General features: G+C 43.0%; 1 protein-coding gene across 2 annotated transcripts; it reads left to right on the top strand.

Moving 5' to 3' along the window:
• Positions 1-26,593: 26,593 nt before the first annotated feature.
• On the top strand, positions 26,594-63,849 carry MBD3 (methyl-CpG binding domain protein 3). Of its 2 annotated transcripts, XM_089687415.1 has the most exons (7): positions 26,594-26,766; positions 36,574-36,783; positions 47,589-47,748; positions 49,537-49,674; positions 51,241-51,331; positions 59,341-59,518; positions 61,172-63,849. In XM_089687415.1, the coding sequence occupies exons 1-7, from the start codon at positions 26,657-26,659 to the stop codon at positions 61,344-61,346; spliced, it is 1,062 nt and encodes a 353-aa protein (XP_089543541.1). In that variant the 5' UTR covers positions 26,594-26,656; the 3' UTR covers positions 61,347-63,849. The 2 variants fall into 2 exon arrangements, with proteins under 2 accessions (XP_089543541.1, XP_089543542.1); XM_089687416.1 differs by lacking the exon at positions 36,574-36,783 and having other exon boundaries at positions 26,596-26,766.
• The last annotated feature ends 8,240 nt before the right edge of the window (positions 63,850-72,089 follow it).

Raw genomic sequence — 72,089 nt, 5'->3', positions numbered from 1 at the left:
GAGAACCCGGTTCCTTCTGAGAAGGATGCTGTTCTCCCTAGCGACACTGTTGTGCCAACAAAGTGCGTTGTGAGGGGTGAGCACCAGTCTGCAGTGACTACTCAGATCTCGTGGCAACTGCCGTGGGGCCCACCTGATCACAAAACATTTCTGTTTGGGGGGTCAGATGCTAACATACTATGATGTAGCTTCTTGTCGAGGTAGAGAATGAGATTTCTCTCTCCAGTCTCATTCCTCAGGCCCAGGACTACCTCTGACCCGAAGGTAGAGATGCCTGTGGGCACCGGAACCAGACAGGTGAATTTGGGAATTCACCTCCCAGGTGTGCCTACAGGTACCTTCGTCCAGGTTGAACAGTCCTCTTTACATGATAGCATCAAGGACACCATTTCCATCAGTTTCCTGTCTGTCAGGTCAGTCACAGGTTCAGCTGAGCCATGATAGTTGCACCCAGGCGTCTTACCGTAGCCAGCTGTACCCAAGACTGACGTAACCTGCTTTTTGGCCTGGGGAGAAGGCCAGGCCGTAATTGCCTCAGTCTCCCTATGGGGGTCTCTTCCTACTGGTGGTTCCCAGTGCTGAACCACTGACATGCCCCTCTGACAGTTACCATTCTTGACTGTCAGACTAGGCACGGGCAGTTTGTTCCTGACTAGTGACAGGGGTCCAAGTTGCTCTTCCCAGACAGGGCCGAACACTGCAAGGCCCCTAAAGCGGGCAACTGCACACAGTTCCACTCCACATTGTAGGTCATTCCTGACCCCTGGGGAGGTGGTTGGTGCATTCTCAACCCCAACTAGCTTCTCTGTGAATTCAGGCAAGCCACATGGGGTGGTGAAGGCTGACTTGTCCTGAGCCTCCTGGGTTAGAGACGTTGGCCTATATCCTCTGTTCAGGTCCACGACGGTTAGATAGCGGGCACATGCCGGCTGCTCCATTACCGCATGGTTCCTGGGCATGGGGTAGGCCACAACCACAGGGTTGGCACTCAGTTTTCCAAGGTCCTCACAAAGCCTGGTCATCTGATCCTGTTTGAGGACCGAGACTACTGGTGATGCCCAGACCCTGCGGGATTTCTGGACTCCTGACTGCGATATTCCCTCTGTCTCTTTGGCCCATTCTGTCTGCACCTCCTGTGAGATGAGGTGGGCCGAAGGCAAGAGGGAAGGATACATGAACAGCTCGGTGGGCTTTCCCAGGGTTTCCCTGAACCCAGACATCATTTACCATAGGCCTTGCCAGCAGCTGCTGTACCTGAATGGAAAGGAAGGGTGATTGGAGTCGAGGGTCGAAGCTCCCTCTCTGAGGACCGGCTATCAACTCCAATAGGGCCCCTGGCACCTCCAATCCAAGCGTGCTGCCACGACCTATGACATACAGTGTCATGGTTAGTTGGAGGTGACTTCCTCCGTGGCTTCAGATTTTCCCCATACACCTTGACAGGCTATATCAAGTGACACTCTCACTAAATGTCTCCTAGGCCCACTGGATACAATGGGCATCTGGTTAACTCTTTCAGTTCCCAAGCCCCCTGCTGGTAGACTGTGCATTCCCAGCATTTCACTGTCCCAGTCAAGCTGTTGTTTATCTTTCTCAGCAGGGAAGCTCACAGCTTGCATGCTGATGGATTCTACATTTTGGTCACTCTCCAGTGCTGCCTTGGCCGTGGGACTATAAGTACCACCCAGCTGTCCAGTACCATACAAAGACAACTGCTGGGAGGTTATCAAGGTAGAATCCTCTGGGCTGGAGCAAGGAAAAGGCCTATCCAGACCATCCCTTTGCTCCGCAACCAGAGACTGTACCTCTGCCCACTTCACAGCACTGTGGGTGACCCCCAACAATGAAAATGCATCATTATTATCATTCTCATCATCATTATCATCAACATTATCAGTATCATCATCATTATCATCTTCATTCTCAGTATCATTATCATCGTCATCCTTATCATCATCATCATTTATGTTTATACCTTCAGTGACACAGGAATTCATTACCTCCCCATGCAAGTGGATTTCCTCTCCTTCTCCAGGTAATGGAGAATCCTGTAACCCCACTCTATCCCCAGCCTCCTCCCTCTGTCCATCCACAGGTTGCCCAGATATTAACCCAACATCTGCACACAGTACCTTGGCATGTCCAGAGAGCTCCAGGGGGGCCTCCAGGGTGTTCTTGGCAGGGGCATAATAGGAAACAAGAGTACCCAAATCGGCACCCAACAGAACAGGTGTGGGAATTTTATCCGAGACTCCCACCTCCCTCATCCCCCTTCCTGCACCCCAATCAATGAATACCTTAGCACGGGGTATGCGTGAACGGGTCCCCCCAACTCCAGTGAGGGTAAGGAACTTTCCTGGGATGATGTTCTCTCGTTCAATCACCTCCGGTTGGATCAAGGTGACCTCTGCCCCGGTGTCACAGAAACCAGTTACAGTCCGGTTGCCCACGGTGACTGGCTGCAAGTTGGCGGGGGTTACCTGAGTCTTTCTGTGGACAAACAGCACTGAAGAAGAGTTGCTGGCTGGCTGGCTGGCCAGGTGATGTCATCTTCTTCTGCTCAGGACACTGCGTCCTGAGATGTCCGGGTTTCCCACAGGTATAACATCTGCGGTTGTCAGGCAGGAATGGCTTGGCCCCAAGTACTGCAGGTGTTGGGTGATGGGAAGCTTGACTCACCGGCGTAGCAGGGGTTGCTATGGGCGATTTCCCTCATTTCCAGTCGTTCGGAGGAGCCTTGCGATGGTCAGACACCCGCGTGTGGACATAGGTGTCAGCCAGGTCTGCTGCAGCTTTGGCAGATGCGGGTTCTCTCTCCAATACAAACTGTCTTGCCGGACAGAGATGCAGTAGTTGATCTCGTATCATGAGATCCTCCAGGGACTCGTAGGAGTCAGCTTTCAGTCCTCTTGTCCACTGTCAGAATGTGGTGCGTAAGCGACTTACCACATCTGTGCAAGAGTCCTCAGGTCCCTTTTGCAAGGACCTAAACCGCTTGCGGTATGCTTCCGGGGTCAGCTGGTACTCCCAGACAATGGCTTCTTTTAGAGCTTCATAATTGTCGTCCTGCTCCGTTGGCAACTCGAGAACCACATCCAGGGCCTTGCCTCGTAGCCCTTTTGTCAGGTACCGAGCCCATTGTGCTTGGGGCAGATGGTACTGACGGCAAGTTTTTTCAAATGACAGTAAATACATGTCAATGTCACTATCTTTTTCCATTGCTGGAAATTTGGCTGCTGGGCCCACGGCCAGAGAGGCGTCCCTGTGCTCTAGGGACCCGAGGTTCTGAACCTGTCGCTGCTGCTGGAGCCTAGCCATCTCCAGGTCGTGCCGACGATCATCTTCCTTCTGCACCACCTCTCTCTCAGCCGCTGCCTGGCGTTCCGCTCTGTCAGCCTGGTGTTCCGCAGCCTCTCTGTCAGCTGCTGCCTGGCATTCCGCAGCTTCTCTCTCAGCCTGGCGCTCCGCAGCCTCTCTGTCAGCCGCTGCCTGGCGTTCCGCAGCTTCTCTCTCAGCCGCTGCCTGGCATTGCGCAGCCTCTCTGTCAGCTGCTGCCTGGCATTCCACAGCTTCTCTCTCAGCCTGGCGCTCCGCAGCCTCTCTCTCAGCCGCTGCCTGGCATTCCGCAGCTTCTCTCTCAGCCTGGCGCTCCGCAGCCTCCCTGTCAGCCGCTGCCTGGCATTCCGCAGCTTCTCTCTCATCACTTAAATCACTTTTGTTCATTCTCTTGTATTCTGTTAAACCAGGCACAATTGCAAGCAAAGGTAGAATAGAAAGTAGAAAAAGGAAGGAGCTGTTGCTGTATGTCTCTTTTTATAGATATATATAAATATATATATATATATATATAAATATAAATATGCACCGCTTGTCTCTAAGGACTGTTTCCACAAAGGTTACAATCCTTCAGTGCAGAGCTAATTCCTAACAATGCACTGAATGCTCTACTGGAAACTATCCCACATACGCTGCCAGCCAATATGTAGAATACTTGCAGAAGTCCTAGTTTAACTGGTTGCCGACCAGCCACAGTGTTTTTACTGCGGCAGTGTGGCACCTCTGCGCAGAACTCCGTTTTTAAACGTCGCTCTGCAAAATAGGTAGGTAGTGGGGTAGGTAGGTTTTTTTCTCAAAATTGTCAGCCTTTTTTTTTATAGCGCAAAAAAATAAAAAACGCACAGGCGGTCAAATACCACCGAAACAAAGCTCAATTTGTGGGAAAAAAGGATGTAAATTTAATTTGGGTGCAGTGTTGTTTGACCGCGCAATTGTCAGTTAAAGTAACACAGCAACGTAACACAAACCGCCTTTGCAACCGCTTCCTGACTGCCCTATAGAAGAAATACTGCTACAGGGCGGCACGGGTGCGCAAAATCACAAATATTTATATATACGTGATTCGTGCTCCCGTGGTTTTCACGCCCCTCCCAGATAGCGTCAGATTGCCCATCAGTACACCAGTCATCACATTTAACCCCTTGATTGCCAGGAGCACGCTCATGCACAATAAACCTCCATTGCTAGTATAGTGTCTGAACGGATCAATATCTTTGATCAGATCAGCACTATACTAGCATTCACATTAGTAAAGCATCCCCAAAAACGCAGCGTTAGCGGGATCAGCCCCGGCACCCGCCAGCACCTGCGTTTAGCCCCTACGCTTACCCCCCCCCCGTCCCCCAGCAAGTGCAGTGTCAGTAGGTCACTGTCACTTGATACATTGCACACAAAACCACAGTGTTCGCAGAATCAGGCCTGATCTCTGTTAGCACTTGCCGGTAAATTTTGATGACTCTCATATGCAGCAGAGTGCCAGTACTAGTGCCACTCTACCTTTTGGTGAACTGGCGAGTACCAGCAGTCTAGTACATCTTGGTCTTTCACATACAGTTGTGTTCAAAATAATAGCAGTCAGACACCACTAACCTGATCAATCACTGTTTTTGGTAGAAATTATATTTCTACATGGCAATTAATTTACTAGCAGGTGTAGTAGAGTAATAGAAATCCAACAGACCCAACAGTCATGACATGCATGCTGCCAATTCTGTGTAATTGAATCACTAATTAAGAGGGGCATGTTCAAAATAATAGCAGTGTGGAGTTCTATTAGTGAGGGCATTCATTCTTTGAAAAACAGGTGGCAATTATTGCCCTTATTTAAAGAAGGAAAGCAGCAAATGTTGTACATGCTGGTTACAGTGCATTTCTCTCTGCAATTCTGAGGAAAATGGGTCGTTCCAGACATTGTTCAGAAGAACAGCATACCTTGATTAAAAAGTGGATTGGAGAGGGGAAAACATATAAAGAAGGGCAGAAAATGATAGGCTGCTCAGCTAAAATGATCGCAAATGCTTTAAAATGGCAACCAAATCCTGAAAGACGTGGAAGAAAGCGAAAAACTACCATTCGAATGGATAGAAGAATAGCCAAAATGGCAAGGACTCAGCCAACAATCAGCTCCAGGAAGATCAAAGAAGGTCTAAAGTTACCTGTGAGTACTGTTACAATTAGAAGATGCCTATGTGAAGCCAAGCTATCTGCAAGAAGCCCCCGCAAAGTCCCACTGTTGAAAAAAAGACGTGCTGAAGAGGTTACAATTTGCCAAAGAGCACATTGACTGGCCTAAAGAGAAATGGCGCAACATTTTGTGGACTGATGAAAGTAAGATTGTTCTTTTTGGGTCTAGTGGCCGGAGACAGTTTGTCAGATGACCCCCAAACACTGAATTCAAGCCACAGTACACTGTGAAGACAGTGAAGCATGGTTGCGCAAGCATCATGATATGGGGATGTTTCTCATACTACGGTGTTGGGCCTATTTATCGCATACCAGGGATCATGGATCAGTTTGAATACATCAGAATACTTGAAGAGGTCATGCTGCCTTATGCTGAAGAGGAAATGCCCTTGAAATGGGTGTTCCAACAAGACAACGACCCCAAACACACCAGTAAACGTGCCACATCTTGGTTCCAGACCAACAAGATTGACGTTATGGAGTGGCCAGCCCAATCCCCGGATCTTAATCCAATAGAAAACTTGTGGGGTGACATCAAAAATGCAGTTTCTGAGGCAAAACCAAGAAATAGAGAAGAACTGTGGAATGTAGTCCAATCATCCTGGGCTGGAATACCTGTTCACAGGTGCCAGAAGTTGGTTGACTCCATGCAACACAGATGTACAACAGTTCTCAGAAACAGTGCTTATACAACTAAATATTAATTCAGTGATTCAAAGGAAAGCAAAATCTTCAAACATTTTTCAGTTTATACAGTGAATGTTTGAGTTTGTAAAGAAGAATACAAACACTGCTATTTTTTTGAACAGACTAATATTCACTTTTCTTCAATTTTTTTTAGAGGAACAACACAAATTTGATATATTTTTCTTCATGTTTTGATTTCAAATAGAATGTGTAGTGTTCCCAATACATTTGTGTGTATGGAAATAAAAGCTATTAGAGGGATTTTGAGCTTTATTCACTTTTTTCACCACACTGCTATTATTTTGAACACAACTGTACCTCCTTGATTTTTGGAGCTGTTTTTCATGGAATATCTGTATGCTTTGATTGTGGATCAAAGCAATTTATATGCACAACAATTTATCGCCGCCAACCCAAATTCAAACCTTGCCAGACCAGTCGCATGGAAACTCATTACGGTTTTCGAATTTACATTTTTTTTGGGCCTAACCCTCAACATGGGCATTACTAAAAGAAATGAATTGCGGTTGTATTGGTCCACAGACCCGATTCATCATATCCCGTGTTCTCTGCTGCCATGGCCAGGCATAGATTTGAGAGTATAATGTGTTTTATGCATTTCAATGACAATACACTTTGTCATCCTCGAGGTAACCCTGAATTTGACCGTCTCCACAAAATTCAGCCCCTCACAAATCACCTTAACCAAAAATTTGCAGATGTCTATACTCCCCAGCAAAACATCTGCGTTGATGAGTCCCTCATTCATTTTTCTGGCCGCCTTGCATTCAAACAATTTCTCCCCTGCAAGCGTGCCAGATATGGGGTCAAAATGTAGAAGACCTGTGAGAGGGCAACAGGCTATACTTATAAGTTTCGGATTTACGAGGGAAAAGATAGTCACGTGGAGCCTGCCCGGATGCCCAGACTACATGGGGAGCAGTGGCAAGATAGTTTGGGACTTGGTGTCATCCCTTTTCCATATGGGGTACCACTTATACGTGGACAATTTTTATTCAAGCGTATCACTATTTAGACATTTGTTCAATCTTGGAACTGGCGCTTGTGGCAAGGTGTGACCTAATGTGTGCCCATCATTAGAAGTGGGTGGATGCAGGGCGGTATATTCTAATGGTGGGCATACCACACACTTTTTCTGGCAGAGATTTCTTCTCATTTTTTCATTCAGTCCACAGGCTGCATACAGAAAAAAAGAACACGGCATATACACCCAACAAGGATCAGCGATGTTTTGGTACATCACTGGACTTTGAATGGTTATACCAGGATGATGCCTACAGCTGCAGGCATCATCCTGGTATCCTTTTCTTCAGTCGGCGATCAGCTTTCATGTAAAAGCAATCCTAGTGGCTAATTAGCTGCAGGATTGCTTTTACAAGCAGCGGGAGATGATGCCCCCCCCCCCCCCCCGCTGCCTTCCACGGCCTTCTCGGGCAGTCTCGTGCCACCTGTGTGCACAAGCCTTGACCCTGTGCCGTTATGTAAACAGCGGTTGCACCATGCATGTAAGGTATTGCCGTGAACGTCAGATTAAGGGCAGTAATTCTAACACTAGACCTCCTCTGTAAATCTAAAATGGTAGCTTTTAAAGGCTTTTAAAGCGTTGCCTATGGATATTAAAAATGTTTGCAGTTTGTCGCCATTGCACGGGGCATGCGCAGTTTTAAAGCATGTCATGTTTGGTATCTATTTACTCGGCATACCATTATCTTTTATATTTTACCAAATGATTGGCCAATATATTGTGATTTTGTGCATTAAAAGTAAAAAAAGTGTATTTTTTAAAAACAATTTGCTTTTGAAAAATCGCTGCGCGAGTACTATGTGCCATAAAAAATTGTAGTACCCACCATTGTATTCACTAGGGTGTCTGCTTTAAAAAAATGAATAATGTTTGGGGGTTTAAATTAATTTCCTAGCAAAAAATACTGATTTTTTTCATGTGAACCAAAAGTGTCAGTAAAGGCTTGGTCTTCAGGTGGTTAGAAGAGTGAGTGATGTGTGGCATAAACTTCTAATGCTGGGCATAAAACTCCCCCACCCCCCAAAACAACCCTTTTTTGGAAAGTAGACACCCCAAACTATTTGCTGAGAGGCATGTTGAATCAATAGAAGAATTTTTTACCACAAGTTTTTGGAAAATGACAAAAAAAATTTTTTTTTGTTTTTTACACAAAATTGTCACTTAAATGATTTACTGCTCACACATGCCATGGGTATATGTGGAATTACTCCACAAAATAAATTCTGCTACTTCTCCCGACTATGGGGGTACCACATGTGAGAGACGTTTTGGCAGTCAGGCGAAGTACAGGACCCCAAAATCCAATAAGCACCTTCATGCTTTTAAAGGGCTTTATTTCCTTTTACACTTCCTATTACACCTATTAACTTCCTAACTTCCTATTACACTTCCAGAGTACCTATCATAGTTTCAGAGGCCCTGAAATGCCAGGATTGCACCTACCCCCCCCCCCCCCCAATGACCCCTTTTTGGAAAGTAGACACCCCAAGGAATTTGATAAGAAGCACGGTAAGTATTTTGCAGATCTCATTTGTTGCCACAAGTTTTTGTAAAATTAAGAAAAAAAACAAAAACATATTTATAGCTGAAAGTAAAAAATATCGTTTTTCTTCCAAATTTTTGGTCTTATTTTGTTTATAGCGTGTAAAATAAAAAACGCACAGGTGATCAAATACCACCGAAAGAAAGCTCTATTTGTGTGAAAAAAAGGACATAAATTTCGTTTAGGTGCAGCTTTGCATGACCGCGCAATTATCAGTTGAATTAGTGCAGCGCCGAGTAGCAAAAAGAGGCCTGGTCAGTAAGGGGGGTAAATCCTCAGGAGGGCAAGTAGTTAAGCAGAGTTCAATTGTCCGAACAAAAGGGTGTATTTTCTCCCAAAGTTGGTTCCTGATGTTAAAAGGGAGAATCTCTTCATCTACTTCTCCAGGCCTGACAGCCTATTTTATAGTCCCACAGCAGGGGGTGTCTACTGAAGCCAAGGGCCAATCGCCTCATTTGGGGAGGGGGTTTAGGCGGAGATCCAGGCTGTGACCCAAATCCCTCCCAGTTTATATCATGGTCAATAACCTTCCATAGCTACATGTAGCATCCTATCCACTGGTAGAATAATATGCAGAATCATTTGCTGAACGTCCAGACACCAGATATGACATATCTGCCTGTGACGGTTAAAGAGATACCGCTTTCTGCTCTCGGGTAGACGTAATCTAGGGATGTAAGGTATCAGGTGACTCGCAATAAACTGACCTATCTGAATATATGCTTTGTTCTATTGTACCTTTTTCCTGCCGGGAGTTATGAAATTGTATGAAAAAGTGGTTCCAAGTGGGATGTATGTTTTACTGCTATTTCGGAATGCTTTTCAAGTCCAGTGACTGACGGGTTTATAGCTTTACGATCCGGCCAGAGCAAGAGGCTGACAGACACCCTGGAACCAGCTAATTGGGTTTACAACCATGAAGTGTATCCAGCTGTGCCCTGTGCACTCCTGAACTCAGCACACACACAGACCACATGCCATTCAACAAGAAGGGAGGGGGACTGATTTGGAGTGAGAATGACACAAGATGGTGGATCTTGAGCAAAATGGATGTCCGCGTCCATATCTGTACGTACAATTGCTACACCCATCCTCTGAGGGAAACGGAGGATATGCTTCCATTTGAAAAATTGTTGAGCCAGGACACAGCTGGTAAACATGTATTGTCTAAAATATATAGGATGCTTGGCGAGCTAATGGAATCAGAGTCTCTGGGATTCTTGGAGAGTTGGGAAAAAGAATTGGGCACAAAAATGAATGAGCAAAAGAAGGATAAAGTGTTTAAATTGGTGCACGGGGTTGTAAATTTGAACACGGTATAAATAAACTATAACTGTTTGAAAAGATGGTATTGTACATCGGAAATGGCGCATAAATTAACAAGTTTCGCCACTTTGTTGGAGGGGTTGTGGAGAAAGAGGGACTATGACACATATTTGGTGGGAGTGTAAAAAAATACAGAAATATTGGCAGGATGTAATAGTTTATGTACAGGAGATTTTGGGAGTGAGTATTCAAAAGGATCCATAAGTGTGTTTATTTTATAGCACAGAGGTTTCTGAGAAAAACTTAAACTAAGGAAGTTTATTATACCACTTAATTAGTGCAGCTAAAGGTCTGATCCCTAAATATTGAAAGGCACAGGAACCCCCAAAGACGAGAGAATGGATCAATAGGATAAAATACATCTATAGGATGGAGGAGTTATTTCACTTTGACGAAGATAGATTGGAAAAATTTAGAAAGGTTTGGAGTAAGTGGGAAGCTTTCAAGACTTTGGAAAAATATTATGAGTTAATGGTTGCCCTGGAAGATGAGGTGGAGAAAGAAAATAATTAGTTAGGAAAATAGTAGGAATGAATGGGAATACATAAATCTGAAAGAGTAAAGTAGATAGCCCTAAAGGAAGCAATAAGAAAGATCTTAATGGACAGAAGTAGGGGGGGATGGGTGGAATGGGGAGGGTAGAGGGGTGGGAATGGAATAATATGTATGGATTGTAATGAGATAAGGTTAATGTGATCTATTTTTGTAATGAAATTAAAATTTAATAAAATATATAAATAATAAAAAAAATTAGAAGGTGTCAGCATCACAGGATCATGGTCTGACCAGGGCGTCGATACAATTTTGGGCATAATTTAGATAGCATTTCCGAGGGGAGCAAAATATGGTCTATACAAGAATAATGATTATGAGCTCTAGAAAAATAGGAATAATCTCTAGAGTTGGGATTGGCTTCTCTCCAAGCATCGACTAAGTCGTAGCGATACAAAAGTTGAACAAATTTGTGACTTTGGAAGGGGTATTTAAGTTTAACCGCATGAGATTTATCAAACGTATGATCTAAGGCTGGATTTGAATTCCCCGCCAAAATAACGTCGCCTTCCAGTTCAGTGGATAAGGATTGAAAAAAGGCCACCTGATTTGTATTAGGGGCATAGTAAATCAGAAAAGTTACCAGATTTCCCCCTAAATGGCCCTTGACTAAAAGGAAGCACCCTTCCTTGTCACTTATCACTTTAGTTCAGTGAACGAAAGCCATCTGGAAAGACAAAGTGCTACCCCTCGCTTTTTTCAGAGGCATTAGTAAAAAAGAATACAGGAAAATCCATGTGAATATACCTTGGTGTTAAAGAAGGGGCAAAATGGGTTTCTTGTAGAGCAACAATATCAACTCCCAGGGACCTATAGTGGGAAAAAACCTGGAAGCGCTTAGAAGGGGAGCCCAGCCCTTGAACAGTTGAGAGCAATTGGACAGTGTCACTGTTGTGTCTTAAGTAAGACATAGAAAGCAATTTATATAATTATAAATAGACAGACTCACCCACCAAAACAAGATATCACGTATCCGAGATCTTCTTGGGAGTCCCAGGATGACCCTCAAACAGAAATAGTAAAGGAGGTTAAGAAAGTAAAGAAAACAGAAAAATAGAAACAAGAGATGCCAAGGCCGAAGAATGGCCAGCATCAAACTAAATAGCAAAATGGTAATATACAACGTAAGGCAATAAGGTAAACAAATATCCCAGACACAAGGTCAAGGGACGGAACAGTCTCCACCAGAGCCAAGCAATGGGGAGAGTCTTTCAAGTAGGGAGAGTGTATAGACTCTTCCTGACACTATAGGGTCCACATGGAACATATATAAAAGGTTCCCGAGGCCTTATAAATATTGTACGAAAAATATAAACCTAATCTAAAACCATTAGAGATTTAGAGGACAATACTGCTAGGGTTTTTATTGCATCAAACAGGGTCTGATGAAGTCACGAGGTGGGCGTGGCGCAACGCGTCGGTACGTGGGGAGGAGCTTCCGGTGACATCATTTCCGGTGTGGTGGCCATATTGGATCACCCTGTTGAGTACACCCATGCAGTACACCCATAGCATGTGGTAAAAATCTGGAAAACTCGTGGGCAAATGTGAGTGTAATACTTATTGTCCTTTTATATTTGATGCAATAAAAACCAGTTGCACTATGGAGGGTCTCTGCTTGTGTCTTATCATGATCCTGTGAGGAGCTGGCTGTTAGTCTGTTGGAGGCTGGAGACGTGAGGGGAAAGCCTGAGAGGGACCCATTCTGAAAGCGTGTTGACCCTGTGGGATCTAATGAAGGAGGTGAGGGGATATTTTGGCTGGTAAAGGATTGGCACGTGTGTACCATGTATACGGCACATTATATACAGTTGCAAGAAAAAGTATGTGAACCCTTTGGGATTACGTGGAGTTTTGCATGAATTGGGCATAAAATGTGCTCTGAACGTAATCTAAGTCACAACAATAGAAGAACACAGTCTGCTGAACATAATACTACACAAACATTAGATGTTGCCATGGTTTAATTGCACATAACATGTAAACATTCACAGTGCAGGGAGGAAAAAGTATGTGAACCTTTGGACTTAATAACTGGTTGACCCTCCTTTGGCAGCAATAACCTCAACCAAATGTTCCCTGTAGTTGCAGATCAGACCTGCACAATGATCTGGAGTAATTTTGGACAACTCCTCTTCACAAAACTGTTTCAGTGTAGCAATATTCTTGGGATGTCTGGTGTGAATCGCTCTCTTAAGGTCATGCCACAGCATTTCAATCGGGTTGAGGTCAGGACTCTGACTGGGCCACTCCAGAAGGCGTATTCTGTGCTGTTGCAGCCATTGTTTTGTTGAATGACTTGTATGCTTTGGGTCATTGTCCTGTTGCATCACCCATTCTCTGCGGAGCTTCAGTTGGTGGACAGATGGTCGTACGTTTTCCTGCAAAATGTCTTGATAAACTCTGGAATTTATTTTCCCATCAATGACAACAATCCGTCCAGGCCCTGAGGCAGCAAAGCAGCCCCAAACCATGATGCTCCCTCCGCCATGTTTTACAGTGGGGATGAGGTTTTGATGTTGGTGTGCTGTGCCTTTTTTTCTCCACACATAGTGTTGTGTGTTCTTCCCAAACAACTCAGTCTTGGTTTCATCTGTCCACAGTATATTTTGCCAGTAGTGCTGTGGAACATCCAGGTGCTCTTTTGCAAACTTCAAACGTGCTGCAATATTCTTTTTGGACAGCAATGGCTTCCTCCGTGGTGTCCTCCCATGTACTCCATTCTTGTTTATTGTTTTCCTTGATGTGTCAACAAAAATGTTAGCATGTGCCAGAGATTTCTGTAGGTCTTTATCTGACACTCTGGGATTCTTCTTTACCTCATGCAGCATTCTCGCTGTGCTCTTGCAGTCATTTTTACAGGACGACAACGCCTAGGGAGAGTAGCAACAGTGCTAAACTTTCTCCATTTGTAGACAGTCTGTCTTACCATGGACACATGAACATCAAGGCTTTTGGAGATACTTTTGTAACCCTTTCCAGCTTCATGCAAGTCAACAATTCTTGATTGTAGGTCTTCTGAGAGCTCTTTTCTGCGAGGCATGGTTCACATCAGACAGTGCTTCTTGAAACCAGTAAACCCAAAACAGGTGTGTGTTTTTTAAGGGCAAGACAGCTGTCAGCAACAAATCCAATATCATCACACTGATTGGAGTCAAGGTTGGCTCACTCCTGGCTCCAATTAGCTCTGGGAGAAGTCATTAAGCTAGGGCCTCACATACTTTTTCCTCCCTGCACTGTGAATGTTTACATGTTATGTGCAATTAAACAATGGCAACATCTAATGTTTGTGTAGTATTATGTTCAGCGGACTGTGTTCTTCTATTGTTGTGACTTAGATGACATTCATAGCACATTTTATGCCCAATTCATGCAAAACTCCACATAATCCCAAGGGGTTCACATACTTTTTCTTGCAACTGTATTCTTGCATGAAGAGTGAAGTGTGAGGATCACCACAAATTATCGTAGTATTATTATTATTATATCATTTTGGACTTTTTGAATTGATTATTTGTTCACTAATTTTGTGCACCAGTATACATATTGTTTCCCAATGTGCAAATAGGAGTGTGTTTGTCACTTTTTTCACTAAATATTCCCCGTGAGGAAATTCACGTATGACACAACTATTTTATTATTTATTGATTTATCACCTTGGATATATATATGTAGGGGATGTATATAGAGTTTGTGCATTTTAACACGCAATTGTTAGTATTATTAGCGCTACACTATTTATTTTAATCCATCTATAGCAGATATCCCTTTGGATTAGGGGCAAGAGCAACGGTTTGAAAGCTCTCCTTTCTTGAATGGTTTCTTCAGAAATGTCTGCAAAGACTTGGATCTTGTAACCATCAACTTCCAAATCTGGATGTTCTCTGGCGTATATCACATCACCGCCTCCTTAACCCTGAAGAAGTGGGGCTTCACAATACATACCTAGAAGGTCCATCCGGCTTTAAAGGGATGCTATCTATTTCCATATGGATTTTGTCAGTAGCCGGTACCGCAGGCTGCATAAGAGAGGGGTGATGGAGGTGATATCGTTTACCGTTTCAGGAAGACCTCTAATGTGGAAGTTGTACTGACGGGCACAATTCCCAAGATCATCTATTTTATTGTAAGCTTCACCTAGGCCACAGGTGTTAAACTGGCGGCCCTCCAGCTGTTGCCAAACTACAAGTCCCATGAGGCATTGCAAGACTGACAGTTACAAGCATCACTCCTAAAGGCTGAGGCATGATGGGACTGGTAGTTTTGCAATAGCTGGAGGGCCGCCAGTTTGACACCCCTGATCTAGGTGGTCTTGCAGGTCAGCAATCATGTTAGAATTTTGAGACACTCTGGGAACTGTATCATCAACTTTAGATTCAATATTCTCCAGGCAATTTCCCAGCTCCCTAAAATCCTGTTTCAGGTCAGAGGCCAATTTAGTGGTAGCTTTATCTAGCTCCCTCTGTAATAAATCAGCAATATGGTTGATAAGTATGGAATCCCCTGAGTAGTGCAGGGGCACAGGTGGTAAGACAAGAGAAGCCAGTGGACAGTCATGTGCTGGATCATGGCTGCTGGATTGGCTAATAAATATGTCAGCCGTTTGCTTATCCAGCAAGGAAGAAGCCTGGGAATCATGGCCTGGTGACAGGGCATTGGCCTGTGAAGGGGACCTGGCAGGGCTAGAGAGGGAACCAGGAGCTGCAGGGTGGTCACTCACATGAGCTAGGCAGCCGGGGGTGCCGTCACTCTGTGTCCCAGGACTGGAGGAGAGCTTGGCCCTCTGTGGCAGTGGCTGCGATTCCCCCTACAGCTGAAGAGATCCGGGAGCAAGCGCCAGTCGCCATCTTGCCTCCCCTTCCTGTTCCCCGTGTAGCAGTGCGGGAGCCTCCCGCGGGTTTTCAGGCGGGCTGGGTGGGCAGGGGGAGATCCTCCACCACCTCAGCAGCAGGTCCAGGCAAGCCATGGGAAGAGGTGAGGTTGGGAGCCGCTAAATAATCCCTAAAGTGTCGGGAATGTGTGAGCGGTCAGGGAAACATCCGCTCTGACCGTCTGTTCAGTGTCTATTTTTAGCACTGTTCACTGTATTAGTGTCGCTGGTTCCCACAAAGTATCAGTTAGTGTAAAAATGTCTGCCGCAATATCGCAGTCTTTCTAAAAGATCGCCGCCATTACTAGTAATAAATAAATAAAACAAAATTCCAGTGTATGTCCCATAGTTTGTACACGCTCTAACTTTTGCGCAAACTAACCAATTTACGCTTATTGGGATTTTTTTTTCCAAAAATATGTAGCAGAGTGCATTTTAGCTTAAATTTATGAGGAAATATGATTTTTAACCACTTGCCCTCCTGAGAATTTACCCTCCTTCCTGACCAGGCCTCTTTTTGCTGTTCGGCGCTGCACTAGTTTAACTGACAATTGCACGGCCAATAAATGAAAAAAAAAATGAAATTTATGTCCTTTTTTTCACACAAATAAGCTTTATTTTGGTGGTATTTGATCATGTGCGCTTTTTATTTTTCGCGCTATAAACAAAAAAATACCGAAAATTTTAAAAAAACCCGATATTTTCTCTTTTCTGTCATAAAAAATATCCCAAAAACTAAAACTTTTATTTTTTGTGCTTTAAACAAAAAGAGACCACATTTTTTTAAAAATTATATTTCTTACTTTCGGCTATAAAAAATATATAGTAAACTCAGTTTTTGGTAAAAAAATTCCAATAAGTGTATATTAATTGCTTTGTGTGGACGTTATAGCATCTACAAACTATGGTATAGATCATGGAATTTTCACAGCTTTTACTTTCTGACTGCATAGCACATTTCTTGAGGTGCGAAAATACCAGGACAGTACAAATATCCCCAAATTACCCCTTTTTGGAAAGTAGACACCCTAAGCTATCTGCTGAGAGGCATATTGAGTCCATGGAAGATTTTTTTTTTTTTCCACAAGTTTTTGGAAAATGATAAAAACATTTTTTTTTTTTTTACACAAAGTTGTCACTTAAATGATATATTGCTCACACAAGCCATGGGTATATGTGGAATTATACCCCAAAATACATTCTGCTTCTTCTACCGAGCATGGGGATACCACGTGTGAGACTTTTTGGGAGCCTAGCCACATACAGGAGACTGAAATCCAATAACAACTTTGAAAGCCTGAAGGTGCGTAACTTCCTCATTTCACTTCCTCACTACCTATCACAGTTTCGGAGACCCTGAAATGCCAGGATAGCACCAAACCCCCCCCAAATAACCCATTTTTGGAAAGCAGACACCCGAAGGAATTTAATAAGAGGCATTGTGAGTATTTTGCAGATCTAATTTTTTCTCACAAGGTTTTGAAATATAAAAAGAGAGGAAACAATATGTTTTTGTTTTCTTTCTTCATTTTCCAAAAACTTGTGGCAACAAACAAGATCTGCAACATACTTGCCATGCTTCTTATCAAATTCCTTGGGGTGTCTACTTTCCAAAAAGGGGTCATTTGGGGGGGTTTGGTGCTATCCTGGCATTTCAGGGCCTCCGAAAGTGTGATAGGTAGTAAGGAAGTGTAATGAAGAAATAAAGCCCTTTAAAAGCCTGAAGGTGCTTATTGGATTTTGGGGTCCTGTACTTGGCTAGACTGCAAAAAATATCTCACATGCGGTATCCCCATACTAGGGAGAAGTAGCAGAACTTCTCCGGCTGCCTGTAACAGCAATCCTGCAGCTAATTAGCCACTAGGATTGCTTTTACATGAAAGCCTATTGCTGAATGAAAACAAACGATACCAGGATGATGCCTGCAGCTCAAAGTCCAGTGTAGTACCAGTACGTTGCTGCTTCTTTTTGGGTATATATGTTATGGGTTTTTTTTTATGTAGCCTGTGGGCTGAATGAAAAAAAGAGAAGAAATCTCTGACAGAAAAAGTGTTTGGTATGCCCACCTTTAGAATATACAGCCCTGCATCCACCCACTTTTAATGGTGGGCACACATAAAATGTGCCAAAAAATATTATACAAAATATATGCTGAAGCATAGGGGCCATCCACCCACTGGCCACCACAGGCCCCCATGCTTCGGCATATATGCTCTTTTTTTAACTGTGGATGAAAAATCTCATCCAACAGCACTGCACACATCTACATATGTATATTCTGAGAGCGAGACCCTGTTGCTGTCAGACTAAAACAAGTCGGTGATGCAGCTGAATGACATCCTCATTTCTCAAGCAGGCTTTTTACCCCTTAGATGGGTATTTACAAGCTGTTGGGGGAAGCCCTGGCAATTAGCTCACACGGTGCCACATGCGCCACATTCCCCATGTAGTCTGGACATCCGGGGGGCTCCACGTGACTATCTTTTCCCTCATAAATCCAAAAGTTATATGTATAGCCTGTGGCCCTCTCACAGGTCTTATACATCATAACCCCATATCTGGCACGCTTGCTGAGGAGAAATTGTTTGAATGCAAGCCAGAAAAATTATTGAGGGACTCACCAACACAGATGTTTTGCTGGGGAGTATAAATATCAGCAAATTTTTGGATAAGGGGATTTACGAGGGGCCAAATTTTGCAGATAACAGAGTGTATTGTTGGCAGCAGAGAACACGGACATATGATGAATTGGGTCTGTAGACCAATACATCGTAATTCATTTTTTTTAATAATGCCCATGTTGAGGGTTAGGCCTAAAAAAAACGTTAAAGTTGGTTTCCATGCGAATCGTCTGGCAAGGTTTGAGTTTGGGTTGGTGGCGATAAATTGTTGTGCATATAAATTGCTTTGATCCACAATCAACGCATACAGATCTTACATGAAAAACAGATCCAAAAAAGGGGAGTAGTTAAATTTGCTGTTTCCACCTGAATTCCAGGTTGGCCAGTGAATGGGTGAAGTACGGGTGCTGCAGAATTTGTGGGCTGCCAATCGGGATTTGCAAGCACATCCGGAAGGACACTAGGGACTCTATGGGCCTGTGTGCGAATTCTTGGTGGCTGCGGGAAAATACTTGTGCTCGCCACCGCACCAGCTTGTACTGCACTTATGGGACCCGCCACGTCACCAAGTGATACTGCAGTGCTGGTGTGTGAAAGACCAGGATGTACTAGGCCGCTGGTGCTCGACAGTTCACCAAAAGTTAGTGCGGCACTAGTACTGACACTCTGCTGCATATGAGAGTCATCATGCGTTTGTACTACCACAGCAACCTGGAAATGGGGTCGGGTATGCATGATCTTAGCAGGGACCTCTTCTCCGTCGTCTGAGCTATCTGTCAGGGTGCCGCTGCTGTCTACAGGCTCGTATTCTGAGCCTGATTCTGTCAGGGAGTCTTCCCCTTCGCTCTCACCTGACATGCTCAGAATCCTGTAGGCCTCTTCACTAGTGTACCTTTGTTTGGACATTTTGGCCACTAAATTTATAGGTACCTAGTGCGACTCACGGAAAAAAGAGCGCCTGGCTGTCAGGGACTGCTTGAACCTCTACAAAAAATTTACCGACAAGTGCTAACAGAGATCAGGCCTGATTCTGTGAACACTGCGGTTTTGCGTGTAATGTATCAAGTGACAGTTATCTACTGACACTGCACTTGCTGGGAGAGAAGGGGGGGGGGGGGCGGAGGGGCTAAACGCAGGTGCTGGCAGGTGTCAGGGCTGATCCCGCTAACGCTGCGTTTTTGGGGATACTATAGTAATGTGAACGCTGTTATAGCGCTGATCTGATCAAAGATATTGATCCAATCAGACACTATACTAGCAATGGAGGTTTAGCGTGCAAGTGAGCGTGTTCCTGGCAATCAAGGGGTCAAATGTGATTACTTGTGTACTAGTGGCAATCCTGACGCTATCTGGGAGGGGCGCTAACACTATCGGAAGTCACCAGTGACACTAATACAGTGATCAGTAAAAAAAAAATCAGTAAAAATCTGTTCACTGTACTCAATAACACTGGTGACAGGGCAGTGAAGGGGTTAACTGGGGGGGGGATCAAGGGGTTAAATGGGATTACTGGTGTACTAGCGGGCAAACTGGCGCTATCTGGGAGGGGCGCTAACACTATCGGAAGTTCGCCAGCGACACTAATACAGTGATCAGTAAAAATCTGTTCACTGTGATCAATAACACTGGTGACAGGGCAGTGAAGGGGTTAACTGGGGAGGCGATTAGGGGGTTAAATGTGTCCAGGTTGTGTTCTGTCAGATTAGTGCTTTTTACTCACGTTTTCTGTGTCTTCTTCTCTGTCTGGAACAGAATGTGCCCAGGCAGGGAATGACATCATATCCTGTCCTGTGTAACTGTCAACACAGGACAGGATAGGACAGGGACCGATCATCCAATTTCAGCCGGACATCACTGGCTGAAACCGAATGATTGATCCCTCAGGGATCGAATAGTGACACCCACGGGTCGGCGGGGGGGCGCACGCCCCCCCTGCCTGCGAAAACCTCGGGAGCGCGGGTCACGTTTTAAAACATGTGGCTGGTCGGCAACAGGTTAAACAGTGCATTGAGGTCGGCTTGTAAGTTGGAGACTTAAGGACGTTATTCCACTGCAAAGCTTGGTGTCATCTGCAAAGACTGAAATGGGATTTTTAATCTCAGACCCTATATCGTTTATAAATATATTAAAAAGTAATGGTCCCAACACTGAACCTTGGGGTACACCACTGACAACCCGCCTAGACCATTCAGAGTATGAATCATTAACCACTACTCTCTGAATACGATCTTTTAGCCAGTTTTCTATCCATTTTCAAACGGATTTTTCCAAGCCTGTAGACTTTATCTTACACAATAGTTGTGTGTGGGGAATTGTATCAAACGCTTTTGCAAAATCCAAGTATATCACGTCCACCGCCACCCCTCTGTCCAAGGTTTTGCTCACCTCCTCATAAATAGAAATCAGATTTGTTTGACAACTTCTGTCTTTCTTGAATCCATGCTGTCTGTTGCTTAAAATATTTTTTTTCAGCAAGAACTCATCTATGTGGTCTTTTATTAAACTCTCCAGTATCTTCCCAACTATAGAAGTTAAACTAACAGATCTATAATTACTTGGTAAAGATTTTGACCCCTTTTTAAATATATGCACCACATTGGCCTTACACCAATCCAGTAGTACTATGCCAGTCATTAAAGAGTCACTAAAAATTAGAAACAATGGCTTTGAAATGACAGAGCTCACTTTATTAACCCCTTCATGCCTAAGGGTAAAACAAATCTAAACGCCTAAGCACAATTCTGCAACATTGACATGTGATAGTAAAACCGTACATATCATCACAACTACTTTGTACATCCAGGTGGAATATACCTTGATTTTTTTCAGGACAATTTGGGCTTTCATTTGGTGGTAAATGGTAATGGATAGCTCCTAATTGTTTTTATTATCAAAGGAAAACTGGCCCAAAATAGTAAAAAAAAATCATTTTTTGTTTATTTAGCTGTGTGTTTCTTGTTACGACCATAACCTACCACCAAAGAACAACCCAAAAGAAATTCTCCAGCTCTTGACAATCGCAGCGATACCATATATGGGTATGTTATTTGTTGTTTGTACCTGTAGTACAGCCCAGAAACAATAGTGCACATTTTGTTTTTGTCTTTTTTTTTTTTTTTTTTTACCTAAAACACACTGACACTGACATTAACACTAACTGACACTGATATCAATTTTTTTTTAAATCCTGACCTTTCACCTTGACCCAAACACTAACCCTGGCACTGAACTAGATCAAACCTTGATCTAGGTATTTTTCTTTATTTTTTTTCTTTTCTTTTTTAATATTTATTTATCTATTTCTTTTCTTTACAAACATTTTTTTCTCTCTATGCCAGGAGTTAGATACAATGTATCTCTCTTCTCCATTCATAGCGATAGAAAAAACAAGGGTGCCGGGCTGCACAGTGACTCATCACTGTGATAGCCAATCAGAGGCTATCACAGTGATCATGTGACCCGGAATCGGGAGTCCCGGGTACCGATCGTTAGAACGGGACCTGGGACTCTCAGTGACACCGCGGTCTCTGTGCTGGGAGCGTGCCGAGCGGCACTTCTGGCATTGGTGAACAAACACTTTGATGCATTGACACCATGTTCACACATATTTTGCATATTTTTTATTTTCATGCAAAAGGTACCAATTCCATTGGTTGTTTATAACATGGGAACCTTATCTGCCATAGCCTTCCCACCATCTTTCCCCGTTCCACCCACCAACAATTACTGACCCCTGTCTGATCTATCTACCCCGTTATAATCTAATTCTCCCACCCCCCTCGATCCTAGTTTAACCTTTTGGCGCCGGCCGATCGCAAATGTACAGCCTCCCGGCGTCTGGGTTCTACAGGGTGCAGCAACATAACTTCCTTTTTTGAAATGCGTGCCATTCAGGCTGTAGCGGCCATAGCGCGGCGGGAGTGGTCTCAGGCGACAGGTGTAGTTCTAAAGTTTTTGTTCTCTTCCAGGTCAGTCATCATCATGCGTTGGAACAGTGAGCAGCCTGCGTTTGCCGTAGAGGCCTACTTTTCAAACGGATTTTCTGTGATCGCAACCCAACGCGCCTTCCGACATCGCTTCAATGTAGCCCCGTTGGGCCGTGTCCCAGACCGGAAATCAATTGTTATGTGGGTCACTACGTTCAGACAAACCGCGAGTACGCCAAAATGAAGAGCTGGAGTCCCTCGACCCATCAGATCACCTGAGAACATCGAAGCAGTGAGAGCTTCAATCTTGCGATCCCCACAGCATTCTGCACGCAAACATGCGTCTGCCCTTGGACTTTCGGATCGTTCAGTGAGGCGAATTCTTCACGATGACCTTCATTACCATCCCTACAAGTTGGCGATTGTGCAGGAACTCTTCGAACGCGACTTCAATTCTCGGAGGAACGCATGTGAGGCAGTACTCAAAAACGTCCCTGAGGACGCAATTGTTTTTTACAGTGATGAAGCCCATTTTCACTTGACTGGATGCGTCAAGAAACAGAACATGCTCTACTGAACCTTCACCAATCCTCGAGAATTGCATCAAAGGCGATTTGCATTCATCTAAAGTCACAGTGTGGTGTGCAATTGCCTCAGCTGGGATTATTGGTCCCTGGTTCTTTGAAGAAAATGAGGTCACAGTGACAGTGAATTCAGACCGGTATGTGAACATGTTGGAGGAATTTGTTTTTCCACCACTTGATGAATTGGACTTTGGGGACAGAGCAACGGCTCACACTTCAAGAGCATCAATGGCTGTTTTAAGGGAACACTTCCCAGAGCGATTTGGAGTGGCCAGCCCGCTCCCCCGATTTGGCCCCTTGCGACTTTTCTTTGTGGGGTTTTTTGAAATCCCGCGTTTATGTAAACCGTCCAAGGACCCTACAAGAACTGAATGCCAACATCCGCGCAGAAATTGCCAACGTACCCGCTGCTATGATGGTAAGGGTCATGAAAAACGCCAGAAATCGGCTTATTCAGTGTATGGACAATGGAGGGCATCACCTACCTGATATGATTTTCAAAACTGTGTAAAACAGAACTTTAGATATGTACCTACATTATTAAAGACAATAAAAACAATTCTGATTCATAAAATGGGTTTTATTGCGTTTTGAAAAAAGAAAGTTATGTTGTCGCACCCTGTAGTAAAAAAAACACATGAGCTGAGACTGCGCACCCTGCGCACTCCCACCACACCCGTTTGATATTCACGGAAAGGTCCCGATCTCCTCTTTCGATCGGGACCTTTCCTGATCATGTGACCGCCATGATAGTGAATCACGGCGGTCACATGACCCTAAAACCCCTCCCCACCTGCCGGCTTCTGGAATCCTTAAAGGGCCGGGAGGCGCTGGTGCCAAGGGGTTAAATACTCCTCCAGCCTTCCCATAAACCTCTCCCCTAGCACAGCAGACCCCCTTCTATTTAGGTGCAGACCATCTCTAGCATATAGGTTGTACCCCAATGAAAAGTCAGCCCAGTGCTCTAGAAACCCAAATCCTTCCCAATTACACCAGGTCATGCATTGAGTTCTCTAATCTCTCCCTGTCTTTTCTGAGTTGCGCATGGCACAGGTAATATTTCAGAGAATATCACCTTGGAGGTCCTTCCCTTCAACTTGCAGAGTAGTTCTTTAAATTGATTCTTAAGGAGCCTCCACCTTCCATGTATTCTGTCATTGGTTCCAACATGAATCAAGACAGCTGGGTCATGCCCAGCCGCTCCCAGTAATTTATCAACCCGGTCCATCACATGCCGAACCCTGGCACCAGGGAGACAGCAAATCATTCAGTTGAGGCGATCCTGGCGAAAAATTATTCGATCAGGCCTTCTGATTATAGAATCCCCTCCTACCACCAGCTGTCTAGGCATTCCTGCACTACCCTCACACCCCTCCCAGATGGTCTGCCCTCCCGACTGTTATGGATAGCAGTGATATCCAGGGCTGCCACCCCCACATCATCACCCAACTTGGCAAATCTGGGTGCACAAACCCAGGGCCAGCCTTCCTTTTTCTGTGAGCCCCTACCACTCCCTCTCTCAGTAACCCATCTTCCTACCTGATAATCCTTACTAGCTCCTCCGCATCAATCCCATTAGCTACCTGCTTAGAGAGCAGAAGACCCCTTTCAAGGTTGTCGGTTCTGCCCAGTGTTGCAGCTTGCTCCTCCAGACCTCTTCCAGAAGGGCAACCCACTCACATCTGTCGCAGCGATATCCATCCTGGAGCAGTTGCTCCATTGCTGCATACATGCTGCACACTGTGCACTGCACAAAACCTTCCACACTGCTAGCACTCATTATCCCAGTTACAATATTAACAGGAAATATCAGTTGTCACTTACAGGTTAGTAGACTCCTGTTATAATCTCCTGTTTTCAACTCCAGTCAATTAAACGCTTCCCGTCCGCCCTGTAGCAGAATACCACTACAGGGCGGCACGGGTGGTGCGCAAAATCATGTCTATATATACGTGATTTCGCATCTCTGGGTAGAGGGCGCACGTGCCCTACCTGCGCTACCATTCGTGGCACGCCAATCATCGGGTCCCGTATTTTTTTTTAGCAAAGACGTAGCAGAATACATTTTGGCCTAAATTTATTATGAAATTTGATTTAATTTTTTTTTACTGGACATGTTTAATAGCAAAAAGTCAAAAATATTTTTTTACTCAACATTTTTTTTTTTTTATAGCGCAACAAATAAAAACACAGAGGCGCTCTAATAGCACTGAAAGAAAGCTCAATTTGTGGGGAAAAAAAGGACGTAACTTTACTTTGGGTGCAGTGTTGCATGACCGCGCAATTTTCAGTTAAAGTAACAGAGCGCTATAATGCAAAAAATGGCCTGGTCAGGAAGGGGGGTAAATCCTATGGAGGGCAAGTGGTTAAGAACACCCTGTGGGAGGGGCGAAACACGTTGACGTATTTCCGGTGTGCCGTCCTTACGTCACTTCCGGTGAGTGGAACGCACGCCAGAGGGGTGCGTTCCAAGCAGCCATCTTGATTGTTGGATCTGGGTTTCTATCCTCTGCAAACCAACAGGCTGTGAGGTCTCTGGATTGGAGTGTGATCCCTTGAATATGTTGGTAGCCTATGGAGGCAATAAATCAATGCTTTCTATTTATCTTTAACATGTGAGTGGCCTGGTATTATTTATAATACTACATTAGGTATAGCAGTATCACGCTATGGTATATGTTTTTTCTTTTTTTGGACCGCGGTGGAGTTCATATGAGGAGTGAGTGGAATCATCTAGCCCTGCAAAGCGATTTAGGAGTTCTGGAGGATATAGAGGGGGTTTAGGATCCCTTAAATTCTAAAAGGCACATAACTCACCAACATCTGGTGAGTGCGGTTGATTTTGATTTCACACTGGTGGATGGTGGAAGCACTGTTTTTTGGGAGAAATCATTATGCCTATGTTTTTTCTGGGATAAAAGGACTTTATTTTATGAATATATTTTTTGGCACTTTATTTAAATTGGTTATTTTCACTACAATTTTATTTGTAACGTACTGAATGAGTTGTTTGATTTGCGCTGTTTATTTATTTATATTTTTTGGATGTTGGTGTATTACACTGGTGAACAGCAGCCAATTTTTTATACTGAAAGAGTATCTTTGTGCGCTGGGGTTCTGTGTCACATTACTAAATTTATTATGAAAATATAATTTTTTCTAAATTTTTTACTGGACATGTTTAATAGCAAAAAGTCAAAAATATGTTTTTTCTCAAAAATTTTTTTTTTTTTAATAGCGCAACAAAAGCGCAGAGGTGCTCTAATAGCACTGAAAGAAAGCTCAATTTGTGGGGAAATAAGGACGTAACTTTAATTTGGGTGCAGCGTTGCATGACCGTGCCATTTTCAGTTAAAGTAACAGCGCTGTAATGCAAAAAATGGCCTGGTCAGGAAGGGGGGGGGGTAAATACTATGGAGGGCAAGTGGTTAAAGTAACGCAGTGCTATATCGCAAAATATGGCCTGGTCAGGAAGGGGGGGGGGGTAAATCCTATGGAGGGCAAGTGGATAAGGTAACGCAGTGCCATATCGCAAAAAAATGGCCTGGTCAGGGCAGGCGCTCAATTTTCTGGAAGGCAAGGGGTTAATATATTTAAAGGGACAAAGCGGCCTAGCACAGCCTGGATACAGCTACACTTCATTTGTGACTAGAAAGGACTCAGCCAGAATCGCTAGTTCTAAACTCACATACTAATATACTGTACGGCGCTCGTCCCTCCAGCATCTAGGTACAGCTACAGTTCAGAACAAAAGAGCTCCCGAAAGGTCAATATGGCCGCGATTATCGCGATATTTGCGTTTCGGCCCCTACGGGTACAATGTCGGCGCTGACAACAATAGTACACCTCACGGCTTTCTCCTTCCGCCATGTTTTCCAATGAGTGCGTCTTAGCACGTGGAGCCGGGAGCCAATCAGCGCCGCTCAATGTCGGCGGAGGGATACGGCCGCCGGAGGTCCAGAAAGTGACCGGCGGGAGCGGAATGGAGAGGAAACGCTGGGAATGTTCGGCTCTGCCGCAGGGTTGGAAGAAGGAAGAGGTGACCCGTAGATCAGGGCTGTCCGCGGGGAAGAGCGATGTCTATTACTATAGGTGTTTATTCTTTTACTTCCTAACTAGTGTGGGCTCCAGAAAGCAGGTTAGGAGGGATTGACGAATCCCAGGGGGATGGAGGAGAGCGGCTGAGGATGGTGTGTGTGAATGGGCAGACAAGGTGGCGGCAGCAGACCAGAGGGGGAGGGGGGCTGAGTGAGGACGGTCTTCATATAGAGGGGGCTGAACACAACTCATTACTACAAGAGCTGCACGCGGGTAGGTGTATAGGCAGTCTACGGAAACATGGCCCCAACTTCTACAGGAGGCACGAAGCTACGGCTCTTTATTTTACACTCTTATCAAGTCACACTGGACTCCAGCTGAAATTAAGGTTTTATTTAGACTTGTTTTTGTCACCTGCCAACCATCCCCTCTTAGGTTACAATAGGCATGTGTGTTGAGATGCTTTGCGCCCGTGGCAAAGTTAACCCAACACGAAGCGATCAGCGCTTTTGGCAAAAGTGGGGTTAAAACAGGCTTTGTAATGCTTCCTCTGAAGCGCGATCTGAACACGGATCAGGCTTGAGAGGAAAGGGAGATTTAGATGCACATCGAAGAACTTCTCCACATGGCTGAAAACTTTCTACTGATGTTGTTATGCATGTTTTCTAGGAGAAAAGTTCCTGCGTAATCAGCAAAATGCGTTGAAATGCATAAGGACACGTATGTGTACATTTGTTGCTATGAGAATATATTTTTCCCCTCTGTTTAGAGTCCTGGTTCACACTGATGCGATATGGAAAATGCAGCAAATCCTGTGCGTTTCCCACAGTGCAGTCACACGGGGTCCGTGCGATCTGCTGCAGGTGTCGTTAAATTAACTACACCCTGAAACAGATCCCAAAAAGCAGTTCGATTGCCAGAAATTGGATCGCAAGACACATGCAATGTGATTCAGGTGCAAAAAAAAAAGGATCTGGAACCATGTTGGTGCAGATGTGATTTGAGTTATACAAAAGGTACAGCTCAAATCACATCACACAGTCATCGCATGTGATGTGCACAGGAATGAGGTGCGATTCCTGTGCAAAGGTGCTCATATATATTTCTCTCTGTGCAAAGGCACTATATATATCTCATATCATACCTGCTCTGTGCAGTGGTTTTGCACAGAGCAGCCCTGATCTTTCTCTTCTCAGGTCCCCCACTGGTGCTCCTGGCCCCTGCCATGTGTCCCCAGAGTAAGCAGCTTGCTGTAGGGGCACCCAAGCAGGCTCACTCCCAAGCTGCTATTTGTGTCCATTCACACACAGAGTTGTGGCTCAGCCCAGCCACCTTCCTCATTGACTCACTAGCTGTGATTGACAGCAGTGGGAGCCAGTGGCTCCCGATGCTGTCTCAGCCAATGAGAAGGGAGCTGAGGCTCTTGTGCACATCGCTGGATAGCAATGGGGGCTATGCACACACAAGGCTTTTTACCTTCATGCATAGTATGCCCGAAGGTGAAAAAGAACCTCGAGCCTTTACAACCACTTTAATTCATGCACTTAGAAACTCGGACACATGCGTTTATAAATATAAGCACAAAGCGCATGCTCTTGGATGCAGGTTTTTGGATTCTGTGTTACGGAAATGAAAGCAGATTGTTTGCACATCTGTGTGACTGGCTCCATTGAAAACAATGCGGCTGCATTCAGATCTGTAATCAAAAAGCACGTAAAAATCCATAAAATGCGTGCGAATAAAGCTTAAGGCTTGTGCAGAAAAACTGATCTGCAGATTTCACTTGCAGTGACATCATTTTTCATGCGAGCTTCAGTGAGTTTTATGTATGTTACAGATTCCTGCACAGAAGAAAAATTTGCATGTGATCCAACTGTTGTCGTGTGAACAGGGCACATAGAGAACAACTGATTTGGTGTGGCTTTACAGAACACATGCAGAAAAACTGATGTCTCTGCACCATGGCGTGAACAAGCCCTTAGTCTATCCTAACTGTCACAGTTTTGAAAGTAAGTATCCCTGACCTAGTATTGTGGGATAAAGATACTTATTTTCAAATGTGTGACAGTTCTTTTTAGCTGGAGTACAATGTAACTTGATAAGGCCTCATGCAAACAGGGCATTGGTTTAAGCACCTCTGAACACCAGAGCTTCAGGCAGCCAAAAACTTCTTAAAGTGGAACTTTATGCTTAAAATTAAAAAAAGGGCGAACAGGCAGGATTTTTAATGCAGAGGAGACATGCTTTGTCTCTTCTGCATTAAAGTTGCTTACCTACTTGTCTGCTTTTTTGCTGTGCACACACAGCTAACTGTACAAATTTGACATTCTGAATCAGCTTGAACTCCCATGCATGCGTGGTGTCATCCCTACTCATCCAATGACAGTGACGGGCGCTCAAGACCCGAAATCCGGCCACTTGCATATGTCAGGACCATGCATCGCTGGAGATAAGGTAAGTATAGTTCCACTTTAAAGTGGAACTTAACCCTCCTATTCATTTCAACCAATGAAGCTGCCATCTTAACTTCTGTTTGATCTGCAACTGCCATGGTACTGCACATGTGACCAGTTATGATAGCAGTCATTTGACAGTTTGGTTGAGAACACAAGCAAATGTGATGCGTTCCCAGCATGCCGGGAAAGTAACTTTTTTTTTTTTTTTTTAACCATTAAATCAGTGGGTTTAGTTCAGCTTTAAGGGCTGGTTTACACCTCAATTTCTGCAGTCTGGATGTGTTTTATGTGTTTACACGCGTTTTTATGTGTTTTCAATGTGTTCCAGAGCACTTTTTTCCTTCTTTACACTTGAAAAATCTCAGGACAATGTATTTCTGGTGTGTTTACAAGCATTTTGCTGCATTCCATACAGACAAAATGCAGCACATTCTACTTTTGTTGAATATGCTGGTGTGAACTAGGGCCATTGAAGTACATGCAAAACACTGCATGCATTTTTTACACTGGACTGCATCTGGTGTGAATCAGCCCTGAAAAAGTGCTAAAAGCTGCGTATTGCACAATCATTTAGCATTTAAGTGTTCATGCATTTTGTTGCCAGAATATTCATTTATTCTAGTCATTGGAAATTAATAAACGGTAGATGCTTCTAGCATTTAGGCATGCTTGCTTGTTTTTTGTGGGTTTTTTAGGGGAAGGGGGGTTCTGCTCTTCATCTCCTCTCCTCAACGCACCTTTGGTGTTTTTTTTTTTTTTTTTTTTTTGCCTGTAAATGCTCCTCTTCTAATACACCTGTAAATGCCTGTGTGGGCTTGGACACATAGACTTGCATAGACGGGCCAAAAACAAAACCAACTCAGTGCCCTTAGATTTGTGACTTAAACGTTAGCTGTTTATCTTTACCCACTTTAGGTGTTCTAAAAGTTGGTATAATGTAACTTTGTGAATGGAGCCTATGATATGCAACATGGTCCACAATCGCTGGTGAACGTTTCTACACAAGTGATATCTGTGTTCTATAGTGGTTCTGTCGGGCATTCCAAAAAGCCGCACATGTGCATGATCCTCATTTTCTAAAAACGCCATTGGCTAATTCTGGAGTGGTGTGTTTAGATCAGGGCAGTGCTGTTTGCTCTGTGTCATTATTAGATGTGGAGAATTGCTCATGTACACAAGCTGATATATATATTTTTTTCTTTTTGCCCATGAGCGCAGCTGCATGTTATTTTATGTGGCCATGCACATGTATGCATTTTATATGAATATTTGTGCTCAGTGTTCTGAGACATAGAATGTCCCAAAGCTGCATTTGGAGAGGGGATTATGAGCTTAGTTTACATGAATATGTGTATACATTTATTCTTGTGGCTAGAATAAATGAATATTCTAGCCAAAAGAATGCATTTATGCTCATGCGCTTATAAACTCAAGAGCACCTATAAATATGTGAGATTAGAGCAATTTTCTGGCAGCATATTTGGAGCATTACCGTTGTGCATGAGGCCAGCATCTTTGGGTGTTCAGAGCAACTTGAAATGTGTTCATTAAAATTTAAAAGGGTACATTGATCTTTTCACAAAAAAACAAAAAAGTGAAGTGGCTTCAGATATCTTGGTGACCCGCCGCTCATAGCAGCTGTGATGCCCCCATGCTGGTCTGTACATCACAATACGCATTCACAGATTGAGTACCCATCCTATTGTTCTTTGCTTAGTTCAGCCATGTGCCTGTGCTGACGAATGAGAAGAGCATCTGAGGGTGCATATTTCGGTAAGGTCTCCCAGAAGTAATAAAAATCCCTTTTCATCAGTCATTGTGGTCAGCTAGTCATGCTGACCAATGAGCACTTGCCATTGTGAGCATTATGGTGGATATTCACTCTGAGGTTGTGAATTGCAGTCTAAGGCCCACTGCACTGGCAACATGGGGCATCACTGCTGCTATGTGCAGTGGGTTCCAAAGGGGTGATCAGGATATTTGGAGTTCACTTTTTGCGAAAAAGGTGAACTTGCCCTTTAACCCCTTGGCGCCGACCACCTTCCATCCCTTTATGGGTTCTAAAAGCCGGGAGGCAGGCCTTCGGGTCATGTGACTGCACTGATTGGCTGTCACAACAGTCGCATGATTGAAAAGCTCCCAGTCGCAAGTATGCATCAGGAGCTTACCGATCATTGCCGGCTACCATGCTGGGAGCTCGCTCTCAGCACAGGAAGTAGTTTTAACAGGGCTGCATATATGCATACAACCGGATTCAACAGGTTAAAGTGGAATTCTAGGCTTGTACTAACTAATCTTACTACAACTGTTCCCACTCCCTTTCTAAAACAGACTAACTACCCTGTAGAAGAGAGATTCATATGCTTACCTATTCTCAGTTCGGTCACATGATCTCTCCTGTGTTAACTAGTGCTGACTACAGGGGAGAAGTGAGAGTGCTCAACAGCTGGAAAGCCTGAGTGTTGATGTGACCCATACTTACTATAGGCCATTTGTTGTCGGTGCTCCCCCCCTCTCCTCTGAAGCTGCTGATAGTGGAAAGGTGATCACGTGACCGAAATACCCCAAGAATAGGTAGGATATACAGATCGATCTTAGTATAGGTGTTAGGAGGGTGGGGGCAGTTTAAGATTAGCCAGAATTGCACTTTAAAATTATGCATTCATTTCCATATTATATTTATTTCTAGCATACTGCAATTAATACAAATGATCTTGAAGATTGTAAACTTTGTGAAGATCCCCATGCATTTGTCTCCTTGAATTCTGTGATGCATATTCACTATACCCTGTGAGTAGCACTGCTGCGTCACAAATTTCACAGAGCCTGCCTTCTGAACTACAGAGGTGCTGAGAGGAGGAGTTTCAGGACGTGGAGTCAGTAGAGACATCACTGCTTACAGGTAGTAAGTTATTGTGAGAACTGTAGTTCTCAGAAATTGAAAGTAAACAGCAGAGGAGAAGCTGCAAAGCATGCAGGGAATCCAGGAATTTGTAGAAAGAGATGGTCTGCAGACCTATAAGTAAGCTTATATTGGATAGTTATATTTGACAATTGTTTTTATTGTTATTACAATGCTGATGTTATAAAATGAAAGTGTATGCCGTGAACATAGGTCTCCTTTCAGTTGGTTGACTATGCAAACTGAAGTCCTATTCAGTATTACTGTACAAAGAAAGTTGTTTAGTTGCACCAACGTCTGCAGCACTCTACAAATTAAATGCATGTTTGGGTATTCCAGTAACCATGTATGGATATTTTTTACATTGCTTTTTTTTGGGGGGGGGGGGGCTGACCATACCCTATGCAGTTTAATTGTGCAATCTCTGTACAGTCTCCTTTAGATTTACCAAAACTGTGTGATATGACTGCAAAATGAATTATTCAAATTGTATCAAATCCGGCAGGTCCTTTCACTACTTAGTTAATAGTAAATCTAAAGGAGATTGTATGATCCCCTATAATTTTTTTTTTGCATATGCCAATACGCTGTACTTATGTTTACGATCGCACCGTCCTATACGATAGTACAGTGGCGCACAGCCATTCATGTTAATGACAGGCTGTACCCTGCACCTGGGCTGCCAAAGTGAAGCAAATACACCGGGAATTATGCTGAACAGGCTCAGCCAGCCCATGTGTGCAAGAGCCCTTTCTTACATTTTTAGTTTTTTTTTTTTTGGGGGGGGGGGGGGGGGGGGAGTTTACTAGGGCACTGTTCAGGATCTTATTACATAGGGGCTTGTTTTTGTGTTTTGTTTTTTCTGAAAGCAACTGTTTCAGCCTTACTGCGTTTTAAATGGGACCTACAGTATTTCTATTTACAAAATCCTGCTGCTCATAGCTTTGCTTAAGCTGGCCATACACGGAAAGATTTTTCTTGTCAGCCCCACCTCCTGAATGAGTGAAACAACTCATACGCCGTGTATGAATGGACGAATCGGCAAAGCTGGCTATTGTATTCTGATGGCCTGCACCCAAAGCTGTCAGAAAATCCAAACCATGCCTGCATCATTTTCTGCCTTGGCTCCTTTGAGAAAAATCAATTGAAACTTGCTGATGGGGCCATAGAAAATATTTTGGCCAATTCAGCAGGAATCATCTAAAATCTGATCTGTGTATGGACAGCTTTTATCTCGGTGACCTGCAGGAACTTTGGGATTCCAGTCCTGCTGTCAGTGAATGGAATCTTTGCTCTCTTACAGAGCTGTAGCACTGCGGGAACTGCAGCATCTTTCACCACCAGGTTTGTTGGTTGCCTGCATCTCAATACTACATGCTGTGTCAACCTGCTGGCTGCTAGGTCACTACTGTGTCCCTGCGTGTCTGAGAAGACACACTAGTGACAATAATTTAGCTGTTGGCGCCATAGTACTCAGCAGGGAGATGAAAGCATCCGATACACCAGAAATGTTGGGCAGTGGAAGAGCCTAGTGAGTGGTATAGCTGTGCAAAAGGGGAAGAATTCCATTCATTGGTTGAGACTGGTAAGTATTAATATTGTACTTTCTAGTTGCTTTTGATTTACCTAATGGCACTTAAGTTGCTTCAAAGCCCAACTCCAAGCAAATAAAAAATTATCTCTTGCAGTGGTGCTGTGCCCTCAATACAAGGGTTATTGCTTGTTTATATCTAGGGGAACATTAACCGCTCTTCTGCCTCCCTATAGCAGAAATAATGCTACAGGGCGGCAGGTGTGTGTGTGTGTATGTATATATGTATGTATATATATGTATGTATATATATATGTATGTGTGTGTATATATATATATATATATATGTGTGTGTGTGTGATTTTGCATTTCTGGGTAGGGGGCGCATGCGAGCCCTACCCGCGCCGCCATTGGTGGCCTCTGCTGTCAAGCGCTGGGTCCCAGCCGGTGAATCCACGCTGGCACTCGGTGATCACAGTGTATCATGGACGGGGGAGAGACCTGTATGTAAACAATACAGATCTCTCACCTGTTGGCTCCTGCACAAAGCAGTGTGCTTACAGTGTAAATCGCACACAGTGAAACAGCACACAGTTAACCCTTTGATCGCCCCATATGTTTACCCCTCCGTGCCCAGTGCCATTAGTACAGTGTCAGTGCTTTTTATTAGCACTGAACACTTTATTGGTGTCACTGGGGATGTCAGTGACACTGAGTCGGTTCCCCCCAATGTCAGAATGCCTGCCGCAGTCCCACTAAAAGTCGCTGATCGCCGCCAATACTAGTAAAAAAAAAAAAATAATTCCAGTTTATATACTGTCATTTGTAAACGTTATAACTTTCACGTAAACCAATACACGTATTGTTTTTGTGTTTTTAGCAAAGACCTTGTAGCAGAATACATTTTGGCCTAAATTTATGACTAAATTACTGAGCATGTTTAATAGCAAAAAGTAAATATTTTTTTCTCAAAATTGTTTTTTTTTTTTTTTTTTGTTTATAGCTTGAGAAATAAAAAAAAAAACACAGGTGATCAAATACCACCAAAAGAAAGCTCTATTTGTGGGGAAAAAGGATGTAAATTTAATTTGGGTGCAGCATTGCATGACTGCTCAATTGTCAGTTAAATTAACGCAGTGCCGTATCTCAAAAAATGGCCGTCGGGAGGGAGGAGGGGGGGGGGGGTAAATCCTCTGGAGGGCAGGTGGTTAAAAAGAGATTTACTTACCTGAGCCTCTGCTTCTCCCTGTAGCTAGACTGGTCTCCACAGCATCTGCTTCCCCATACTTCATAAGTCTAGGCCCTGATGCCATTAAGTCCAGATAGGGGTCAATAGTCTTGCATAGGATGTGAGGATGCTAAGCGACAGTCCACCACAGAATCATAGGGGAGCACCGCTTTCCACGAGAGTGGAGGTTCAGAAAAGTAAAATTTTCTCCTCTCCCCTAGACAAAATGAGCAACTAACCCTTGCAGTGTGGGCACAATTCCATTGCAAGGCATAATTTTTATTTACTTGGAGTTTTAAAGTGTATGTATAGGCAAAACTTATTTGGTTAATTTTGGATTGAGTAGAAAAGTCAAAACTCCTGTCAGGTTAATTTTATTTTTTTGTGTCTGTACCATTAGGGAAATTTCCCTTCCCTTGCTGTCCCAAGCACAACAGGAAGGTAACAGAAATCTCCCAAAGTGAGGGGAGCTCCCTCTTGGGCTCCATTCACATATTGGCATTTTGAATTGTGGGCAGAATCGTCGCGATTCTGGCCACTATTTCAAAACACTCTGCTAAAATGACAAATTGCGCATTAGCTTGTTTTGGGCGATAAGCTTTGTGGTTTGACACGATTGTAGTGCGACAATCGCTGCAGAACTACACCATGTTTTTATGCGCCAAAATGAATGTAATCTGAAATTCGCGTTTTGAGATTTATTTTAGCAGAGTGTTTTGAAATTGCAGCCAGAATCGCCCTCATTCTACCTGCAATTCAAAACGCCTATATGTAAATGGAGCCTAACCGTTCCCAGAACAAGTCCTCCTAAAATTCCTCCATACCTCTTGTTCTGGGAACAACTCTAAAATTTTGCTCACTTTCTGTTTTAGTGACAATGGTCATCAGTATAAATGGAGATACACTTTAACCCTTTTACTGCAACTGACGTATGTATTATGACATGACCGTATTGGAATGTAAACAAACTAACAGCTGCCAGTTTGTTTACTTTTTTCAGAGCCAGCTTCGGCTTTCAGAACCTTACCGAGGTGCGCCTGGGGAAACAGTCTGTACTCGATCTGACTGGGGGCAGTGCAGAGGTTTTAGGGTTCCAAGAAATTGATACCTCCACAAAGACTACCTGTCATTCGGCATATACTGTAACATAGCCATGCTCATACAAACCCAAACGTGCTTGAATGAGCACATAAAGATTGCACATTTTTGATATCGCCATGCATGGTGTAGTGATGGTAATAGTTCTAGAACTGTTATTTACAGGTAACTAAAATGATGGGGGCTGTAAAGTGTCTTAAAGAGTTTCCTATGGGTAATTCTGGGTGTCAGTGTGTTGGCATTTTTGACAAACTGATACCCACATTAATTATTCAACTTGGCCTCAATTTATTTAGATTGTGTTTTGTCTGCACTCTAATTTTAATTTATTTTTTTTTTACTGGAAATATAGATTGTGAAACAATTGCACGAATATCATACGACCTAAACTGAAACGACCTGCTTTCAAAAAATGTTCATTTGTTTTCATGTATAAAAAAAAAACAAAAAAAAAACACATGTATGTATGTGTATTGAAAAAAACAAAAAAAATTGGATATGGCAGCAAAAGGTTAAGAGTAATTGTGAACAATATTGTATTTTGATGACTGTATACTGTTATTACATGACATGATCATATTTGGTAAGTAAAAGCCTTTTTTTCTATTTTACTTGCCTTTATGTTTTCCACCACATTTACATACAGATCAAGCTGTCCAGTGACAGGAGTGCTTGAGCAGTTGCAGAAAGGTACCCCCTCCCCAAAAGGCGTCTTAACAGGACAGCATTTGAGAGAGCAAGACTCCACCCACCAGAGACAGGAGACACAAACCACCGCAGGTTTAAAAGGAGGCTCCTCCATGAAGCCAGTTATTGTGTTTTCTCCTCCAGACAGAAACATTCCTCTGAAACTCGGGTGAGTGAGGCCAGGCACTCAGGGGGTGCTGTCCTGCCCATGTTTGGTTTTTGCTTACTGGGCTTGGGGCCTTGGTGTTTCCCCTTGCAGGTACTTCATTCCGGTTTGAGTCTTTTGAGACATACCTTTTTACTATCTAGGCTGACTCCTGGGGCTCCATGCTTGGAGTTACAGGACCAGTGGCACGTTTCCTGTGGCCACTGAGATTGGCAGTGCCATGTGTGCCACAAGTTCCAGTGGCACCTCAGGTAAGCAGAGACATATTAGTCTTTCTTCAAGCAGAACTCCAGCCAGAAATCAGGTAAAAATGAGCAGCTTATTTAAAATAACATAATCAGCTTTTTTGCTGCACTGTTCATTTTCAATCCAGAGATTTCCTCTGCAGTCCTTTTTTTTTCTGCTGCTAAGTGTGTCAGCATTATTCAACCAACTTCATCTGAGCACAGGTTGTCATGGACCTGCCCCAGCTTGTGACTGGACAGTGCAAAAAGAAGCGGTACAGCTGTGAGCTTTGTCACTATGTTCTCTCCTCTCAGCTGCATGCTTATTGTGGGCACATGAACAGATTGTGCTGCTACTTCCTGTCTCACTCCAGCTCTGCTCTACAGAGACTTCAAGAAGCTGGTACCAGGCAAATTTGGGAACTTGCACTGCTTGCATAAAAAAGGGAAAAATATATATATTTAGGCCTTTTGCACATGGGTGTCTGAGCCCTTGCAACATGTATCTCAGCATTCCCGGACCCCCACCTTCTGCATACAGTCACCCATAGACATGAATGGTTGTGCATGGTGGTACTCTTGCAAAAATGATTATAGCATACAGACATATGGAAAATGTTCTATTTATTACATAAGCCCATACTCTATACTTGTGCTTATGCAATGCATGGAAACCCATGTTTAACAGTCCTACTTATTACAGAGCTGCATTCATTTTTGCCTTTTATATCTGCCTAGAGTTTAGCTTTGACTTTTTTTTTTTTTCTTAAATCCTCAGTTGTCCTGGAACTGACATGGGCAATTGGGCTTGTGTAACCATTGCTCCTTTATTGGTGCGATTGACTTTGCTGTTGTGGCACCCAGATCTATTTTTCATTATAGAGGGTTAGCAGTTTCCTTCGAGCTTCTTGTTTTTTTTTGTTTTCCCAGACTAAAGCTTCAGAAGAACCAAATACTCCAATTCTTAAAGGGAAATGTCTCTTGTAATTTTCACCATTTCAGCAGTGTGTTAATGTTTTGCAAGAAGAGTCTGCCACAATCTCCAAAAATGTTTAGTGTGAAAATTGTCTTTCAACTTTTTAATCACTTAGGTATTTGCTTTCTGACCTTAAACCACTTTGCTAACCACATAATGTCTTCAACATAAAACTACATAGTGTGGGTGTAACATTTTGACTCCTCCTAGCCACAGTTAGTGTCAGCACTTTATCTTTTAAACTTTATTAGTCCTCTGGTGCTCTATGGCTCAACTCAGATTATCCAATTCAGTCTTTCACTGTCTAAACATCAAGACACCTTGTGACCTCTCTTCTTCGGCTTTGTGCTCCACTGGTCTATTTGCATAACATGCTCTTCTCCTCCTACCTTTTTGTTGCCAAGGTTTGAGAAGATTGAGGAAGATGGCAATACCTGTGAGGCTAGTAATACCCATTTAAACTCCCTGTTACAGGACAGGTGGGATAGGGATAACATTATGTTCTCTTATGTATAGATTAACACTTCAAGCGTGTTGGTGACCTTTTATGGCCAACCTATAGCCACATAACATCCAAGAAGGTAAGGTGACAAATATCTTTACACAATCTGATGTATCAGGGCCTAAGATAGTAAAGTGGTTGCCGTTTTCCAGTCCACCAAATACTTGACCTATCAGATGGTTTGAGCTACAGGAAAGTCCTTAGTCTATGTAATAAGAATTCTAGATTAGATGTAACTTTAAGTGCATGAACTTATCATTTGAGTATAGGAGACCTTTAAAGATTCAGTGGACATAAGGATGTTCTGCTAAAGCAAGCTTGGGGAATGTATACTGACCTAAAGCAAACGCTCTCTCTCATCTCTATGGCCAGAAACCTAGAGTACTGGTTGGCACAAATGAAGGACTGTCTGGAAAATGGCACACCCAGAGAGAAGATTCTATATATTTTTTTTTTTTTCCCCCCAACTTTAATAAAGCTGAAAGCTTGGTAGGGAACTGTTTAGCAGATTTGGTAAGGATATCTTTCAGATCCTCAGCTATAAAAATAACTACTTCCACTGCGTGATGTGGCTTAAAACCTGCCTTTGTGGCGTGCCTTTTTCTGGGGTTCCCCTCTTTGATCAGATACAGAGGCAGTTCCAGATCATGTAGTAGATAGGGCTTTCCTATTAGAGTATAAACCACATTTTTTGGGGGGTGCAAAGAACCCAGCACAAAATAAAGGATTTGAGATGCAAAAGAGCATGAACTGGTCAGAAAGGAAAGCAAAGGTTGGAGTGCTGTTCAGGAACACACCTAATTTTCCCCGCTCAAAGAATAGTTCCTTATTTTTGTTGTAATTCGGCTAAAATAAAAGGTGTTCTACTTCTTAGTTGTAAGAAGATGCATGCTACTATATCTTGATAAAATCCATTTTGTTTGTTGGGTTTTGCTTACAGAAGGAATTGGACACTGGCAAAAAAAACAAAAAACAAGCATTGGGTAGCAAGGTATAACCCCTCCCAATCTCTTCATGCTTCAGTTTTTTGCTAGTGTCCTGGAAGGGTTGACTTTGTTTTTCCTCTTTGGAGAGAGCCATTTTTACTATAAATTTTTAAAACATTTTCAACAATATTTAATTTTTTCTTCTGTCAAGACTTCATTATTCTGCTGCACTCTTACACAGATATCCAGATCAACTAAGGATCCATGACGCAGCCTCAAAGGCCATGATCAGGCTGGAGATTGCAAGACTTGCCTATGATGTGACCTTTGAGCACTGGGCTCTGCTTATGGCACACCGCAGACCTCTGCTAAACTGGTTTGTTAGCCGCTAATTGCTTTAGAAGTCAAGTGCTATGGCACAGGCTCTGCTGTGACCCAGTTCCTGATGACTCCCTTTCCTGAATGTGACACTGAACACTGGGCTTGATATAAAGCACTCTACAGTACCCCTGTACTGTGCTGGATTGTGGCAGGGTGTTAATGCCTACGATTATTATAAGTCTCTTGGAATTTTTCATATAGGAGTATGGTGAATGTAATTAACCCCCCCCCCCCTCCCCTTTTTTCTCTGTTCTCTGATAACGTTAACCTGCTGCAAAAATAAGTTCTGCATCACTAACTGTAGTGTTGGAATGGCATGCACACTCTATCTTTTCTGCCTTGGTCTACCATTATTGCTCTACTTGTCGTGCTGTTTTAACTTGGTTTGTCCTTACTGCTGCCTACAGTGCCGTAGTTACCTCCGGCTTTATAACTTCTCCTGCCTTCAACAGCTAGTTTGTAAGTACCCAAGTTCTGTTTTGTTTCCCCTCGGTTGTAATGAAAATTGTGAAATCCTAAATACAAGAGATGTTGTGCTTTCTAGCACCTTATCTACTAATGGGTTTGAGGCGATTGGCAGTGTCCCTTCTGGAGAACCTGAAGATAATTTTTTGACAGCTATGCTAGATTTTATGAACAAAATTGCTGGCTTGATAGTTGACTCGGAGCGCAGGTGCTATGTGTGTACTTCCACACCTAATCTGACATTCCTATGACTAGCAGCTTCTGAGCACTTGCCTGCAGATATTCTCTTTTGAGTTGTCTCACAAATCCATCTTTAATGAGTTTGTATCTTTGGATCCCCAGTCTGTCGATTATAGCTCCTAGACTTGGATTCCATATTGGTCCCAATCGATGCATTGTCCACGGCAACTTGAAGCCACTACTGTTGCTAGCCTAGGCTTCCTTAAAGGTAAAAGAATGTCTAAACTTTTACACTGCATTTCCTTACTTGAATGTTTTCTGAACCGAGGGTTGACAGCTCCTGAAAAATGTATTTCTTCCCAAATGCTCTGCTGAGTAATATCCATTTTGAGGAGATATTTATTAGGAAGTAGGCTGTTCGCACTGTATATTGAGCCATTTCTTGCCCTATCAAAACACTATTTTTTCCTGTTGGATGCCTTGGTGTATTAAAAATCAGGTTGACAAATGTCTGGAGGTCCTTTCCAAATCTTTGTTCTTCCTAACAGACCCTTCTTTGCAACATGCTATGGCCATCATATTTATCAGACCTTAGGGGAATAGGCTAAATGTCTGACCAAGGAACCTGTACCAGTCCTTACTGGCTATTAAGAACAACATACTCAGAAGTGCTATGAAATTTTAGACTCGCAAGTGAAATCAGATGAAGGAAAACTTAAAACTAGCTCAATAGCTGTGGCGAGGCAGCTCTCACACAGCAAGGCTTCCCTCGAAGAGCACTCAGCAGTAGTTCAAACCATAAACCATCCAACCAAAACCAGTATTGAACTCTCCTCATGGAAGGGCAGTCGTTAATCCAATTTTATTCTGTGATGAAGGTGGAGTGGTATTATCCCTGAAACACACTGGCTGTTTTTAGGACTTTTATCATTCATTTTATCTTGGCCTTTTTTTTTTGTTTTGTTTTTGCTCTGGCGATCTTTTTTTTATATTGTGTATTTTGTTTGTTTTGTGCTTACTGACTATTCAGTAATGCAGTCATGGACTGCGTAACGCTTATGTCTGACGCATTACACTTCTTTGTTGACAGGGAATATTGTGCGTTTTTATCTCCTGAATAAGTCTGACAAGCAGGGGACTGTTTGGCTTCACTGTAATGCCTGAAACTGTTCTTCTTTTAAACCAGTACATTGTGCTTCCATCCCTCTGTCCAACTGTGTGGTTGGCCCTCCTAATCAGATCTCCCCTGCCCCCCAACCCCCTTTTCATGTGGTTCTCATAAGTTTTAACTTCTTGCGTTACGACAGGGTTTGACAAATTTGCTTTGAATCTAGGAGCTGCGTAGCGTGGATTGTCAGGGGCAAGGCAACTTTTGGGTGACAAGTTTCATGCAATTTACCGCTCGACAATCACAGCAAAATCAAACCATGTTTTAGGTGCCATTGAAAATAATGGCATCTGAACCTGTGTTTTGGGATCCCAAAACACCCAGGTGTGAATGGAACCACCCTGGTTCACACACATGCAATTCTAAGTGCATTTTCAAAAGCACAGATTCGCATGACAGGCTAGGTATGTGTTCCTATTGAGGTGGTTCACACAGATGGTATCCACATGTATTGTTTGAGTTCCATTATGAAAACGGTCCTGTGCAGGTTTGTAATGGTGCATTCCAGACTCGCAAGTGATAGTGGCATGCAGAGAGTGTTCACATAGGATTGCTATTGACAGGAGTTTTTGCATTGAAGTCAGTGGGATGTGATTTTTGCATTGAAGTCAGTGAGAGGCAGTGTGTGAACCCAAACGCCAGAACACAATTTTTAGTTGCCATGGCGACCTAGCACCTAGGTTTTGTAGAGCTCTGGGTTAGTAAATGTTTTTGAAGTTATTTTACTACTTTACTTATTTGTTGTGGATTTTCATTAGAAGGAATAAAGATGTTTGAGTAAAACCTGAAAAGGAAGACTATAACCTAAAAGCTGTTTCATTATGAGCCTGTAGTAGGGCCAGCAATGTAATTGCCTGTTTGCAATAGTTGACTTAGTTCTGTACCATATCCCTGAAGGAAGGTTCACACCATATGCGATGGGAGTGTGTTCCGCAGCTATTCTACTGCAGCCCCACTGCATGGACAAGGCCTTGTCTCCTATTTTCCCAGTTCACACCACCGCATTGCAATGGTGTGTGGGCACATTGCACTGAGTATTATATGCAGTATTTTATTTTTTTTTCCCAAAGTGCCAGGCAATCCATTGCCTTACACCACGCAGCCAGCAAGTCCAAGTGACATCTCAAAGTTCATTTATTTAAAAAAAAAAAAAGGAAAAAAAATGCGATGTGCCAAGCTCAGTGTATCAATACTGTACTGATCCCCACCACATACCAGCCACTGCATTACAGTGCTGTGGCTGGTGTGAACAAGCCCTCAAAATGGCTTATGAAGTTATCTGTTTTAGCATATGGCCTATGCCAGCTAATTCTATGCTTTAATGGTTTTTGCCTTATGCATTTGGCGAAAACTTGCAGTGCTATGATAAGTGTCGGTAAGTAGGGGCACCCATAATGTGTTCCTTGTCTATTGGGGAAAGGTGAGGGTCAAATCCTTGATATATTGTAGGCACACGAAATGGCTTAAACTTGGGTTAAAAAGTATTTCTAAAACCCCATTTGCCTAACACCACAGATTAAAGCGGTATTAAACCCAAAAGCAATCCTTTTATTATATCCTTTTATTATATTGCAGCTTACCAATTCTTAGATGAGTTGGCTGCATTAGTTGTGTTTTTTTAGGCTTTCTTTCCTTTATTTTCATCTGGTGATCCAGTAAGTGAGTATTTTTGTTTTTTGTGTTTTTGTTTTTTTCATTTAGAGCAAGCTGTTCTTCAAATGTATCATTGCTTGTTCTTTTAATCCATAAGGACTCCTGGAATTGTTCCTCTTCTTGAAATGCATCGCCTTCTTGATGTGGCTTTCATTTTCTAGAGTTCTGTTTTAATGTGTGTGTTTTTTTTTAATTATGTGGATTGTGGGCTCTGGCACAATTTTCTTACACCAATTCAGTGGATCTATTTACAACCAGAAGGTGTGCTCAGCTTTCATGATTTGTTCTCTTCAACCCAATTATTCTGGAGGCTCAGATTTCAGTGGAAAAAGGCAAATTAGTCCTAATAAACGTGGGGCTTTTTTTTTTTTTTTTTTGTTCTTCAGGGTCCCATGTCGGCTGCAGAATCCTAGAAAAGGCTCGTCATCCAAAGTTCTTTATTACAGAGCCTGATTGTTCATTTAGTGTTTTGAAGTGGAAGGTTACTATCTGCTGGGTGGATGAGGAGGTCTCTTGCCATGAAGTGCATGCTCGCATGTGGATGGATATTACCCATCGAGGGTGTTGGGGTAGTTGTATACAGACAAGTGAGCTCCCTTGTCCGCTGCTTGGGCCTGTTTTCCCAATTAGCCCCCCCCCCCTTTCCTTTTTTTTTTTTCTGGTATGGTTTGTGTTTTGTTTTTTCCTTTCCTGAACTGCTTGGGTTTATGAATATAAAATACTGTGTAGCTAAAAGGAAATTGGATTCCAGTGAGGGGCACATCTCGCCTACCCTCTTGTATTAGAGATTGCCTTGGTGTTTTTGTGCTGCTTGCTGCAACTGCGCAGGGTGTTTAGAGGAGGGGCTATAGCCCATAGGGGCTAGTCTTCAACTCTATGCGGCTCCTGCATTTTAGAGCAAGTTCATTATTCCTTTTTAGAATTCTCTTCTAGGGCTTCATAAAATATAATTTCCTATTGGGTCGAGCAAGTATGTAGGTTAGCTTATTGTGCAGGCTGGAAAAATGCTTAATTTGCTTAAGTGTGTGTAAATGAAAAATAAATGCAGCTTTACTGCCCTATATTTTATTCTATAGTGCCAATCATTTTTTCAATGATTGCAATCCAATTCTTCATGCCTGTTAATCTTGCCAAAATTCTTTTTGATGCTTGATCTGTACCACTACACTGCCTGCTTACTGTCTACCTCATGCCAGTGCAGACAGAATGATTTACAATGGCTCTTGCATGGAGCCTCGTTGTCATTTTAACTGTAAAGAATCCTGCATTGTGCATGTAATGCAGCTTAGTATTGCTTCAAACACTGCTGTGCTTCAGAGCAGAATGATGCTCACTTGACCATCATAAAGAATAAAAAAGGTATTTCTAGTGGAACGTTTGCCATTTGTGTTACATATACTTTGACTAAACACTATCAAATATGAAGCACAGAGCAAATTCCACTAGTCCAGTAGCTACTGTTTACATATCTTGAACAAATATGTAAAATTGTGGTGTAGTCCAGCTGTCCTACCTCCATCTTCTTTTATTTATTTATTTATTTTTTCCCTGGATTCGTTGGCAAGTCAAAAATTTTCTTCATAATACGTTGATATTGGCTGTAGTCCCACCCTGAAGGATTTCTCTCTGTTTAATCTGCTCATCATGATGGAGGGGGGGGAAAGTACATAATTCCTCTTACAGTAGTTTTGATTTGTGTCTCCTTATTGGATATGCATGTCCAATCCTTTCACTCCAGTTGAGACACATGGAGTAACAGCCAAACCCCTCCTTTTATCTCAAGCTTCCTCACTGCTTGGGAAGGGTGGTGGTGTGCACCTAGAGTGCACTAAGTTAAACTTTTTAGGATTGCAGAGTGACTGTAGGTTACCCCCCTATCCTAATGCTTATTTTTTCTTATTACTTTTCATATTAACTGCTCCCAAACTTTCACACATCCAAGCTCAGCTGTATGGCAAATGCTGTGGCAACACCCAATTCTACCTTCTTTTGGGTGCTCTGTGTACCCTGGCATGGGGCTAGCATCGTTGGGTGTATGGGCTCAAGACTGTTTACTTGGTTATTGGACAGAAATCTGATCTCCACACCAGAAAAAATGTGCTTCTGCCTCAGAAAGAATGAAAAAAGTCTTTGCACCAGCTGAGCTGGACTGCATTTAGACAAGTTCTATGGTAGAATGTTGATGAAATCCTACAACTGAAAACAAGCAGTGTGTTTCTGTGCACACACATGAACTGTCATTGATAGCTGCAGATTGCAAACTCTCAGACACCAATTGGTGCAGTTCCAATCATTAAACTGTCATGGCTGCCAATCGTAAATTGGAACTAAAGGCAAAATGTGTGTGTTTTTTTTTCCATATTAAATAGAAATAGAGGGTTATAAACCCCAACAATTTTTCAGAAGAAATCCCTTCAAAGTGAAGGAATTTCTGGTTGTCACCAGAACTAGTGCCCCATTGGAAGATTCCATATCCATTATTCTGGGATCAATCCAAAATTTGGTATTTTGTTTCATTTACAGTGATAACGGTAAACATGACAAATGGTGAGTGAATTTTCATAAGGGGCACAGACCATAATAAAAAAAAAAAAAAAAACCTGACTAGTTTTCTGTTAGTTTTTTTTTTTTTTTGCTTCTAGTTTATCACTTAAATGATTACGGTAGAACAAAGTGTGTAAGCGTGGTTGTTTGCTTTTTTTGTTTTTTTTTTTTATTGTAAACAATCTAAAATTGTAGTTAAAATTATACCTGCATGCATACTTGCAGATATGTGCTGCTTTTGCATTATCCATATTTCATAATATCCATATGCCAACGTGTAGCGTTTGTTAATCAGCATTAGTGGGAGAAAGAGAAGGGGCAAGTGATAATTGTTGCCTCCTCTGTGGGAATGATTTTATATCCCAGGAATGGGCATTTAAGCACATCCTGCATTTTCCAGCTGCAAGAATTGGCATTTCTTGCACATTGAATTAATGGGTGTGTGCAAAGAGCTGTGACAACTCAGCCTGTATATTGCAATGACAAGGCTACAGCTATTTGTGACTGTTCACACAGGGATTACTGCAGTGATTGTGGCTGGAAGCATGCAGAGTGGCTATAGTCGCCATCAGCCTGTCATTGCATTGTATGAGCTGAGTGGCTGCAGCTCCTTGCACACAGCTGCCATTCCAGATGCATGAATCTGCAGATTCATACTGCTGGAAATCACAGGGTGTGCATCTCCTGTGTAAATATAGCCTAATAGCAGTCCTATCTCCAGTCCACCATGTCTCCTGCACTCAATAACCACTTGTCACATGTTTTTTAAACAAAATGCAGCTGTCAACAAACTAGGGCAGAATGCAGGTCAGTACTTTGGAAAGCCACACTATTTTCTGTAGTGATGATATATGAGCATAATGACATACTATTGCCACGGTCACACGGGGTGGAATCAGCTTTGCTCAGCAGGGAATATGTCCACTGATCCCCTGCTAAGCAAAGCAGTCAGAGAGCAGACATGGAAATAGGCTTTTCTGCTCTATGGGCGGTTGTGAGTAAACAGACTGACTGTCCGTTTTACACCTGACTGCTCTCCAATCTGCCTGGACAGAAATGGGATGGAATGGATCCCCCTCTGTGTTTTGGTTGGATTGGAGGTAGGTGGGTGTAAACAGACACAAATCTGTTTACACCTGCCAGTCCGCAGGAATACATGGCTATCCTACCTGGTCCGTCTGGGAAAAACGGTCAGGCAGACCTGATTGCATCGCCCCTGTGAAAGGGGCCTGAGGAGGAGGTGTGGAAAGCCTACAAGACCACCAAGCTGTTCAATCTGCAGAGCTCAAACCAGTGGGATGAAGAGCATCCCAGGTCTTCCTGCACAGCTGCTGGGAGTCCCTCTGTCAAAGTGACAAGATGCATAGTTTTTGCAAGCATGCATTCAAACCTTTAACTTTTTCAGATTGTTTGCATTATAAAAAAAACCTTTTAATTCTGCTTTAAATTCCTTAAAAATATAAAATGTATTTGACCATGGTCTGAGCAACTAAACTTAAATTTTTTTTTGGTTATGAAGAAGTTGTGTATTGCTAAATTCAACAACTTTTGTTGCCATTCTAAAGAACTGTCTCCATGGTCCTGGCACTGAGCAGCATCGAGCTCCAGCTTCAGACCGCTTTATGCCACAGTGTTGACCATTGAACAAAAGATGCCAATGCTGCGTCCTTTGCTTGTGGCTTTTTTTTTTTTCCTTCCTTTCTTTTTGTTTTATACCTATGATTACTTAACATGTTCTTTGTGGTTATTTGTTGGTCAGTGTGTAGTCTCATGCAGTTGTGTTTTTCAGCCCAAGTGGGAAGAAATTCCGCAGTAAACCTCAACTGGCACGATACCTTGGCAACTCGATGGATCTCAGCACTTTTGACTTTCGAACAGGAAAAATGTTGATGAGCAAAATAAATAAGAATCGACAACGCTTGCGGTATGATGGGCTTAATCAAGCAAAGGTAATTTTTTATTCATTATGTGTGAAATTTAAAATAAGGAGACTTAAATATGAAAGCAAAGTACAATTACATTTTAATATTTAAACAGAGCATTATTAAAACAAGTTGTAGTTTTTAACCTGCTCGGAACAGTACTGTGAGCTTTTAAGTGTGTGATAGTTTGCATTTCCCTAATTGGTTTTAAAAGTGTTCTGTTTTTTTTCTCCTAGGAAATGTCACACTTATTGAGAAAAGATAAACTGCATTGTATTTCTCTCTCATGAGGAATACTTATGTATAGAGTCAATGTCCAGACATGCCAATTTAATCCCGGGGGAACCACATCATGTAAAATATGAAATAGATCTTATCTCGGACATCTGAAGACAATATGGTTATAGACTATTAAAGTTGGCCATAGATGAGTCTTTGTGGGTTTTTTTTTTTTTTTCCCCCAACCAGTGGGTTGATGGAAAAAGTGAAATTTTGTGTGGTGGATTTTTGCAACAGTAAAGTAGGTGGTGAAGTCAGACACTGTAGGAAAGGTGTTCGTGGAAGAAAGAGAAGCGGACACTATGCCCCCTTGAGGCTGAGTATGGGTAAAACATTAGGTAGGAGCTGTGGGTAGCTTTTGTGTAATTGGGGACAGAATGTCAATTATGGATTAATGCCCCTAGCTGCCAGTCTCTCTGCCCAGTGACCGTTAATACTAACTGGCAAAAGCATGCCGAATTGTCAATAGTGCAGCTACCCACTTTAAAGAGTTAATATAGTTATATTTATGGGGTCCGCTATTATGTTCCCATGCAACTCCTTCTTGTACTGTATTTGTTTCAAATTGCTTATAAAATGCTAAATAGACCACTACAGGGCCATGTCACACAGAGCTACAGTAGAGTGAAAAAGAGAGCTGTTTGTGCTCAGTCTTGCTGGAATTTTGTTTAATCTTTAATGGCTTATTCCCATGGGCACAGACAACCATACACCATGAAAAATGTATGTTTCTTGCACAAGAGTGACAGGTGTTTGCATACTGCCACCTGTGCAAATCAGTGACCGGCTGTAGCTTTATATTGATAACCACACATCTTGGTGTTCACAGGCCTACAGGGACAGATGTGCATTTAAGGCCGCCTATACTTTTCACCTGGTACTTCTGTCAGTAACACACATCTAGTCCTAGGATGTCAATGCTTCCTCACCCTTCTGTATCAAGGTGACAGAAAAAGGGTTACAGAACCCCTTTCCTATTATCCATAACCTCCTCCTCCCCAGGTGCTTTAAAATGCAAAGAGGTATGCACAGCAGCTAGACAAGCCCTGTTTGCAAGTAGCCTTAATGGTATGTAAACCCTTACAATGGGCTTCTCTTCTTTGGTACTTTTCGGTCTGTTAAATATACTATTTAAGTGTTGTTTTTTGTTTGTTTAAAAAAAAAAAAAAAAATCTGGTCAGATATCTTGTGAGCTGAAAACTATTTCCTGTACTGACCATTATCAGTAGCATTGTTCTCTGAAGACTACAGTACCGTGCCCCTTTTTGTTATTGATAATAGGAGAGGGGCAGAGTTTTGTAGCCCTATCTTCTGTCTGTCATGAAACAGGCTTGCAATTTTCACCCTAGGAATGGAAATGTTACTGGCAGAATCATGAGATGAATATAAAGGGAGGGGAAAAAATCTTTAAAAAAAAGTAAAATGAAAAACAATTATTCAGCTGTCTCATCTAAGGACTTGTAAGCAACAATACATAACATTTTTAGTTTTAGATAGGCTTTAAACAGAAGATGTATAATATACCTTTGTTTTCAGGGTAAGCCTGATTTGAACACTGCGCTCCCAGTCCGGCAGACTGCATCCATCTTCAAGCAACCAGTCACCAAAGTGACAAACCATCCTACCAACAAAGTGAAAAGTGACCCTCAGAAAGCAGTTGACCAGCCACGTCAGGTGAGAACTTTATCCCTAAAAGTTGTGAGCAGTCACTGTTAAGTGGTTGTAAAAGGGCTGTGTTTTTGAACAGAAGCTAACAGCCCTGGACTCAGGATCAAGCATGCACAAGGAGCCCCATAGGAAGTGAGGGGAGGGAGGGAAGAGACAGGAGCACCAGCAGGGGACCCCAGATAAAGAGGCTTTGAGCTGCTCTGTGCAACACTATATGGTCCAGGTAGGTAGGACATGTTGTTTAAAGAAAGAAAGCTTTACAATCAGTTTAAGACCCATAGGGGTTTATTTACTAAAGCTGGAGAGTGCAAAATTAGGCTTACTTCTGCATAGAAACCAATTGGCTTCTAACCTCAGCTTGTTCAATTAAGCTTTCGCAATAAAGTCTGGAAGCTGATTGGTTTAAATGCAGAAGTGAGCCTGATTTTGCGCACTCCAGCTTTAGTAAATAAACCCCACAGTCTCTGTTAAACTCAGTGGTAGATCAGCAGTAATCTGTGCTATAAAAATATTTTGTGAACATCATTTGAATATTTTAATTTGAAAGGGCCGTCTAGTATATTATATGGTATTATTTCAGGCTCCTTGATACTCCTTTTATCGTAAATCAAAAGAACACGACTATTAGTTGTCCTGTGGACAGATTCTCCCACCTGCGCTGTGGATCTCTGCAGCTCATCTTGCTGAGTTACCATGGGTCTCTTGGCTGCAGTTGTACCATACTATTTCCATTTGCGGAGGATGGATTGAACAGTGCTCCATGAGATGTTCAAAGCTTGGGTTATTTTTATAATCCCTGCTTTAAATTTATCCACAACTTTATCCCTGACCTCTGGTGTGTTCCTTGGCCTTCATGATGCTGTTTGTTCAGTAATGTTCTCTAACAGACCTCTGAGGGCTTCACAGAACAGCTGTATTTATACTGAGATTACACACAGGTGGACCCTTATTTACTAATTAGGTGACCTCTGAAGGCAATTGGTTCCACTAGATTTTAGTTAAGGGTAAAAGAGTAAAGAAGACTGAATACAAATGTACGCCATACTTTTCACATATTTATTTGTAAAAAATGTTGAAAACCATTTCTCATTTTCCTTCCACTTCACAATTATATGTGTTTTGGTCTATCACATAAAATTCCAATAAAATACATTTACGTTTTTGGTTGTAACATGACAAAATGTGGAAAATTTCAAGGCGTATGAATACTTTTTCAAGGCACTGTAGGTAGACCTCATTCAAAAGGCAGATGAAAAGAGCCTGGAAAACATGCCAAAAGCTGCAGAGAATAAAACCTAATAACTTCATATAAAATACAAATTGTTGCAGTATTTCAATTTTTTACCAGATGTTTAGTTCTTGTCAAAATAAATATATTTACATGATATCATAGAAATATTGCAACTACTGTATTTTGCTATTGCTGTCTAAATTTGTCAGGGGAGGGACATTTTTTTATTCTTAAGTGATCTTCGAGTGAACCATTGCTTCACACATGCTGAGCAAAGTGATTTACTTTAACTTTCCCTACTCCAATGCCTTCGGTAATAATTTCTCTTTTCACAACTGCAGCTTTTTTGGGAAAAAAAACTTGCTGGTTTAAATGCTTTCGACATAGCGGAAGAGCTGGTGAAAACTATGGAGTTGCCAAAGGGACTGCAGGGTAAGTGTCTGTTACCAACCTCTGAAAAGAATATAGTCTTGGCAATGACCCCCCAAATATTAGGGCTTTTTTTTTTTTTTTTTTTTTTTTTTTTTTTTACTTTTTAAGAATAGATTCAGACAAAGCTTTAGTTTTTGATGGCGTAGGAGATTCTCCCCTACTTCCTCTCTTGCTTGTTGCATGGAGTGTTCCCAAACAAGCCTTTTCTCAAGACTCACAGATATGTTTTACTGTTATCTGTCCCCCTTTTAGAGATCTAACCTGTTTGGAACATAGCAGTAAACACTGACAGAGGTTTACCCTTTTCCCCTTATTTTAGAATGATGAAATAAAGTTTTGGATTTAGGAAAGTGTTACTGACATCTCCCCCCTCTTACCAATGTCATTAGCTTCTGCCTTGTAATGTAAGAAATCTGCAAAATTTCTTTCTTTAAAGGAGCCTAGAATAGTGCTTAAACCCCTACAGTTTTAAAAATAATAAGCAAAATATCCCAATATTTAGACCTGGATCGTCATTTGTCAGTCTTTAAGGACTACTCAGCCTAGCCAAATTACCATTTGTGTTATAAGATAAAATGGTCTTTATCAATCATGGGTAAAAATGGGGAAGTTCTAGAAACATTATGGAACTGAGCATCTTTAAACCACTACTTTAGTTTCCATGTCTAACTATCTCTATATTTGAATGAGAATGGCTCAATTTGGTATTAACCCCAAAACAGAAATTGAATGTGACGCAGTTTACCAATCCATAAATGTTGTGGTTGCATTCGTTTTCCTTTTTTTAGTAGTTTTTTTTTTTTTTCCCTCCCACCTGTTTATCCTGCGGGTAAGTGTTGTTTTTCAACAGACCAAGCTGTCCCAACAAATGTGGCATATCAAAAGAAAACTCCTTCAACTGGGCACACATAGCACTGCAATACTGAGTCAGGTTAATTTAGCTTTGTGCCCTTAAAGTGTTCCTAAACTTGGGACCTTGCATTCACTATATCTGGCCTCCCACAGTAGACAGAACATGAAAATTATTTTAGTAAATATAAACTGCTAAATATCTTTTCTCTGTTTCAATATATTTTTATTAGGAAAGTTTTTTGTTTTTAAGAATAGAACAAGCTCAAAATACGCCCTCGCAGGGGCAGAGCAGAACAATAACATAAACAGAGACATCCTGCTGACTTGTATTAGTCAAATAACGAAATGTCCAATGACATCAAAAAGGGATGGCAAAAAAACCGAGCCAAATAGCAGCAGTATTCCAACATAATATCAGAAAAGAAGAAAGGTTAGAAGAAAAGAAAATAAAACAAAAGGGAATCAGAAAGAAAACCTGAAACAAAGGAAACTAGAGGGATCACGGATCCGGCGCTATCACAGGCAGCGACTATAGGAGGCCATAACTAGTAGGAGGCAGGGATGGTAAGGAATAACTTATCCAAGGTTCCCAAACCTTAAGGAATCTCGGATGAGAATCATGAAGAATGCTAGACATCTGTTCATTGAACAACATAGCATTCATCTGGGTCTTCACTCCCTGGAAGGCTACCGAAGGGGTTCTCCAAGCTTGAGCTATAGCATGTTTGGCCGAAATGAATAGGTAGGATGCCAATTTCTGTTGAGACCTAGACAGACCCAAAATTGGGCAATGCAGGAGGGCCACCTTTGCATCCCTACGGACCGTAATATGAAATAGCGTTTGTAGCAAACCAAAAACCCTAGACCAGAAGCCTATCAATCGCGGGCACGACCACCAAATGTGCAAGACGTCCCCGTGTAGACCACAGTTCCGGAAACGCCGATCTCCGCCAGTCGGATTAAAGTGAGCAGTCCGAGCCGGGACCCAGTACCACCGTAGTAGAACTTTGTAGGCTGCCTCAAGAGTGACTGTAATGAATAAACATTTCGCCACCATGCCCCAGGCCCTATGCCAATCCTACGCCGCAGTCGAGAAACCCAGATCTCACTCCCACTCAGAGACATAAGACAGGGGTGGTGAGGAGGACCTATTGTTAAGGGAGGCATAAATGACAGAAATGAGACCAGGGGACCCTGGGAAATGCTGACAAGCGTGCTCAAAGGGCCTTTTGCGGTAAGGATATGTAAAGGTACTAAATACCTTTTTTCTCATCAGCAGTTAAAGCAGTCTTGTGACTTCTAGCAGAGCACTGGTTACAGCTTGTAGGAGGAGTTTTTTCTGCTCTAGGAGGATGCAAAAACCCCTGACCTCTGTCTGGACAGTGCTGATTGGCCCTGTGCTGATCACATGTACTCTCCCAAAAAAAAAAAAACCCCTCTAGCAATACATGCCAAACTGAGCTTGTGCAGTGTGTCTGCACACCATATGTGGCATATCCCAACAAATGTGGCATATCAAAAGAAAACTCCTTCAACTGGGTACACATAGCACTGCAATACTGAGTCAGGTTAGTTTAGGTTTGTGCGAGGGGGAAACTGGAAGAAGGGGGGATCAGAGAAGTCAGGATCAAACAGCCTTTTTTACACAATGCAGAGGATTAACCCCTTAGGTTCCACAGTGAGTATTACAAGTATGCTTTATTGCATATAAAAATTGATTTTACTGTTGGGCTTAGTAACCCTTTAAGAAATGGCACATCTTTTCAGATACTGCTGGATCAAAATGATGAGGACTATTCTACTGTCAATTGAGTGTCACAGAAATTCAGAAACTGTGAGGTTATGCTGCCACCTACAGGAGGGTTAATACTGTAGCAACACAAAAATTGCAGAAAACAGAGAACAGTCGCTTCGTTACGGGTGACTCATGTTCCACTCACGATTCTGGGGGAATCTTAACCCAGAATTCTCGGAAGGAACAGTGCCTGTAATTTGGAACTTTATGCAGGCCATACATGGGTCGATTTCCAAAAGAATTTTCTTTAGAAAATTGGAAATTTTATGCATTTTTGTTATCCGATGGTGCCATCATTGATTTTGAAATTTGACCAAGCCTTTAGTTTCACCTCATGTTGCTACATAAAAGCATTTTCGTGGCTAAGAATTTTCTTTTCTTTCCGGGTCACAGCTCAGCTAAATTCTTTTCTGATTAACATTTATTGTAAAATTTCCCATCATTGATTAGAAATTGGTTCGTTTTTCAAAGAATTTCCAACATGACCGAGTACTCAAATTCGATGGTTGCTTGAAAATCGGCCATTGCTGTGGCCCACTAATGGCACAAAATTCGAACAAAAATTCTTAGAAAAGATTTTTGAATGAAAATTCTTTTGGAATTTGACCCGTGTATGGCTGGCTTAAGACTCCTAATGTAGGGTCTTCCTCATCAGTCTTTGTCAGCTTAGCTGGTCTGGATTGAAGCTTCACCTGTGTGAAATCTTAGCCTAACCCTGCGGCAGCCGGTTGTACCGGTCAGGAATGGGCCATTACCGCACTCCCAGGTCTATCCGGAAACTCGCAATGGATCTCTACAACATAAATACTCCAAGTTTGCTCACAATTTATATGGAGAGTGATTGAATGTTTGTTCATTGTTCAGATAGGCATTCCCCTACCCCCCTTCCCTCCCCCCCCCCCTTTGCTGGGGGATGTCACCTGGGACTTGTGGAGTATGGTTTGATTTGTTCTGTTTTTAGAAATGTCTGTCTAATAAAGAAACTACTGTGTGCTATTGACCACCAGCCCATTGCAATTATTGTTTTTCAATAAAAATATACATAAACAAACCCATACCCTGGTTGATTCCATAACTAATCGAGTTTTTATGCAGTTTTTCATTGTGTTGGTGATTAGGGACTCCCGGTTCACTCAATTTAATTTACCCAAGGACCTTGAGGCTCCCGTTTTTTGAAGGTTTTGCAGCTTCACCTGTGACCACAAGAAATCCTTGACTACTTTTGGACTTTTATCTACTTGTTTTCCCTTGTTTTTGACACCTGCTAGCAGCATGTTTAAAGTGACAGCGCTGAAATTAACATCTGTGTTTAACATTCCCAAAGTGGGGCTGTTAGTCACAAGTCTGTGAACGAAGCCTAACTCTCTCCGTTCTTTGTTGGCAATAACTTTAATGTCAAATTTGTGTCTGATATGATAAATTTCCTTGGATTCTTACAGCGCTGGTGTAGGTCCTTTTTTTTGTTTCATGAGTCAATCTCTGCAGTCTTGTCCTTCTAGTTGTGATAGCTTTTTACAAGCATCTAAACTTCTGACTAATATCTGTTCACATGCGTAGGGCTATCTGGCATTCATTGCAATGATGTGGCCAAGGAACAGCTGACTTTTGCCTAATGAGGGACATTGGGGTTTATTTACTAAAGCTGGTTCACTCAGAACCAACTGGCTTCCAGGTTTTATTGCTAAAGCTTAATTGAACAAGCTGAGGTTTGGAGCTGATTGGCTACCATGCACAGGTGCACCAGATTCTGAGTGAACCAGCTTTCGTAAATAAACCCCATTGTCTCTTTGAACCTGCTCTTGTGTATCTTAAAGGGGAAGATTGGCTTCTGCAGAGGAAGGAGGAATCACATCTGATTTTCTTTTTGTCTATGGCTTTTTCTATTACTTGTATAGTGTTTACAAATAATATATATATATATGTGTGTGTAATATGTTAAAATTTTGAGTCCAGACCTACTAGCCAGGCACAAACCTTACTCTCCACCAGTTGCCCCACCCAACCTTGCCCAGGTCTGCCTCCAACCCCAGCCACAACCTGCCCCCAACCACGCCCCCTTAAAGCCTTTAGTATTGGGCTATTATGTTTAATCATCCTCAATGTAGCCTGCAAGGGGCTATAATGTATTTCGAACCAATTGACCTTGATAAGCAACAGGGCTTGCTGCTCTTTTGCACAAATATATGTCAGATCCTGCAATTGTGACACTCTCAACCTAATTATAAAGATTTATTGCATTGCATATAGTTTGCATATCCCTCAGATTTGTGTAGCCCCTTCGGTAAGACATTGACCTGCAGTCAACAGAGCTCAAGCAGTTATGAAGACATCTGTATGCACTATTAAATTACACAGGTTATTATTTCCCTCATACATTTAGTTATCTTGATCTTTAATCATTGTATTCAGCAAATGCTATAGGATTTTTTCTTTAATTCAAAATTCTATATTTAATGTTTGCTCATATCACTTTAAGAACTACAAAAGGAACTTTCTAAATGCAAAAATATCATTATTTTTTTTTTCTTGGGTGCTACAGGGTCTACTACAATAGGTGTATATCAAATACAAATATAATGCAGCTACTCTTATTTTCCTTATTTCTAGGGCTAATGCAAAAGTACAGTAACCATTCATTGTCAGTCTACAGTCACTAATCCGATTTCCATATCCTTAAATCTGATCTGTTGTTATGGGTTACTGCATATCAACAATGTCTTATTAAATGACCCATCTTGTGTTTAAGAACAATTAGCACCCCAATGTGTATTCTTGGGAGCGTGCAACTCTACACCAGTTATCCAAACACACATTTTTGTAAAACAGTAACTGCATAAAGTGACATTTTCACAAAAACCGCTACAAATATGACGACAAAAGGATGGAGAACAATCGCAGGGATTAGGACTTACTTGAACACTTGCCATTATGTTACCTAAATGTATTTGATCATGTTATTCTTCACAGCAAATAGCTGCCATTTCCCCTTTTAAAAAATAGACATCTTCTTTTTTAAAAATGGAGAAACCTGCTGATACTGTGGTAGGAATGAATAATTGCTTTATTAAGAGAGTGTACCTCTCCTTGAGTCCCCCGCCACGGTAGAGAGGGTGTCTCCTCTCAGCCGGGGAGAGCGGACCTCTCCTGCACGTGTCCCCTCAGTGGCGCTACAAGTGTAATGGCGGTGCCGTAGAAGCCAGAAACCGGAAGTTGTAAACCAGGAACTCGGCTTCACAATGAGGCTTGGAGCGCAGGTGCAGTCGCTCCATGCTTCATCTGCGCTCGCCACAAAGGAATTTCTCCTCGCATTGGGCGAGTGGCTTTTTCAAGTGTATGTGTTCGTGTCAAGAATCATATCCTATATCCCTGTATATTGTGTTTGCTAAGATACCCATCTAAGTGTGGTGGTGGTTTTTTTCTTTTTGTTTTTTTGACATTGCCCTGCCTTTTGCCATTTCAACCTGTGACAGGAGATCCAACTCTTCGTCATACTTGCAGGTAGGGGGCCTGTAGCATACATCCACTATTAATTTCCTCCTTTTTTCTTCTCTTTGAAGCTCCACTCATAGGGACTCCACCTCTCCGCTTGCCCTATTTGCAATGTTATCCCTCATGTTCACAAGCAAGTCATTCTTGCTATACAGGCATACCCCTCCTCTTCTTCTACCCCCCTGTCCCTGCGATATAAGGAATACGCTCTGAATATTTGCCTGCCAGTCATGTGAGCTGTCAAATGAAGTCTCTGATATTCCCACGAGGTCAAAATCCTCCTCGTGCATCAGCAGCCCCAGTACCTCCATTTTTCCTCATTAGTTGTTCTGTGGTTGTGATTATGTTTTGCCCATTCTCCCTACTCCCCCTTTCCCCCCAATGCCTCCATAAGCACTCTGACCTTCACTCACTGCAAGCCATCGCTTCTTCTGATCCCTCCCCCCACCACCTAGTTTAAAAGCCCCTACAGCTTTTTGGCCATCCTCTCACCCAACAGAGCTGCACCCTCCTCATGGTGCAGTCCACCCTTGCTATAGAGCCAGTAACCAACTGAGAAGTCAGATCAGTTCTCCAGGAATCCAAAACCCTCTTTCCTGCACCAAATCCTCAGCCACTTTTTAAGTTCCTGCTGCCTCCCTAGTGTGACTTGAGGTACAGGCGGTATTTTTGAGATTACCACCTTGGAGGTCCTTTTTCTTAAATATTGCCTCTTAAGACCCTGAAATCATTTTTAGGATATTCCACCTTCCTCTAAATTTTTCATTTTTACCAATATGTAGCATGAAAGCTGGCTCTTCCCCAGGCCCACCCAACAATCTGTCCATCCGATCTACCGAACCCGAGTACCAGGTAAATAGCATACCATTCAACGATCACAGTTTTTGTGACAGATTGCCCTATTTGTCCTTCTAATAATTGGGTCCCCTACCACCAGTGTCTGTTTAGGCCTGCCTGTATCTTTGCCCCTCTCATTACTGGTGCAGTCATTCCCCTGGCAGCTAGGGGAGGAAGACCGCTCCAGCCGTTCCACCCCTGAGCTGATATCCATCATGCCCATCATGCTTAGACCCCTAATATTTCACCAAAGTCCCCCATCAGGGCTTCAAAAAAAAAAAAAAAGTTGTAAAAAAAAATTTAATTTATAAAAAAAATAAACTGCCACTGCCCTACTGACTCCAATCTCTGCTCTGCTGACACCATCCACTGTCCTATTGACATCATCCACCGCCCCATCGACACTGTCCACACACCGTCCACTGCCCTGACACTGCCCACTTTTAAGGTAGGCTAAGTTTATATTTTTACAGCGACATTAGTTTTATTATATTTTTCTAGGCTGTCCTTACTTTTTAGTTAGGCCTTTTTCAGTTTATTTTTTCTTCTTCAAGGGGGAGGGAGCGCACAAAACCCTAGAGATCTTTGATCTTTCATGTTGGTCAGGTAGATCTCCACCTCTCACATGTTGCTTTAACCCTGTTTTACACTGTGTTGCTGGGGAAAAGCACATACTGCGTCATCCTTTTGTAGGTAATTCCGTAAACTCAGAGGGCCCAGGCTAGCCAGGCAGGTTCTTGTCCAGGCCTTCTGAGTTTATGATGGGGCAAGTTTGTAGTGGAAGTGGCGAGTGTTGGGGGTCAAGTCAGTTTTTGCATCTGGCCCACAAGCTTCAATCTACACCTCTGGTTCAAAGTAAACAGAAAATACAGTAAACACAGAAACTTTTGTTACAAGCCCTTATTGCACTGCCAAGTTAGTAACATATTAGACTGGATAGAATGGTTCATGTCTGTAGACGTCCATATTTAGATTCACTTCAACAATTGGTACTTGATCCCCTCCTATAATGCAACTCTGTTGGTTTTGTTCTTAGGTGTTGGTCCTGGTTGCACAGATGAAACTCTTTTGTCTGCCATTGCTAGTGCTCTGCACACAAGTACTATGCCAATAACTGGACAACTATCTGCTGCAGTGGAGAAGAATCCTGGAGTTTGGCTCAATACTTCGCAGCCTCTCTGCAAGGCTTTTATGGTGACAGATGAAGACATAAGGTACAAAACTAAAATAGCTAGAAAATAAGGAAGTGTAATAGTGCTTCGTTTGGGAGCTAAGGTGACATTAATGATACAACACTTTTATTTTCCAAGGATGATTTGAGTCATGTGTTGTTGTTTTTTGTTTTTTTTGTTTTTTTTTTTGGTGCAGTTTTTCTGTCTTAACAGCTTTCTGCCAGCTGTATGCATATTTAACACAGCTTGGTGATGGGCTTCAATTTTGGGCCGCTGCATTTATGTATGTGTACAGCCAGTGCCACTGTTTTGTCTTTGGAGCACACTTGGTCACAGCTCGAACACAGTACAGGGGTACCAAGCAACGGCTCCTGCTTGTTTACAAACCGGAACCAGTGTGACATGGTCCCTTTTACAGCCAATTACCATTCACATGATCAGAGGCTGGCCTACTGGCCACCAGATTTGCAGTCTTGCAAAAACCCTGCATTAATAACTATATAAAAAAAAAACATTCACACAGAGCAAAAATTGAATACAAATAAATGGTATCGATAAAAAAATATTAATACAAATGTTAACTCATGAGTGAAAATTTTTTAAAAAAAAGTGTCTGTGTATGTAAAACTCCACTGTCCCAAATCAATGGTAAAGAAACGGTGCCAAAGGAAATCCACTAGCCCACACTCACCAAATTAAATAGACTCCTAGCTGATAAAGCGTAAGAGTCAAACAAGCTTTTGAGGCAAGATGTTTCCTCCAAAATGTATCCCAAATAAGGAAAAAGATTTTTGCTTGACAATCTCCAAATGACAACCCACAGGGCAGATGAAATACAGAGAGACAATAGGGACACTAATAGTGTAATAGGAGGAGGATGGACGTATTACACTATTAGTGTCTCTATTGTCTCTTTCCATTTCATCTACCCTGTGGGTGGTCGTTTGGAGATTGTCAAGCAAGAATCTTTCCTTGATTGGGATTCATTTTGGAGGATACATCTTACTTCAAAAGCTTGTTTTGACTCTTAAGCCCTATCAGCTAGGAGTCAATTTTAATTTGGTGAGTGTGGGCCATACTGGAAGTCACAGTTGATTTCCTTTGGCACCGTTTCTTTGATTGGAGCACTTTTTCTTCACCATTGATTTGGGACAGTGGGCTTTTTTTCACACATATACTTGTTTCACTGATTTTTTTTTTTTTTTTAAAGCAATTTTTCACTGATTTTGTAAGATTTTTATTATTTTTTGATACTATTATTTATATAAATTTTTGCTCTGTTAATATTGGTTTTAAGGTTTGATGTTTTTCATCTATTAACAGCAGCACTAATCTGGTTGGGTTCAGGCGCAGGTTTATTTTACAATATAAAATATTTAATTCAATTTAAAAAAAAAAAAAAAAGTCTCACGTGTTGTAATGTGGCTCAGCAACCACACCTAAGGGCTTTATATCCCTGTTCATTTAAAAAAAAAAAAAAAAAGTCAACTTTGCCAGGTCACACTACACAAGTGCCTATTAAGCAAGTTGTTTCGGTACTACTAGAAAGATGCTAGCTCTGGTACTAGGACATTTAGTGGTGTACCATATGTCAACCAAGTGGAAGCCGTAAACATTTTAAACAGCTCTGTTAAAATTTTATTAGCAGTGATCTTTTTCTTTTATTTCATTGTAATTGCTTATTCTATATTTTAGGAAACAAGAAGAACTTGTGCAGCAAGTGAGGAAAAAGCTGGAAGAGGCTCTTATGGCAGATATGCTGGCTCATGTAGATGAAATTTCAAAAGATGTGGGTCCCCCATTGGAAAAAGATCTAGATGATGAAGATGAGGATGACGATCCCAGAGCGCAAGTTGCAGAAGATGTATAAGACTGAGTTGTCTTGTTACTGCAATAAATACAAGACCTGGGACCTATTTTTATTATTCCACTCTTTTTGCCTCCTGTGGTTCAAACAGTACTGCATGCAAAATAACATTGTATGGCAGCCTTGGTCTCTTATTTCTTCTAGGTACTTTCAGCAGACCTGTTCTGATCAACTTTCATGACAAAGCAAATATGGGCAAATTTCTACTTTAAGGCTCACCACCTTTCACTAAAATTAACCTGTGAGTATTGAAATGTGGTAACCACCATTATTGACTTGGTTATAAAGGTGAACGCTCCAGGCTGTTCAGATTTTTGTTACCTAGCATACAGCCTTCAAAGTCAGAAATGGCAGTTTCCATATTTGTGCCCATACATGTTGAATTTTGGTGTGAAAAATCATGATTTTCATGTTGACACAATTTCAATATTTATTCTTTATTTTTATTTTTTTCCTCAGGATAAACATTCCCTTTTTCATTCTATAGTAATGGCAAAAATGAAAAAAGTTTTTTGTTTTTTTTGTTTTTTCTTGTTAGTGTCAAACAACAAAAAAAAAAAAAGCTGTCATTACCTTCTGCTATGGCAGAATGTTGGGCCATTCTGAGCAGGTTAAAACTTTGGCGCTTCTGGTAGTGAGAGAGCTTGCCTGCTCCCTCTAGACTTACTAGACTCACTCTAGATTTGTATTCTCCAATGAAGCAGTCCTTTAGAGTAACGAGCTAGTAGGAATGTAGAGGGAGTGCTCTGACTGCACCTATGTCACCTTTTTTTTAAAAAAGCTATTAATGTGGCAGTCTCTTTAAATGCAATCCAGGAAAACCTGGTAAAAGTTGTGTTTTTGAATGTTCTTAAAAAGTTATTTGCTAATTGGTATTACTGATTTTGCTAATATGTGAAAGGACATGAACAATGAGTTTGCTAGCTGCCACAGGGGAGGCAATTTCACAATCGTATTCCTTTGTTTGCTTTAATGCAAGCGGTACTATCGGTGATGAATTATTTTCCTCAAGATTGTTTTCATAGTACTGTCTTTAATTTTTTTTGCAGTTCTTATACCATTCTGGAAATGTTACTAGGATGTATGTGTTACATCTTACCAAGATACAGAATATTTACAAATTAGAAATATGTTTTGATAAGCTGTCAGCTAATTCTTAATAGGTCCACCCCCTCACAGGGGAGGTGTTTGTCATGTTTGTAGAATGATTTGTTTGAATTGTGAACCTTTATATTAAATAGAGGGCACAGAATGGTGCTATTAGGTAGATTTCAATTTACTAGAAAATGGATATTTGCCATACATATCTCTAATATGTTGAACTTCCAGCCTTGATTCCACCCACCCTCACACCCACCTCAATACCCTACAAACTCGCATCTCTACAATATAACTCATTAGAGTTGCAGCAGCTAACTTAAGCCCGTCTTAATTTACTGTCAAAACGGCATCTATCATTCATCAATCACCTCTTTTCCTGACCCATACTTTGCTTACCCCTGTCAGCTAATGGTTTACTCTGCCATCAGACTTTGTTTCCAAGCATTATTCGAAAGAACACATCCCTGACTAGCTTTAGACATGCTGACCAGTTGCTTGATTAGAAATCAGTAAAGTTAAGTCCATTCAGACAGAAAATAAAGAAAATACAAATAAAGTCTCCAGCTTCCAGTGGCCATCAGGAAGGAGCAGGGGCGGACTGACCATTTGGAAACTCGGACACTGCCTGAGGGTCCAGGGTAAGTAGGGGGCCCCAGGAGATGCCCCTGGTACCTTTTTCATAGGCTTTTTTGAGTTTGGGCAAGGACACAGGTGCCCTATGATCCCCCTATTGCCCGGGGGCCCCATGAGTTGTCAGTCCACCCCTGGGAGGGAGCATATACCCTTTTGAAAGGGTGTTGGGCATGTATTCTTTCATATAACGCTGTGACTCTGAAAAAACATCTGAGGCCGGGTGTTAACCTGCCTGCCAAATGACCAGCATACATATTCAGTGATAATCACTGGGTCTTAAGGGTTACTTCTCAAAAAACAAAATCATTTGAAAAATTATGATTGCATTTGCATGTTGATTGGGGGCGGCAATGGAAGGTATTTTATTTGTGTGCATTACTTTTCATTGTTAGAATAAATGCGGTATATCAAAAATTGGCAAGCACATGAAGTCAAAAGATGCAGTCAATCCTAGATTTAAAGAAAAAAAAAAAAACACACGTACTGGAATTTTCAAAAGCTGAAAGACTGTCCAGGCAGAGTTGGTGTTAAATGTATATAAAAAGTTTCATGAAAAACAATAGTGGGAGTGTGTAGTTATATACAGTTTGTTTTTTTATATTTACTTTACTCTGTGTTATGTGGTGCTGTTTGCACCAAGGTTTTTTTCATGTATAAATATTAAAACATTTGTACAAATTTCAATAATGTGCTTACTTTCATGAAAACGTGTAACTAAGCTATTGGAGTGTACAAACAACTGAATAAATTTTAACTTTTACGGTTGCCACCATTTTAGATCACGTTGGTTATTCAAATCAAATTATTAGAATGAATAGTGGTATTTCACTTTCTAAAAATTTATAAACAATGTTTATCCACAGTCTATTTATTGTACATTTATCAGAGTTAATTCTTAGACTACTGGTGTCTGCTCCACTTCCAAGTGATTGGATGCCCAGAATAACCCCTGAAATCACTAGAGGGTGTATTTGCATGAATGTCTTTGAGAAGCCATTTGGCATTTTCAAACTTTGTGCAGCCAGCTCCAGCGCCGGCATACCTCCAGTCACTGGCTCACCCCTGGTCACCGGTTCACCTTCCATCACTGGCTCATCAGATGACTCCTCCATAGAGGAGACCATATCCACGGGACCTCTTGCTGCTGCAACACTCCTGTTTCTTGCCGCTTTAAAGCGGCTGTCATTAACATACTTCTCCTTCGGAGCTCCACTCTTCTTTTTAAGTGCCGCCACATACTTTGTTTGCAGAGAGACCCTCTGCTCTAAGGCCTCCAGGCTAGGCTTCATTGCCTGTCTCTTGGTGCGCCACACACGGTCATAACTGAAACGCAGCTTTTTAAGTTCCAGACTTAATTTGGCCAATTCGGCCTCCTCCTTCTCCACCGTCTTATTCCGGGCGACCATACGGTCTCTGTACTCCGCATGACCTTCCCCCTTCTTGGGCGGCCGTTCCCAGGTCCTCCTATAGGTGGAATGCAGGGACCGGTACTAGGTCCCTCAGGGGGCCTTCCTCCGGCAGGGCCAGGCCCAGGAGCAGACATCCTTCCTGGGCTGGCTGGGACAATCAAGCCCCTGGCTTTTCAGGCCTTCCTGGAGCTCAGCAGATCAGCCTTCCACACAACCTCTCCACACGGTGTCAGGAATGGAGATATTTTATTTATGTATTAATGTCATGCATACCAGCCATCACATTTTTTTTTTATAAGAGTAAAGTATAAACATAACCCATAATGTAACCAAAAGTCCAAAGTCCCTGAGGAAAAAAAAACATAAAAGAAAACAAGGTATGCCGTCTATGCGGCTTAAACCATAAAATCCCATTCCTGACACAAAGGAAGGAACAATAATAACTCAAAGGCCTTTATGGCCGAGAACAAGGAGCAACAAACCTGCTGTCCCCATCATGCACGTAATAGAACATTGCCCAATAGGACACTAAACTTATAAAGGGGTCTATATGACCCAAAGGTCAATAGTAAGTGCATACAATTTCCATTTTCCTGCTGCAAATGGCCTCACGGCCCATACCTAACATAAATTATGTATCAAATTATCAAAAGAAAAAAAACTAACACAATACATACCCACTGAAAAAGAATAAGAAACATAGACTGGAGCATCTGCAGCCTTCCATCAAAAAGGGATGTTCATTTCACAAAATCTAGGGGGGGGGGGGGGGGGTGAATAAAGGAAGGAAATAGGGATAGACCCCACCACCCGAGATCAACAGGCGGCAGCCACAGGCTCGATGTTCCTCCACGACTCCATCCAAGCCTTCAATCGCCACCTGCCTTTCTCAAGGCCCCGACTCTTCCCAACCTCACCAAGTATGCCTCGCACCACCTCCTGGACAGGGAGGACTTTCTGCCGAATAGAGACCTGACACCGTGCATTCTACGTGTAATAACGGATCACTACACTAAGAATAAGGTGTCCAAATCAAAATCCCGGCAGCTGTCGAATGCCCCATACACACACTCTGCATAAGACATGCAATGGAGGAAAGGGACACCCAGAGCCCCACCCACCTCATTATATACTTCTACGTTGAAGGGGCACTGAAGCAAGAAGTGGTCCATACTTTCCACTTCACCCTGACATTCCGACCTTGGACAACCACGGTCATCCAGAGGACGGTACTTCAAGTTACTCCTTACGTAAAGCCTGCCATGGAAGGTGAGCCAGGCCAGGTCCCTAAACTTCAAGGGAATCCATTCTGAATTTAACAAACGTAAACCCTCCCTCATAGTATGGCCCGGGCAATCCTTCAAGGCCAACGGTGCATGGAAAGCGATCGCCACAATCCTCTCACCCAGGAGCCTCCTAGGGAGGGATCTGACCTCCAACACCGTCACATGCCACCGCCGGAGTAACTTCAGGCACGGGGCTACATAAGCCGGGAGCTTACGGTGCTTGACCCGCAGGCTTCTCACTGGCCCACCACTCTCCCAACTGTTCAGAAAGGGTCTAAACCAGACCTGGAAAAGTCTTACCCATGCAGGTGGTCTCTCTGCCAGCATATTACCAAAGTTATGTTTTAAAAACATCAGAGAGAAAAAGACTACTGGGTTGACCATACCTAGGTCACCCTCCCGCCTGGTTGAGTAAGTCACATCCCGCCTGACAAGGTTCAGCCTGTTCCCCCATAACATCTGGAAGAAACAGCTGTAAATCCTCGTATAGAGCGATTCTGGCAAGAGGCAGACAAAGCTGACATATAAAAAAACTGGGATCAGAAAGGTCTTAATCAGGTCAACCCTTTCCCTCAAGGAGAGCCGCCACCCCTTCCAGCATCTCACTTTGACCTCGGCATCAGACAGTTTGGTCTCCCAATTTGACTTGCTGTAATCAGCAGGGCCAAAATTGATACCTAAAATTTTCACATTCTGCTGAGGCACTGGGAAGGTGTCCGGAAGTGAGAAGCTCTCACCCTCTCTACCCATCCAGAGAACTTCACATTTGTCCTGGTTGACCTTGGAACCTGACGCCGCAGCATACTGATCCATCACTGAGACCACCTCCTGCGCCTCCTCCGGTCCAGAGAAGAAAACAGAAACATCATCAGCATAAGCCACGACCCTCAAAGGCGGATCCCCAGTAGCACCCACCGGCACCCTGTTCACCGCACCACCATCTAACCTCCTAACAAAAGGGTCGATGGCAAAGGCGTAGAGCAAAGGGCTCAGCGGGCATCCCTGGTGCACCCTGGATCCAATTCCAAAGGACCGCCCAACCCAGCCATTCACCAACATGAAGCTTTCGGCCTCTCTGTATAACTTCTTCAGCCAGCCGATGAACCCCCCCCCCCTCCAAACTGTACCGGTCCAGGAGATGCAAGAGGTACTTATGGTCAACCTGGTCAAAAGCCTTCGCCTGGTCCACAGCCAGCAAGAACTTTCCCCATCCTTCAGCCTTACACCGTTCCAGAGCCTCCCAGAACCGAGCAATGCTGCTGATGAGAAAGTAAACCGCCTGCCACTGACGACAAGCGCCAGAACAAGATCTTAGCCAGAACCTTTCTATCGACATTGAGAAGGCTAATGGAGCACCAGTTCTCAATAGCCGAGGGATCCTTACCCTTTGACAGAAGAATCACCGCAGACTGTCTCATGGAGGAAGGGAGAGATCCCTCACTCAGACAGCAGTTGTAAACCTCCGCAAGATGAGGCACCAAGCTGGACTTAAAGGTCTTAAAGAACTCTGCTGTCAAACCATCTGGCCCAGGAGTCTTTTTAAGGGCCAGACTGTCAATGGCTTTGGCCACCTCTTCCGCAGTAATATCTTCTGTCAAACTTGTAGGCGTGACATTACCTTCCAGACCTGGTGTAGATTCCAAAAAACCTGACATCCTTGTCCGGTCGAGGTGCTTCTCGCTTAGTAAGTCCGCATAAAAGGACCTAGAGACTTCTAGAATCCCTGACCTGGATTTATCCAAGGACCCTGTACCATCTCTCAAGGCGGAGACCGTCTTAATCGCAGCACCTTGTTTGCAGTTCTGAAAAGGGTCGGGCGAGTGGTACTTCCCGTAGTCCCTTTCGAGAACCAAAGAGGCACGCCGGTCATACTGGTACTCCCTAAGGAGAAGCTTGACCTCCGTGATTGCCCCAGGATCCCCACCGCTAGAAACAAGGCGGTCGAACTTCCTCCGTAACTGTTGGTAGACAGTATACCTATTAAATTGCTTTTTCTTACCTATGGCCTTGAAAATCCTGCCAATCCGCACCTTAGTAAGCTCCCACAACTCCGACTTACTGTTGCAGAAATCCAGCACGGTGTCCTTGGCCTGAAAGAACTCGAAGGATTGTCTCACCTCCTCATCTTCCAGCAGAGCCGAATTCGATCTCCAGATGCCCTTCCCTCTCAGCGGCGTGTCTGAAGGATTCAAAGCCCCAGTAAGCATAAGGTGGTCGGAGAACTCCACCGCCCGACACTCAGGTGCCGAGAAGGCAGAGTCCTCCTTCAAAAAAAACCTGCCTATCCTACTCTGACTCTTACCTCTCCTAAACGTGAAACCCGTGCTGTCTGGGCTGCGCCTACCCAAGGCATCCTCCAGACCTGCTTCCCTGACCATAGCATTAAGAAAAACGCTGTCATATCCCAGCCTGTCATTGGAGCCCCTCTTATCCTTGGGCCTAGTTACGGTGTGAAAATCACCTCCAAAGACAACCAGCCAGGACATAAAAAGGAAAGGCTTGATCCTTGCGAAGAGGCATTTCCTTTCCCACTTGGACTGCGGTCCATAGATGTTGATTAGGCGCAGTTCCTGCCCCCCCACAAGGACAATCCAAGATCAAACATCGTCCAATCTTCACCTCAATGATCCTCCGACACGTTACCATACTGGTAAAAAACACCGCAACTCCGCTGTAAGGCTCAGCCGCAAGAGACCAGTAGGAAGGCCCATGCCTTCACTCCCGCTTGGCCAGATGGACATCAGCCAAGCTGGCCAACCTGGTCTCCTGCAAAAAGAAAACATCAGCATCAATATCACTGAGCAAAATATGGCTGACTCTCTAGCACTTACAGATTTTAGGCTGGCAACATTAATGGTTGAAACCTTTATCGAAGCGGGAACTGCCATTAAGACAATTGAGAGTGGCATTTCTTAACCCTTTTCTTGACCTTTTTAGAAGGGTCTCCAGACCTCTTAGGAGACCCCCCTGCCTCCTCATCCTCTATCGGGGAGATAGGGTCCTCAGACACCTCCTGCTCCCCAGACAGAGCCCCAAACATATTGTCAAGAGTCGCATCCCCCACCTCCGAAGAGGAGACAGACCCTGCAGCTGAGAGGACCGGCTTACTATGCCCATCCACCACCGACCACTCCTCCTCTACCTGGGCACCACCCTGCACACACTGAACAGGGACTTGGGACCCCTGGGGCCCCTTACTGACCTTTCCTTCCTCCTTAAAGGGAGGAGGACCGGGGGAGCAGGCACCACCGACCCAAGTTTTGCACTCACCACCCCAGCCCCTCTAGCAGCCTCCACTAACTTCTTCCCCTTACCAGGAGGGGGGACAGACCTAGCAGGCAAAACTACCGGGGTACGATCAGAAATGGACTCAGCAGGAGGGACTACCACAGGAGGATCCAAAGAAGCCACCCCCTCCCCCACCAAGGGCCCCACTGAAGCAGACTTGGCCCTCTCTGCTCTCTGCTGCTACCTCTGCCTCCTCAGCATCCATCCGATCCAGCTCGCCTGCAATTTTTGCCGCAGGGAGGTTTCGGAGTGCCTCCGGACACTGGCTATACGTGTGGCCTAGGACCCCACAGAGGTTGCACCGTACATTACAATCCTTCGCCATGTGCCCAATCTCTTGGCAGAGGGAACACCTTATTACGGGGCAAGTGGCCACAAAGTGCCCCTTTGTGCCACACCTGTGACAGACCCGAGGCTGGCCAGCATAAAAAAAAACACGATCCTGTCTCTCCCCAAGAAAGCTGATTAAGGAATGTGCTGCAGCACATTTCCCTCAACTCTTAGGCGGACTGTGGTTGTCCATCCTCCCGTCCAAATTCCCATCTCGTCAACCACCTTACTGAGGGCCCCCATGACGTCCCCAAACCTTCCTAACCACACTACGATGTCAGATGGTGGGATGGACTCATTTCTCACGAGGATCGTGACTTTTTTTATTATATTTTTGCGGGAAATTAGTTTGGGGACAACCCCACCCACCTGGACCCACTCCGGACATATATAGACTCGTATCTTTGCCAGAACAAGTTCAATTGTTCCGGACTTAGGAAGGAGACATCAAATTCCCCAGTCCCTACTGGGGCAATAAAGGCAAAAATGTCAGTGGGTTTAAAACCCATTTCTAGCACACGGTCAATCACCTTTCTCATGCTCAAAGGAGGCCCCTCCCCTGACCACTTCAATTGGACCACATTACGCCTCACAGCAGAGGTCGGCAAGTTGCCAGCCCGAGCCGCTGCTGGCCGAAAAGACCCCTGCCCACCTCTTACTGCTGCTGAATAACTGATGGGTAAATTGGCCACAGGGGCACCCGCCTTCTGGGGAACTGGGCCAGGAAAGACTGGACCTGGGGCACTAGAACCCGGGGGAATGGGCCCAGATGAGACAGAACCACCAGTAGGGAACCTTGAGGGTGCAGGACCTGAACCTGGGCAACCCGCCCATCCCCACCAGAACCAGACTGCGTAGGGACCTGAGCATGAGGCAACACTGACCGCCCCTTCAGACTTGCAGACACCTGCACTGAAGCAGCCAAAGCCTCAGCAGGAGAGCCGGACACCGCAGCATCTTCCTTCACAGTAGCCCCCACCTTTGGAGGGGCAGGGCCAAAGGAACCGAAGCTCCCGCCCCCTGCTCTGTTGGGGGAGCTATAACCACTACATGATCAACTACAGACTCCTTACCACCGACAGTGTCCTTAACCCTCGTACCGTCCACACTTCTGGTGTCTTACACCACGTGCAAAATCTAGTGATTTCAATGCCAAATGGCGTCTCATAAACATTCATGGAAATACACCCTCTAGTGACTTAAATGCCAAATGGCGTCTCATAGACATTCATGCAAAAATGCCCTCAATGACATTAATGCCAAATGGCTTCTCAAAGACATTCATGTAAATACGCCCTCTAGTGATTTCAATGCCAAATGGCATTTAATAAACATTCATGCAAATACACCCTCTAGTGACTTAAATGCCAAATGGCGTCTCATAAACATTCATGCAAATACGCCCTCTAATGATTTCAATGCCAAATGGCATCTCATAAACATTCATGCAAAAACGCTCTCTAGTGTCATCAATGCCAAATGGCTTCTCAAAGACATTCATGCAAATACGCCCTCTAGTGATTTCAATGCCAAATGGCATCACATAAACATTCATGGAAATACGCCCTCTAGTGACTTAAATACCAAATGGTGTCTCATAGACACTATTATTATTATACAGTATTTATAAAGCGCCAATAGTTCGCTCAGCGCTGTACATTACAAAGGGGGACAGAACATGTGACAAAACAATACCAATACAATGCAAAACATGGGGGGATTGAGGGCCCTGCTCTTTTGAGTTTACAATCTAGGAGGGAGGGCATTCATGCATATACCCCCTTAGTGATTTCAATGCCAAATGGCATCTCATAAACATTCATGGAAATACGCCCTCTAGTGACTTAAATACCAAATGGCGTCTTATAGACATTCATGCAAATACGACCTCTACTGATCTCAATGCCAAATGGCATCTCATAAACATTCATGGAAATACGCCCTCTAGTGACTTAAATGCCAAATGGCGGCTCATAGACATTCATGCAAAAACGCCCTCTAGTGATTTCAATGCCAAATGGCTTCTCAAAAACATTCATGCAAATACGCCCTCTAGTGATTTCAATGCCAAATGGCATCTCATAAACATTCATGGAAATTCGCCCACTAGTGACTTAAATGCCAAATGGCGTCTCATAGATATTCATGGAAATACGCCCTCTAGTGACTTAAATGCCAAAAGGAATCTCATAAACATTCATGGAAATACGCCCTCTAGTGATTTCAATGCCAAATGGCATCTCATAAACATTCATGGAAATACGCCCTCTAGTGACTTAAATGCCAAATGGCATCTCATAGACATTCATGCAAAAATGCACTCAATTACTAAAATGCCAAATGGCTTCTCAAAGACATTCATGCAAAAACGCCTTCTAGTGAATTCAAAGCAAAATGGCATCTCATAAACATTCATGCAATTACCGCCTTTAGTGACTTAAATGCCAAATGGCAACTCATAGACATTCATGCAAATACGCCCTCTAGTGATTTCAATGCCAAATGGCATCTTATAAACATTCATGGAAATACGCCCTCTAGTGACTTAAATGCCAAATGGCGGCTCAGACATTCAAGCAAAAATGCCCTCAATGACTTAAATGCCAGATGGCTTCTCAAAGACATTCATGCAAATACACCCTTTAGTGATTTCAATGCCAAATGACATCTAATAAACATTCATGCAAATATGCCCTCTA

This window comes from Staurois parvus, unplaced genomic scaffold (assembly GCF_062004578.1).
Source record: "Staurois parvus isolate SC_StPar_1 unplaced genomic scaffold, SC_StPar_1.0 ptg000425l, whole genome shotgun sequence".
NCBI lineage: Eukaryota > Metazoa > Chordata > Amphibia > Anura > Ranidae > Staurois > Staurois parvus.
The sequence above is the reverse complement of the archived record's forward strand: the minus strand, read 5'-3'. Positions and strand labels throughout refer to the sequence as shown.

Excerpts from the sequence above, each read along its gene's own strand:
- MBD3 (XM_089687415.1), top strand. The coding sequence starts at position 26,657 with ATGGAGAGGAAACGCTGGGAATGTTCGGCTCTGCCGCAGGGTTGGAAG. Across the intron at positions 36,784-47,588 it reads AACATTCCTCTGAAACTCGG|CCCAAGTGGGAAGAAATTCC; the intron begins GTGAGTGAGGCC and ends TGTGTTTTTCAG. Across the intron at positions 59,519-61,171 it reads GTGACAGATGAAGACATAAG|GAAACAAGAAGAACTTGTGC; the intron begins GTACAAAACTAA and ends TCTATATTTTAG.